Source organism: Scardinius erythrophthalmus (assembly GCF_964197995.2).
Source record: "Scardinius erythrophthalmus genome assembly, chromosome: 3".
NCBI classification, from domain to species: Eukaryota; Metazoa; Chordata; class Actinopteri; order Cypriniformes; family Leuciscidae; genus Scardinius; species Scardinius erythrophthalmus.
Window position 1 is genome coordinate 42,589,267 of NC_138223.1, and position 72,089 is coordinate 42,661,355.

Consider the following 72,089-nt stretch of genomic DNA (forward strand, 5'->3'; position numbering starts at 1 on the left):
GGGGATAAATAGAGAAAATATGCAGTGGAAGAGGAAAGGGGGCATCATCTCAGTTAAATGTAGGCCAAGTAAGGAAGAGAAGAGAAGAGGGGATGATATGGATGGTTGAATGGATGAGAGAGGGTTGGGTAGGGAGGGTTCGAGAGAACAAGCCAAACAGCACTGTAAGGGGCGGCCCGATATAAGAAGGTTTTGAGTAGTCAGGTGACTAGGCGTGGCCCTACTCTTGAACCTCCATGGTCGTGTTGTGAAAAAAAACAAAAAACAAAAAAAAAACCAGCTAAGTTCAAGGATATGGTTACTTGAAGTAGTTGTTGTTTCAGTTACATAGTACCTTCTGTGTTGTATTTGAAGAAAGAAGAAAAAAAGGAAGAAAAAGTATTTTTTTTTTCTTAATTTAGTAAATAGGTTGTTTTAAGTTATAAACATAAAAATTAACAAGGTAAGGGATATAGTATGTGTGAGTTATCACGTGAAGGCACCGGAGTGGGAGGAGTTGCGGGAAGTTAGAAAAGGAGAACGAGATGAGAGTGATTTGACATGCAGAGCTTAGTTCAATAAAGCTACATTAAAACAAAACCAAAGGTGTTGTTCTTGGATGACATCACAACATTCGTGTTCTGTTTCATTTTATGATAACAAATGTTAAGTTGTTTGTTGGTTGTGCTTCTTTTCTATTATATATGTGGTTCCTGGTTTAAAATAAAATTGCATTGCACATTGAACTGTTGTTTCCTATTGTTTGTGTAAATTAATGTTTTCTTTCAGTATATAATAGGCAAAAAGTTTTTTTTTTTTTTTACTGTAAAAATGCAGAAAGTTTTCTGTGATGGGTAGGTTTAGGGGTAGGGTTAGTGTAAACGGAGAGAATATACAGTTTGTACAGTATAAAAATCATTACGTCTATGGAGAGTCCCCACAAAGATAGTGAACCAGACGTGTGTGTGTGTGTGTGTGTGTGTGAGAGAGAGAGAGAGAGAGAGAGAGAGAGGGAGAGAGAGAGAGAGAGAGAGAGAGAGAGAGAGAGAGAGAGAGATTGTTTATATGATTTTTGAGGATACAAATGTGTTTAATGACATGAGTATTACACTGCATTACAACGTAAATGTGGTTTATAAGGAATTCCTGGTAGCCTCATAATTAAAATGTGTTAAAAAACATAAACAACGTTTATTAAAAATGTAGAAGGTTTTCTGTGATGGGTACAACACCATGTCTGTTACAACTGAAGGCTATACAAATCTTGTTCGAGTTATATGCAAAATACCATCATTACCATGCAAATATCTGGCATGAAGCAACTTCAGTTTCTGTTTGCAGATCTTTGCTCCACCCTCAAAAGGTATTACTTCTGCAGGGTGGATTCATTTAAAGCGTTCATATAGCTGATTATTATTACTTAGTTACAAAACAGGTTAGGAGCGTCTTTGACCTCACACAAGACACTGTGGAAGCTGATAAATGCAAGAAACTGCTGTATAAAACGATCTTTTTCAAATTACCAGAGAGACACGGTAAGAGCACCGAATTGTCACAGGTAGAAATAATTTATTTATTCAAATAATTCATGAATTAGAATCAAATTAACTGGAATGGCACAGCCAATCTGGATTTCCTCTGGAAACCTCATTCAACTCACTGTAAGAGTCTTGAGGATCAGTCTTTCTATCGCTACAGAGATCTTTCTGCTTGTATTTCTGTGTAAGTGACCAATATTTATTCTGCTGATTTTGAAAGAAAATCTGCTGAATTATTTTAAACGTGTACATGAATGTAATCATGCATGTGTACTGCACTCTGATTGACAGCTGAAAACTATCAAATTATCCCAAATATTGAGTAAATAAACTTGCAAAGGGTATCAGATCTGTATAATTTTATGAATAACAGTGATGTTTAATGAGGAAATAAGATGATTCAACTGAAGTTTGGCTGTTTTTATGGCTTGTTATGGTCCTTCTTGTTTGTTTGTTTGTTTATTTTTTTGTTTTTTGATAATGTATTGTTACGGCCCTTAACTAACTTTAGCTCATTTAAAATAGACAAAAGGACCGAACATATAAAAAGTCACAGACGATTGATTGCTTTTCTGACGTCCAATCACGCCATACAGTTTTAATAGGAAAGTCAAACGAACAGCAATTACACATAAGATAATCAACGACATCAAAGATTATCGAAAATAATCAAAGTACACAGGGTAGGGCAGCTAAAGAAACCGAAAGCCCTGACTACACCTAATCACCTGGAGAGATCTTACCTAGCTCACGGAAAGAATAAAACAGGTGAGTCTTGCGTGCAGCTGCTTACCTCGCTGATCTAATTAAATAACAAAACATGAACTGAGAAAAGTAAATCCACAACCTGTTACTGAAACAGAAAAAAAAAAAAAACCTGAAGTCTTAATATAATCAAATGGATTGCTCCAGTACATAGAGGAGAGGCGGTGAGCGATCTCACCACACTCTCAGAAAATAAAGTAGGCCTACATTGTAGCCTACCTTTCGGGGTACAATGGCTTGTCACTGGGGCTGTACCCTGTACCTTAACCTTTAAAAGAAACGGTACATATATGTACCTTTTGATACTTTTTGACCCTCAAAAAGGTCCACATATGTACCTTGAGATCCAATAAGAAGCACTATGGGGTACGTTAGTGTAGATTGTACCTTGGGGGACAGAAATGGACTCCTTTACCCCTATTTCTGACAGTGCATGAGGTGAGAGACTATGAAGGTAAAAGAGTAGCAAAACTCGAGAGCACGTAGATGTGAATTTGAGAACTTGTACAATAAATATTCGTATTTGTACGTGAACATTTACACTCACAGCTCCAATGTGAAGGTTCAAACGAGCCGTTTTATTGGTTGGCGCTTAGCCAATGAAATGGGACTTCTGTTGTACGTGATGTTGTCAAGAAACCCGCCTCCTCGTGGACGATCTGAAACGCTAACATGGCTTAATTAATGCATTAGACCAGTTATCTCAAACTGAATTCCTGGAGGGCCACAGCTCTGCACAGTTTAGCTCCAACCAGCTCCAACTCACACCTGCAAGGAAGTTTCTAGTAATCCTGAAAATCTTGATTAGCTGGATCAGGTGAGTTTGGAGCAAAACTGTGCAGAGCTGTGGCCCTCCAGGAATTGAGTTTGAGATCACTGCATTAGACTGATATTAAAAGAAATAAATTACATTATCAAACACAGTAAATACCATACTAACACACTAATAATGCATACTACAGAAAAGAGGATCATCATGAAAAGAATCATGAAAACCCCCGCTCCCGGTAGTGGGGTAGGCTGTAACAAAGGAACACCATGTATTTGACATCAACTCACATGGTCTGTGATATTCTTGTAGAGGGCTGAATTGGTTCCATCTGTAGTAAACAAATGTGGGTACTTTGTACAAAAGTTTGAGAACTCAAGCTAAAAAATTAAGCGAGTTTAAAGGTGCTGAAGCAAAAAGTGTTACAACCATCCCCAGTCTCCCCTAGTCCAGATGGGCTGTATTGTGGGTGTGTGTTTAAAGAGAAATGAAACTTAATGTGTCCACTTGTTACTCCACAAAAACCGAATGGCTGTTAAATAAACAAATAAGTGCACTAATGTTGAAGTTAAACCAGTCCTGTTCTTTACTCTTTTTTCCAGCAGGACTGTCAGGAACACGATGAGGACTCTGAATAATTTGTCTGATCTGAGAGAGTCCATGTTCGGTCGGCCTCCTCCCAGACACGGTCTGAACTTGCTGTGGTGGTTTGCTCATGAATGTGTTCAGATTGACTCCAATGGTCATATAATTGCTCTCTGCAAACCCCAAAATGGAGCTTTTGGTTTCCACCGATTCTATAATGCGGATGAACTTCTTCCTTACTCTAATCTCCCATACTATGAGGTGGGCAATCTGCACACCACTGGCTCTGACTCGCTGCCTAAATATGTCACTGAGGATGACACAGGATTTTTAAATGATGACAGCAACACAGATCGCATCATTGTTTTATTTAAATATCAATTATTCACTCAACGATTTGACAGGATTTACGTGACAAAGCATTCAGATCAGACAAACTTTGACCAGAATCACACCTGCTGCATTAGTTCTGATCTCATGAAGAAGATTAAAGAGTTAAGCCGGGAAGAATTCCTCAAGAAAACTTTGAACGAGTCTTATCAGATACATTATAAAATGCAATGCAGACGCTCACAGTTTTCATCTGCTGCTAAACTCAATCCGAGTCAAAGCTCACATTCATCCACTACAGCTGTCTGTGCAAAACTCTGCAAAATACTGATCTGTATATTATTCACTTTTGCTGTTTTCATCTTGCTTTTAAAATTGAAAATATAGTTTTTATCCACAGCTGCATGTTTGTTTTTTTGCTTTTAATTTTGAAACAGTGTATTGCATCTAGTCTTTTTTAGACAAATGTCTTATTTGGATAAAAGTGATCTGCTAAATGAATAAATGGACATATAATCTATATGATAAATATATTTAAATATAAATGTATGTTTACCAATCTGTAAATTTAAGATATGGGGCCCTATCTTGCACCCAGCGCAATTGACTTTGTACACCGACGCATGTTTCATTCCTATTTTGCACCCGCGCAAAGCGCGTTTTTCCCTCCACAGAAGCTCGTCGCTAAACTAGGGAATGAACTTGCGCTCCCGGGGGGTTCAGCGAAAAAGAGGAGGCGTGTTCCGGCGCAAACAATCCCCGGTGCTATTTTACTGTTCCATAAAACAATTGCGCCACTGGCCAGAAAAACCTAGGGCCCTATCTTGCACCCAGCGCAATTGACTTTGTACACCGACGCATGTATCATTCCTATTTTGCACCCACGCAAAGCGCGCTTTTCCCTCCACAGAAGCACGTCGCTAAACTAGGGAACGAACTTGCGCTCCCTGGGCGGTTCAGCGCAAAAAAGGAGGCGTGTTCCAGCGCAAACGTTCCTTCATGCGATTTTGCAGGTTTAGAAAACAATTGCGCTACTAACCAGGAAAAAATTGTTTAAAGTCAGTGGCGCGTTGCGCATGTTATTCATATGCTATTTTAAGGGCGCTTGCTTGGCCATAATCAATGTAGCGTGTGCACAACAAGCATACACTTTGATTCTCTCATCTACACAGAAGCATCTACACTGTTGCCTTTGGCTTGCTCAGTTGGGGATATTTGGGGATATTTAATTTAATTAATCAATCAACGATACTATTGATCAGCATTACCAAACGTAGACGTTCCACTAGAAACAAACATTGATGTATTGTTCTAATTTATTACTGTGAAGCTGCTTTGATACAACCTGTGTTGTGAAAAGCGCTATATAAATAAACTTGACTTGACTTGACTTGACTAGAAGCAGCAGTTTTCATTTTTGCAAATCATACATTATTACGACAGATAGATAGATAGATAGATAGATAGATAGATAGATAGATAGATAGATAGATAGATAGATAGATAGATAGATAGATAGATAGATAGATAGATAGATAGATAGATAGATAGATAGATAGATAGATAGATAGATAGATAGATAGATTTCTCCATCCCCAACGTCCCTGACGAGAGCGTTGCTCTCCTTGGCTGTGAACCGCTCCTGGCGCGCACCTGGCAAATCCACTGTTATAATAGGAATCCGCTTTAGAACAAACGCGCCTGCTCTTAAAGGGAATGTGAGATGATGCTCTGATTGGTTTATTTCACGTTACGCCCAAACCTCACCTATGAGTAATGAAGCTACTTCAGACCAACCCATTTTAGATTTGCGCTTGGCGCAAGAGTCATTTATCCCGCCGGGAAAATAGCAACAGCGCCAAGACCCGCCCACAAAGTTACTTGCGCTTTGCGCTTTGACACTTGCGTTTCAGATCGTTAAAATAGGGCCCCTAGTCTAAAGTCAGTGGCGCGTTGCCCATGTTATACACATGCTATTTTAAGGGCGCATGCTTGACCATAATGTATAGCGTGCACAACGCGCATACACTTTGATTCTCTCATCTACACAGAAGCAGCAGTTTTAATTTTTGCAAATCATATTATTACAAACGATAGATAGATAGATGGATGGATGGATGGATGGATGGATGGATGGATGGATGGATGGATGGATGGATGGATGGATGGATGGATGGATGGATGGATGGATGGATGGATGGATGGATAGATAGATAGATAGATAGATAGATAGATAGATAGATAGATAGATAGATAGATAGATAGACAATTTATTATAAAAGCATACATCTAGCTTACACATTTACCCACATTATTATATACCTGTTTAACCGAAGCAAATTTGGGTGTGTTTCTCCATCCCCAATGTCACTTATCTCTCTTTTACGGCCGTGACGAGAGCGTTGCTCTCCTCGGCTGTGAACCGCTCCTGGCGCGCCTGGCAAATCCGCCGGCGCGCCTGCTCTTAAAGGGAATGTGAGATGATGCTCTGATTGGTTTATTTGACGTTACGCCCAAACCACACCTATGAATAATGAAGCTACATCAGACCAACCCATTTTAGATTTGCGCCGGGCGCAAGAGTCATTTATCCCGCCGGGAAAATAGCAACAACGCCGAGACCCGCCCACAAAGTTACTTGCGCTTTGCGCTTTGACACTTGCGTTTCAGATCATTAAAATAGGGCCCATGATGTTAAGCACTTCATGTTTATCACTGTATTCTTTTAATGATTTATTGCAATGATGAAGACAAATATTTAAGATCATGAGGCATGAGGTAAACTCCTATCCAGTGGTGATAAACTTTATAAATAATATATAACAAAAGTAATATCATCCTTTCATTAGTTCAGTTACATCAGCAAATTTGTTGTCAAGTAACAAAAATGAGGCAGTCTTTGCCAAAGATCTACACAAAACACAAAATTATAAACGCAACACTTTTGTTTTTGCCCCCATTTTTCATGAGCTGAATTCAAAGATCTAAGACTTTTTCTATTTACACAAAAGGCCTATTTCCCCAAATATTGCTCACAAATCTGTCTAAAGCTGTGTTAGTGAGCACTTCTCCTTTGCCGAGATAATCCATCCACCTCATAGGTGTGGCATATCAAGATGCTGATTAGACAGCATGATTATTGCACAGGTGTGCCTTAGGCTGGCCACAATAAAAGGCCACTCTAAAATGTGCAGTTTTATCACACGGCACAATGCCACAGATGTTGCAAGTTTTGAGGGGGCGTGCAATTGGCATGCTGACTGCAGGAATGTCAACCAGAGCTGTTAACCGTGAATTGAATGTTCATTTCTCTACCATAAGCCGTTTCCAAAGGCGTTTCAGAGAATTTGGCAGTACATCCAACCGGCCTTACAACCGCAGACCACGTGTAACCACACCAGCCCAGGACCTCCGCATCCAGCATCTTCACCTCCAAGAACGTCTGAGACCAGCCACCTAGATAGTTGCTGCAACAATCGGTTTGCATAACCAACGAATTTCCAACGAAGCTCATCTGCATGCTCGTCGTCCTCATCGGGGTTTCGACCTGACTGCAGTTCGTCGTCGTAACCGACTTGAGTGGGCAAATGCTCACATTCAATGGCGTCTGGCACTTTGGAGAGGTGTTCCCTTCACCGATGAATCCCAGTTTTCACTGTACAAGGCAGATGGCAGACAGTGTGTATGGCGTCGTTTGGGTGAGCGGTTTGCTGATGTCAATGTTGTGGATCGAGTGCATGGTGGCAGTGGGGTTATGGTATGGGCAGGCATATGTTATGGACAACGAAAACAGGAGCATTTTATTGATGGCATTTTGAATGCACAGAGATACCGTGACGAGATCCTGAGGCCCATTGTTGTGCCATTCATCCACAACCATCACCTCATGTTGCAGCATGATAATGCACGACCCCATGTTGCAAGGATCTGTACACAATTCCTGGAAGCTGAAAACATCCCAGTTCTTGCATGGCCAGCATACTCACCGGACATGTCACCCATTGAGCATGTTTAGGATGCTCTGGATCGGCATATATGACAGCGTGTTCTAGGTCCTGCCAATATCCAGCAACTTTGCGCAGCCATTGAAGAGGAGTGGACCAACATTCCACAGGCCACAATCAACAACCTGATCAACTCTATGCGAAGGAGATGTGTTGCACTGCGTGAGGCAAATGGTGGTCACACCAGGTACTGACTGATTTTCTGAATACCACCGGATCCCCCTGAACCCAATCCGTTCAAGACCCAAAATAATGATATTGTTTTATGTTTTTAATTGTTAGATACGTTTGTGAAACTCAAGACCTCTGATGTTGAGCTAAAATTACCATTGCTGAACTTTTACAGAGAATGCCCAACAAGCCTGGACAAAAACAAATAAACATAAAATAAAAGTAATGACAAAGTAAAGAGTAATGAAATCTAATATGATTCAAACTATGTCATGTGTGTGTCTAGTGCAGAGTGTGTTTGCTCATATGATCTTCTTAGACACGCCCACTGCTGTCTCTCTGCTTCAGTTTCTGTTTCCTACATAGTCAGCTGACCTCTCACTCCCTCCCTGGAAGAACTGATGTTGAGTTTGTTATTTATTCACCTCAGACTGATTTATGCACAAATACATTCAGGTAGTGTTTAACCTCTACTCACTGTCAACTGTTATACAAAAACTCCTCTTTATTAAAGCCAATATGTGTTCAGTTAATTAATTGAGTGAGTGAAACCTGTCTGAGTAAGAAATGCAAGTGTGTGCTGATTTGCGTCTTTATTTTACTGTTGTTCATTATTTTATTGCTGTTTTTTTTATGGTTGAAATTTATTTAAATTTTCATCCACTTCTGTTTGTTATTCTAGCTCATTTTGAAGCTGGATATTGCAGTTTGTTTCCTTTGGGCCAATTGCTTATTGGAATGAAAGAAATGAGAAACAATTATGTGTTTATTATTTTATAGAATAAAATACAATGTTGAGCGTTGCATTTTTATCACTGCATTCTTTTTAAAGGGGTCATATAATGGTACATGCACTTTTACAAGTTGATTGTACTGAAATGTGTGTTGGCAGTGCCTGTACACAACCATCATAAAATGATAAAAATCCATCCAGTGGTTTTTTTTTTATCTCCTTATATGTTTGAACCTCTCTGAAATCAAGCCGTTCGACCGTGTGACGTCACACGGTCGGACGCCCCTCCCACGATTGTGATTGACAGCTGCAGCGTTTCAACACACACCCGCCCTCGCTCATGAGCGAGCTGTCAATCATAGTCCGCGCGTCATTGTTGATACCCTCACTGGAGCGCTGTCTATGAGCATAATGGCGTCTGCGATTGTTCTTCGGTGTAATAAGGAACACAGCAGTCATTTGAATGTTCCTAAATCTGAGCCATTGAAGATGCAGTGGCTGAGTTTTGTTTTTGAAGCGATATGCCCAAAGGATTGACGCGGGGATTCCCTCACGGGGATTCCCCACGATCGTCCATGCTTTCATGTTTGCGCGAATCATTTCACACCAGACAGCTTTACAAACGAGAAAAAGCGGATCGGTACCAACGTGTTCCTGCTGAACCTCCAGAAGATGTGAGTGTAATGTTTTATTAACCTTTATATTAGTATTTATATTAATCTTTGCAAATTTGCAAACCTTGCTGCACGCTTTATGATGAATGCATCTAAGGTTTACACTCCGGGTACATTACGGCATGTTTTCTATGTACGACGTTCTCAATATAATTCATAATCCCACGTTTATAATGAACAACGCGTGGTTATTGTGTTAGAATTGGTGTACGCACAGAACAGAGGGGCGGGGTGAGCAAAGCTCATTATCATTTAAAGCTGTATGCACTGAAACGGCGTGCTGAAAACAGAGCTGTTTTTGAGCAGGTAAAATTAGTGTTTTCTTACAATACTAATGAGAATTTTTAATTAAAGTATATTACAAACTTTTAATTTAGACCCTAAAGAATCATATTAGCTTGTACAAAAATGGCATTATATGACCCCTTTAATAGTACTTTACAATAATGTAAATAAATATCCCAAAATTTTGAAGGACCAAGAATCAACATTAATATTAATCTGAATATTGGGCGATACACTCCAATCAATGTCTTCTGTGTTTACACCCTGATTTATAGTAATTTCGTTTCATAATTGTTGTGCTTATTCTTTGACATATACAAATAGAGAATGTATTAAAACTCAAAAAAACATTGACTTATCTTTGTGTGATTTAGTTTTTTTTTATTAAAAAACAACAACTTCTGTTCAAACACACATACAACATGTGGGACAATAGTGAGAGTAGTTTTTTCATTACTGGCTCCTCGTATGTTTACTATTATTTTAAGAAGACACAGAAGAACATGCCAGATTACAGAGACGAGATGCTGTCTAACAACGACTCTTGGTGTGCCATTGATTAAAGAGCTGCTTGCCGTTAATCTACTAATTTTATTCGTGATTAATATATACATATATTTTTTAGCTGTTTTCTTTTACCTTGATCTGAGTAAAACATTCTTTAGTGATGAACATGGACGTTAATTGACGTGAGTCTAAGTCACGTGGTTTTAGCTAACGAGGCTTTGTTACATCCTTTTACTGTCTATGGTTACATCCTACTGATTTGAAATGTCAGTGCAGGTGTAAGGAATAAGGATGGTATGTATTAAATGTATTAAACGTGTGATTGTAACTTATACCGAGTCATTTTAATAATTTAAGTCAGTAAAAGTTGATTTGAATGTATTTATAGCCTAAATGACTTTAACCAGCAGATGTCAGTGTCAATATCCTTCGGAGTTTCGAGCGCTTCGAGTGATTCATTTTGGATTGGTTAAATGGAATCGACGTTTCAAAAAGCTGCGCTTCTCCCGTTACTATTATTCATGCTCTGTTTGATTTTATGATAGCAAATTTTGAGTTGTTTGTTGGTTGTCTTTCTTATCTATTATAAATCTGGTTCATTTGGCTTAAAATTAAATTGCTTTGGACATTAATTTCTAATTGTTTGTGTAAATTAATTCTCCTTCAGTATATAATAGGCTAATCTTTTTTTTTTTTAAGATGTAAAACTGCAGGAAGTTTTCTGTGATGGGTACAATACCATATCTGTTATAACCGAAGTCTGTAAAACTCTTGTTGCTGGGTGCTCACTGTGCGATTTATAAAAGCCTTGTCCTTTACAATTGTTGCTTGTCAGACTGTACAAACATGATCATCGCTCGTCACACTGTAGATCTCAGTTGTCTTTAAAGTAGTAGCTCATTTTAAAATGAAAATTACCCCATGATTTAGGCTACTCACCCTCAAGCCATCCTAGGTGTATATGACTATCTTCTTTCAGACGAATACAATCAGAGTTATATCAATAAATGTCCTGGCTCTTCCAAGCTAATGGCAGTGGATTGCAACCAACAGAAAAAAAAAGAAAACTCAAAAAAGTGCATCCATCCATCATAAAAGAACTCCAAACAGCTCCAGAGGGTTAATAAAGGCCTTCTGAAGCAAAACGATGAGTTTGTGTAAGAAAAATATTAATAATTAAAACTTTATAAAGTAACTATTTATTGGACTATTACTTAAAACCAGATTAGGAGCGTCCAGAGCCGTTGAAAACATATTTAAGGCTCTGGGAGCGTCTATATACCTCACACGAGACACTGGAAGCTGATATGTGCAAGAAACTGCTGGATCCAACCATCTTCTTTTTTGATTGTAGATTGTAACTGTCTTAGTAACTATAGTATCTACTAGTTAACTTAGTAACTATAATAATTATAATTTAGCAAAACTTTTGCGTTCCCTGTGAATTGCTACCTTTCCCCCCAAAATTTGCTACTTTTTACAAAATGAATTTATAATTTTTCAAAATAGATTCAATATGTTAGGTTAAAATGAATCGCTACTTTTCCCAAAATGAATCGCTACTTTTCCCAAAATGAATCGCTACTTTTTCAAAAGTTAATCGATACCTTCCTAAAAAGAATCGCAACTTTTAAAAAAAAATATCGATACGTTTTCCCAAAATGAATCGATATGTTTTCCCAAATGAATCGATACTTTTTCCAAAATGAATTGATACTTTTTCCAAAGTGAATCGCTACTTTTCAAAGTCAATCGATACTTTTTCCAAAGTGAATCACTACTTTTCCCAAAACGAATCGCTACTTTTCCAAAAATGAATCGCTACTTTTATCAAAATACTTTAAAAAAATTAATCTCTACTTTTTCCAAAAAGAATTTACACTTTTTGAAAATGAATCGCTACTTGTAAAAAAGAATAGGTACTTTTCCCAAAAGAATCGCTACTTTTTCCAAAAAGAATCGCTACTTTTTCCAAAGTGAATCGCTACTTTTCAAAGTCAATCGATACTTTTTCCAAAGTGAATCACTACTTTTCCAAAAATGAATCTCTACTTTTCCCAAAATGAATCGCTACTTTTCCCAAAATGAATCGCTACTTTCCTAAAAAGAATCGCTACTTTTTCAAAAATGAATCACTACTTTTACCAAAATACTTTTTAAAAAAGAATCGCTACTTTTTCCAAAAAGAATGGATACTTTTTCAAAATGAATCGATGCTTTTAAAAAAAGAATAGCTACTTTTTCAAAGTCAACCGATACTTTTTCCAAAGTGAATCACTACTTTTCCCAAAATGAATCACTGCTTTTCTAAAAAGAATCGCTACTTTTCCCAAAATGAATCGCTACCCTCCTAAAAAGAATCGCTACTTTTTCAAAGATGAATCGATACTTTTTCAAAAAATGAATCAATACTTTTACCAAAATACTTTTAAAAATGAATCGATACTTTCCTAAAAAGAATCGCTACTTTTTCAAAGATGAATAGCTACTTTTTCAAAAATGAATCACTACTTTTACCAAAATACTTTTTAAAAAAGAATCGCTACTTTTTCCAAAAAGAATGGATACTTTTTCAAAATGAATCGATACTTTTAAAAAAAGAATAGCTACTTTTTCAAAGTCAAACGATACTTTTTCCAAAGTGAATCACTACTTTTCCCAAAACGAATCGCTACTTTCCTAAAAGGAATCGCTACTTTTCCCAAAATGAATCGCTACTTTCCTAAAAAGAATCGCTACTTTTTCAAAGATGAATCGCTACTTTTTAAAAAAAATTAATCGATACTTTTACCAAAATACTTTTAAAAATGAATCGCTACGTTCCTAAAAAGAATCGCTACTTTTTCAAAGATGAGTCGCTACTTTTTCAAAAAATTAATCGCTACTTTTCCAAAAATAAATTGCTACTTTTCCCAAAATGAATCACTACTTCCCTAAAAAGAATCGTTACTTTCCTAAAAAGAATCGCTACTTTTACCAAAGATGAAAAAGTTGATTGGTCCAATCGCTACTTTTACCAAAATACTTTTAAAAAATAATTCGCTACTTTTACCAAAATACTTAAAAAAAGAATAGCTACTTTTTCCAAAAATAATTGATACTTTAAAAAAAAAGCTACTTTTCCCAAAGTGAATCAATATTTTTTCCAAAAATAATCGCTACTTTTTTCTAAAATTAATCAAAACTTTTACCAAAGTGAATCGATACTTTTACCAAAGTGAATCGATACTTTTCAAAAATGAATTGATACTTTCCTAAAACGAAACAGTGATTTTTTTCTAAAATTAATCGCTACTTTTCCCAAAATGAATCAATACTTTTTCAAAAAGAATCGATGCGTTCCTTAAAACAAATTGAATTTTTTCACAAAATGAATCGCTACTTTCCTAAAAAAGAATTGCCACTTTTCCCAAAATAAATCAATACTTTCCTTAAATTTAATCACTACTTTTTACAAAAAGAATCGGTACTTTTTCAAAATGAAATGCTACATTTTCAAAAAGAATAGCTACTTTTCCCAAAATTAATCTCTATTTTTTCAGCTAATTTTTTAAAATGAAAGTGGAAATAAATAAATGCATCAGTAGCGAACAACCAATCACTGTCAAGGTTGATGAATTCATTGACTCTTCCTTGCGTGTTGTGTGTGTGTGTATGAGCGTGTGGGCGTGGTCGCTTATTATTCTCCGGGATAATCAGCGGCAGGTGATCCTCATTCCCAGTGGCTATTTATACTCACCGTGTGTGCTTTGTGTTTGTCAGATCGTTGTTTTGTGGATGTTCCCCGTTCAGTTCCAGTTCCTCGTCTCCTTGTGTTTCCAGCCTGAGTTCCGTTTGGATGTTCGTCATTGCAGATTGTCTTTACTCTTCACGTCTTGTCTTCACCGGGAATTCACCTCACTCATCTGACCTTGCTACCCTGAGTTACCCACGCAAGCCTGCGTTACCGACGCACCCTGAGCTCTCTCTGAGGATCGTGAGAATCTTCTGCATCGCACCCTGAGTTTCCCGGAGGACCGTGAGAATTCTGCATTGACTGTGTCTGTTCCCGGTTTCTTCCTACACGCTCTGAGTCTGGATATATTGTCTAATAAACTCCAGTTTTACTTGCTATTGTCTCTTCGATTACTTGCCGTCACAGAACGATCTGACCAAGATGGAGGCAGCAAGCAACCCCGAGCTCGCTCGCTCACAGCTCTGCTCGCATGGAACGGCAGGAGGAGCATCTCGCCGCGACCGGTCGAGCGGTGCAAGCGTTGGTAACGCAGGTGTCAGGGCTCACCCAGCAAATACAACAACTTGCGACGCCCGCTGCGCCAACCCCACCGCCTGTTCCCCCCACTCCTCCCACACCTAATCGTCCGTCAGAGCCCCGTTTACCGACGCCAGAGAGATATTCGGGTGAGCCAAACTATTGTAGAGCTTTCTTGACCAAATGCTCTATGTTTTTTGCCCTTCAGCCTCAGACTTTCTGCACAGAGGATTCGAGAGTGGCCTTCGTGCTCACCCTGCTGTCTGGACGTGCAGCTCTGTGGGGGACGGCGGTGTGGGAGAACCAACGACCATGCTGTTCCTCGTTCGCGGCACTCTCAGAAGAAATGAAGAGGGTGTTTGACCGTGCAGTCGCCGGGAGAGAAGCGGCTCGTCAGCTCACGGACATCGTCCAGGGTGAAAGACCAGTAGCTGACTATTCCATCGAGTTCCGCACCCTCGCTGCAGAGTGCCGCTGGAACGAGGAGGCGCAGTGGGACGTTTTCCTGCATGGGCTGGCTGACCGCATACAATGCGAGATCTACGCCCTGGAGCTACCCACGAGTCTCAACGAACTGATTGATCTGGCATTACGAGTGGATGCTCGTCTGAGTCGCTTGGAGCAACGTAACCGTACTACTTCGGTTCATGGAGTTTTGAGACCCCCTCAGCCCAGTGGTCGGGATGCGGTCAGCCCTGTCGAGGATCACGAGCCCATGCAGGTGGGTCGAGCCCGGATCACTCGGGAGGAGAGGGAGAGAAGGAGATCCCGAGGATTATGTTTGTACTGTGGGGGTTCTGGGCACTTCCTCAATAACTGCCCGGTAAAAGAGCGAGCCCAACAGTAGAGAAGAGGATTCTGTCGGGCGGGGTCTCCACTTCAAAAACCTCTTCCACTCTCCTTCCGGTTAGATTGCTGTGGGTAACTCAAACTCATCAATGCCAAGCACTCATCGAATCCGGAGCTGAAGGTAATTTCATGGACTGGTCACTTGCACATAGACTTCAGTTACCCACCATACCACTCACTAACAGGATTACCGCCAACGCACTCAATGGTCAACAGTTACCCACAGTATCGCACTCCACCTGTCAGTTAACTTTCATTACATCCGGCAATCACTCTGAAGAACTGTCATTTCTCCTCATGGACTCACCCCAGTTTTCCATTGTCCTCGGTCACCCCTGGTTGGTGCAGCATAACCCCAGGGTGGACTGAGGACTTAACACTGTTTCTGCCTGGAGCACTTAGTGTTATGCGTCTTGTTTAGTGTCTGCTGGTTCGTCTCTGTCTTGTTCTGTCTTGCAGGAGGAGCCGGTGAATTTGTCAAACGTGCCCGAGGAGTACCTCGACCTGAAGGAAGTGTTCAGTAAGTCCAGAGCTGCTTCTCTTCCTCCGCATCGTCCCTATGACTGTGCTATAGATTAACTGCCAGGTACGTCTCCGTCCAAGGGCAAGCTTTACTCTCTGTCTGTTCCCGAGAGGGAGGCCATGGAGAAATATATTTCTGATTCTCTGGCATCCAAATTCATCCGACCTTCCTCTTCTCCAGTGGGGGCGGGGTTCTTTTTTGTGGGAAAGAAGGACGGTTCTCTGCGACCTTGCATTGACTACCGAGGGCTGAATAACATCACGGTAAAGAATACTTACCCTTTGCTGTTGATGTCTTCAGCCTTCGAGAGGTTGCAGGGAGCGTCTGTCTTTACAAAACTGGACTTACGTAATGCTTATCATTTGGTCCGCATCAGGAAGGGGGATGAATGGAAGACCGCTTTTAACACCCCCAGGGGGCACTTTGAATATTTGGTTATGCCTTTCGGGCTCTCCAATAGCTCAGCGGTCTTCCAGGCACTCGTCAATGACGTGCTGAGAGACATGGTCGATCAGTTCATTTATGTCTACCTGGATGACATATTGATTTTTTCTTCGTCTCTCCAGGAACACGTTCAGCACGTCAGACGAGTGCTTCAGAGGTTGCTAGAGAATGGGCTTTTTGTCAAGGCGGAGAAATGCGCTTTTCATGCACAGTCTGTCCCTTTCCTAGGTTACGTCATTTCGTCTGAGGGAGTGCGTATGGATCCTGACAAAGTTAAGGCTGTGGTGGATTGGCCAAGTCCAGATTCCCGTAAGGCCCTACAGAGGTTTCTGGGGTTCGCCAAATTTTACCGACGTTTCATTCGTAATTACAGCCAACTAGCCGCACCTCTGACTGCCTTGACCTCCCCCAGAACGACGTTCAGGTGGTCCGAAACAGCCGAAGCTGTATTCACCAACCTTAAGAGCCGCTTCGTTTCGGCTCCCATTCTCACGACCCCTGATCTCTCACGTCACTTCGTGGTGGAGGTCGACGCGTCAGAGGTGGTGGTAGGCGCAGTGCTTTCTCAGCGCTCTTCTTCAGACGACAAGATGCATCCTTGCGCGTTCTTTTCTCATCGTTTATCGCCTACCGAACGTAACTATGACATTGGTAACAGGGAGTTGTTGGCAGTCAAGTTAGCATTGGAAGAATGGCGACATTGGTTAGAAGGGTCGGGGGTACCTTTTATCGTCTGGACTGATCACAAGAACTTAGAATACATTCGATCTGCTAAAAGACTCAACTCCAGGCAGGCTCGGTGGGCTCTTTTTTTCGGGCGTTTTGATTTTACTCTTTCGTACCGCCCGGGTTCTAAAAACATCAAACCCGATTCTTTATCTCGTATTTTTGATCCATCCGAACGCCCGTCCACTCCCGAGTGCATTTTACCGGAGACTCTATTCATCTCCACACTCAGATGGGAGGTCGAATCGAAGGTCAAGACGGCCTTAGAAGGGGTAACGCCTCCGTCCCGGTGCCCACCGAACCGTTTGTTTGTGCCGGAGGGATTACGGTCCGACGTTATTCAGTGGGGTCATTGTTCCAATGTAGCCTGTCACAAAGGAGTAAATAGTACTAGATTTTTAGTTAAGCAACGATTCTGGTGGCCGTCTATGGCTTGCGACATTTGGGATTTTGTTTTGGCTTGCTCGGTCTGTGCGGTTGGTAAGACTTCCAATCGACCCCCAGATGGGTTTCTTCAACCGCTGTCTGTCCCTTCGAGACCTTGGTCCCACATCGCGCTAGATTTTGTTACCGCCCTCCCGCCCTCCCAAGGCAATACGGTTGTTTTAACCGTAGTGGACCGGTTCTCGAAGGAGACTCATTTTATTCCCTTGCCCAAATTGCCTTCAGCCAAGGAAACAGCGGTGACTGTCATCGATCACGTCTTTCGGTTACATAGCCTCCCGACGGACATGGTCTCTGACAGGGGATCCCAATTCGTCTCCAAATTTTGGCAGGAGTTTTGTAAATTACTGGGGGCCACTGTCAGTCTGTCCTCGGGTTACCACCCCCAGAGCAATGGTCAGACCGAGAGAGCCAACCAAGATTTAGAGAGAATGTTGCGATGTGTGGTGTCAAAGAATCCTTCCTCCTGGTGCCAACAACTTTCTATGGTGGAGTACGCACACAACTCGTTACCAGTGTCATCTACGGGCCTATCTCCGTTTGAGTGTAGCTTAGGGTACCAGCCACCAATTTTTCCTAGTCTGGAATCCGAAGTCGCGGTCCCCTCTGCTCACGCCTTCGTCCAGAGGTGTCACCGTACATGGACCAGAGCCCGTGAGACTCTGCTCCAAGTAAGGGCGCGCACCAAGGTCAAGGCCGATCGCCACCGGTCAAGACCTCCCGTATACGTCGTCGGATCCAAAGTGTGGCTTTCTACTAAGAATATTCCTCTCCGTTCCGTTTCGAATAAGTTGGCTCCTAAATTCATTGGCCCGTTTCCTGTCACCAAAGTCATTAGTCCGGTGACAGTCCGACTCAAACTTCATCCTGCGTACAGGAGATTTCATCCCGTGTTCCATGTTTCCAAATTGAAGCCCGTATTTTATTCTCCCATTAATCCGCCGGTCCCGGTTCCTCCACCGCCGCGTCTCGTAGACGGGGAACCATCTTATTCGGTAAATCGTATTCTGGACTCGAGATGGAGGGGACGCGGATTTCAGTATCTGGTGGATAGGGAGGGTTACGGTCCGGAGGAGAGAAGTTGGGTGCCTGCTAGGGACATATTGGATCAATCCCTTATTGATGATTACAATCAACAGGTAGGTGCTTCTGCGAACGCCGGGAGGCGTTCCTAGGGGGAGGGGTACTGTCACGGTTGATGAATTCATTGACTCTTCCTTGCGTGTTGTGTGTGTGTGTATGAGCGTGTGGGCGTGGTCGCTGATTATTCTCCGGGATAATCAGCGGCAGGTGATCCTCATTCCCAGTGGCTATTTATACTCACCGTGTGCGCTTTGTGTTTGTCAGATCGTTGTTTTGTGGATGTTCCCCGTTCAGTTCCAGTTCCTCGTCTCCTTGTGTTTCCAGCCTGAGTTCCGTTTGGATGTTCGTCATTGCAGATTGTCTTCACTCTTCACGTCTTGTCTTCACCGGGAATTCACCTCACTCATCTGATCTTGCTACCCTGAGTTACCCACGCAAGCCTGTGTTACCGACGCACCCTGAGCTCTCTCTGAGGATCGTGAGAATCTTCTGCATCGCACCCTGAGTTTCCCAGAGGACCGTGAGAATTCTGCATTGACTGTGTCTGTTCCCGGTTTCTTCCTACACGCTCTGAATCTGGATATATTGTCTAATAAACTCCAGTTTTACTTGCTATTGTCTCCTTGATTACTTGCCGTCACAATCACATGCTGAGAAAGAGTGAAACTGAGATTCATTTCTCCCGAGAGAAGCAGCGCGATTCACTACAGCATATTACGAGATTAAAAAATATGAAGATTTTAAACAAATTTACACAGCAAGAAGAAAATAGCTCTGAAAGAGGACAACTAAAATAAAAAGTCTTGCTATGTCAATGCAAGTAAAAGTTGTGAAATTAGTTAATACAGTTGATAAAGGTAGAGAAAATGTAACATTTAAGCTCACATAGTCATTTTATAGCTTTATCTATTGATTCTAAAGCACATTTATATTACCTTTGCATATTTATTCATTTAAACTGTGCATAATAATAATTGATGAACTAAAATTGTACATGTCTGATCAGTTAAGGGTATAATAATTACATAAATAATATCTAAATCATACAAAATCATTATTCTAAATAATCATAAAAAGCTGGACAATTTTGTATTTAAAAATCATTTGCTGTGTAGTGATCTTTAATTTGGAGTGGAGTGACTTTATCGCATCAGACATGTGTCACTTTGCTCATAACTGATTGGTCCAAATTCGGTTTGTAACCTTTTTCCTGGAACATAACCTGTCCGAGACCAGGTTTGCCGTGGAGCGTAAGTTACTATGGCGATGAACACTGCTAAAAGCCAAACCACTTTCATGGAGCCTAAAACCCGCAAAGTAAACTGAAACATATCGGGCTAGCCACCTAAATTGTGTGTGGCCACAATGGCAAATCGCGCGTCAGGGACGCACGTTTGGCTGTCGAAGCGCACGCTTTTGACGTGCCAGTGTGCAATTAGACGCCTGACTAGGCGTTTATGAATACTTTGGCTTTCGTCATTGGCGGAGCAGTCGGTCAACATACGACTTGTGATTGGACTGTACGTCAGCAGACAGCAAAGCATTGGCCAAGAGCAGACGGCCCTCCCTCCAGGCTTTTTTTTAAGTTGCGAAGTTGCGAAGCTTCATTTTCGCTCAGTCTGAGTTTCAGAGTTTCAGAGCAGAGCTGCGTGACAACGCTGCCACAAATCACGTGAGTCGCAAGCTCGCAACTGTGTGGGCGTATCAAAGTGGGTGTTGTAAACTCAGCTCTGAAAAAATAGTCTGCAATAGGAGTGCAAATGTAATGTAAAGTAATAAGTTTCGCCCTTTCGAACCTCAGTTTTCAGAGTTTCAAAACTTTTTTTCACCTATTCGGACACCAGTTTTCAGATCACCATTTACAAGGTTTCAAATCTGGAAAACAAACTATACACTGGGAGAACAGTGACAAATTCGAAACTCTGAAAGAAAGATTGCACAACACCGTAAAAAAGAGTGTTGCACTTCTGAAGAAGGAAACCTCAAAAACAAAATTATGTTTGCAGAGATTTTATTTTTTTACCACTTTGCAAGCATCTGCAAAACTCTGTTTTCAGAGTTTCAAAACTTTTTTTCACACATTCGCACAGCAGTTTTCAGATCACCATTTACAAGGTTTCAAACCTGGAAAACAAACTAATACAGTGGGAGAACACTGACAAATTTGAAACTCTGAAAAATTGTTTGCGCAACATCGTAAAAAAATGTTGCAGTTCTGAAGAAGGAAATCTCAAAAACAACATAATGTTTGCAGAGATATTTTTATTTTTTTTACATTTTGCAAGCTTGCAAATCTTATTTTTCGATCTTGCAAAACTGTTTTTTGTAAGATTTTGAGTTTTCGAACACTTAGTTTCAACCTTTCAGAACTTTATTTTCAGTTTTGAATCATGGCAGGATATTTATTCCATAGACTTGGGTCTCTCTGTTTATGCTCTATATACATACTGAGATAATACAAAATAATAAAGATATTTTAGTTTGAAGTGTTAGGTGTCTTACAACAATCATGTTGAAACAACATCCATAATTTAAGAAAACTAATAAAATGAACTTATGTCAGCCTCTCTGATTTTATGTCAAAGAAAATATCAGCAAGTATGTGAAATGTCTACAATTTACTGTGAATTCCTAAAAAAACTAAAATGTTTGTTTTAAAATGTATATTTAATTTATTATAATTATATGTTGGCTATTAAAAAAGGGTATAAATATATAAATACATTATACACTAAAAAAGATAAGCGGTTTGGATTATGGATGCTTGTTGTTTACAGAAATGAGTGTGTGTGAAATGTGTGATTGATTTGAGGATCAAAATAAACTTTATTAAAGAAATATTTCTACACAATTAAGGCAATGCTTTCCAGAAAACGAAGTTTAACAGATCTTGAGAAGTATGTGTGCTTAATGAAGCACGACTGGTAGCTATATGAAAATAATACGTGTTTTTACAGCAACTTCAATATTTAATATATATTAATGTCTTTAAATCTTTAACTCAGTTTCCTCATCAGTTGTTAAATAAGTGCGATTTAAACACAACGAACAGCGGTTTTGCTCTGTTGTACTTACACTTGAAACAGCCGCGTCTCCGTCCTCCTCCATGTTCGAAAACGACGATTCCTCCCCGTGGCCTCCTGGGATAGAGAAGTATTCATCGGATGCACACTTCAGAATCTCAACACATATACCGGTTTTGCCTATAAAGTAGGGAAGTAGGCATATTCGGATGCATTTTTCACATCAGTATCACACTGGATAATTTGGGTACTTTTTGCATATTTGAATACTGCGAATTCGGACACACTACTTGTTTCACACACTGTTTTGCCTACTATAGTAGAGAAGTATTTGATTTTGGATGCAGACATACTTTGCACATGAGAAACGGCCCAGACAGCAACATAGTGTCAGCCCACATCCGGCCCACACATGGATTCCACACGGCCCAGATGTGGGCCGGATCTGGGCCGACACTGTGTTGCTGTCTGGGAGGTGGTTTTGGAGCAGTTCACATGTGATCACATGTGGAAAACATGGGAAGTTCATGTGGTTTATCTGTAAGGGCATTATCCTGCTGAAAGGGGCCACTGCCATCAGGGAACACCTTTGCCATGAAAGGGTGTACATGGTCTGCAACAATATTTAGGTAGGAGTCAAATTAACATCCACATGAATGCCCGGTCCCAACACATAACATTGCCCAAAGCATCACACTCCCTCCTGCCTTCTTCCCACAATGCATCCTGCTGCCATCTCTTCCCCAGGTAAACGGCACATTGACCAGCCCTATCAGCTTTTTTCCATTGCTGGATTGGCCAGTTCAGAGGTTTGCATGCCCATTTGTTGGCACTTTCGGCGATGGATGGGGTCATCACTGGAAAACGCAGCAGACTATAATGTACTGACACCTTTCATGGGCAGCATTCAGTATCTCTTCTGTGTGATTGGACTAGATGTGCTAGTCTTCGCTCCCCACCCTCATGACCCTGATGCTGATTCACCTGTTGTCCTTTCTCGCACCACTTTTGGTGGGTACTACTAACATTCCGGGAACACCCCACAAGACTTGCCATATTGGAGATTGGATTTGCCTCTTTGGCCCTTGTCAATGTAACTCAGATCTTTTTGCTTGGCCATTTTTCCTGCGTCAAATGCATGAAATTTAAAGGTGCTGTCTGTAAGAAAAATGGGTTCTGCAGTCCAAATTAAAAATATCGGAGATCGTTGTTTTCCCCTCAGACTCATAGCACTTTTGGAAGTACTTCGACTCGGCACAGTAAAAAATCACGCCTGATCCTCTTCCTACTATTGACAGAAGTGAGAGGAAGAGGATCAGGCGTGACTTTTTACTGCGCCAGTCGAAGTACTCCCAAAAGTGCTTATAGTTATCCTTTTTAACCCGCTTAGAAAAGCACCACGTTTTATTTTGTGTCACCATACTTGATCGTGTAACTACTCGTGTAACTGTTTTTAAATAGGGAAAACGTTGATGTGTTTGGTCACTTCTAAATTCATTGCTGTCAGATACCATTGAATATACTGGACTAAGCTAAGTGCTTTTAAAGTGTCACCGCACGCTAGAGCGATTAAGTGCACGCACTGAGATGAGAGACGTATGTATCAACTCGTCTTAGTTAAGGGAATAACATAGTTTTATATGAATAAACGGTGGAGTATCCCTTTAATGACTGTGGGCGGGGTGCTGAACCAGGGAATGCAGAGATTATGCATTATGATGTGTGATAATTCCATGTAGCCTGGGTGTCTCTGTGTAGTCTTGCTAATTATTCAATATCATATGCCATGTATTTGCCAGGAGATGAAAAATAATTCAAGTGGAATAAAAATATTTGGTGTTTAACGAGACGGAGCTGAGCTCCGGCAGGGTGTGTTGTGGACCTGTGGACCTGGCCTAATTTAGGCTGCGTCTCATTTCTCTGTCTTACCCCTTACTCTTACCCCTTCCCCTCGGTTTTGCGCGTTCATGTGAGGGGAAGTGGTGTCCCAATTCTCATTTTGACTAAGGGCTAGGGCCAAGGAGTAGGGCTACATAGCCCTTGAAACGAAGTCTGCGGAGGACCACACTTGAAACAGAGGGGTAGGAATTTCTCAGAAGTGAGTCGCACAAATGTATGTATTTTCAGCAGTTTAATGACACTCGTGTTTTATGATACCTTTAATAAAACGTTCAAGCGGTTTTAATTGTAATGTTTTTGTTTTGAATCACTAGTTAACCGCTAGCTAGCAGCTATGCGCTATTTGCCGTTTGCTAATGTTTTGCTTATGGTGTCACCGGCGCCGCCGTTAAATACAATGAAACAATGTATTTGACTGATGGCACACAAGCGTGCAAAGATAAAGGGAGACCAGGCAATCGATATCACAACCCGAGACGACGGCATCTTCGTTTGTTAACGCGTATCGCCTCTGTTGACGTAGCAGCCAGCTAGCGGAAAGGGAAGATGACGCAAACGGTAATCGAGTGGTGTCTCATTTCTTAGAGAAACGTTCTTCCCCCTACCCTCCTTCACTCGGTATCGAAGGGCAAGGGGAAGACGCAGACAAAGGGGTAGGGGAAGGGGAAGGGGTAAGACAGAGAAATGAGATTGGCCCCAAACCTCTGATTAGAGTGTAATTACCTTTATTACAGTATAATAATACATTATGTTATTATATATTTATTACGGTGTAATAATACATTGTGTTATTATACCTTTATTAGTGTAATAATACATTGTGTTATTATACATTTATTACAGTGTAATAATACATTGTGTTATTCCTTTATTACAGTGTAATAATACATTGTGTTGTTATACCGTTATTACAGTGTAATAATACATTGTGTTATTATACCTTTATTATAGTGTAATAATACATTGTGTTATTATACCTTTATTACAGTGTAATAATACACTGTGTTATTATACCTTTATTACAGTGTAATAATACATTGTGTTATTATACATTTATTACAGTGTAATAATACATTGTGTTATTATACATTTATTACAGTGTAATAATACATTGCGTTATTATACATTTATTACAGTGTAATAACACATTGTGTTATTATACATTTATTACAATGTAATAATACATTGTGTTATACTTTTATTACAGTGTTATGTGGTGGTGCTTTAAATTGTTGAATGTTAATTGTTCTATCTGAGATCGCAGGTGCAGTCATGAATGACGTCATGGGAAACCCCGTATTTAAGCCGGTCCGGAATTGAGGCTGGTCTCTCTCGGCTCGCTCTCGGCTCTCCCTCGGTTCTCTCATGCTCTCGCGACGCTCGCTGCTCTAGCTGCCCCCACCCTTCTGATCAGTGACAGCTGGGGTTTCTTGCCTCATGGCGAGCAGTCCACGATCTTCGCCTCGGCTGTTCCAGATCATGGACTGAGTTTTATTTGTTATTTTCAAGCCAGGTAGTGGGTATTTTCTTTGATCACTTTTATTATTTAGTTAACACAGCGTAGGAAAGCAGTGGCCCGGAAGACTCACTCTGTTTGTTGTTTTCTTCGGGAGCAGATAAGATCTTGCTTACAGAGTTAGATAGTCAGGCTTTCTGTTTTCCTTTTGCTGCCCTACCTGTGCTATTAGTTTGATTTATTGTTTATTGTTGGTGCGCTCTCTCATGTGTTTCATTAAAAGAAACAATACACTTTGAAACCTCACCCAATCGTCTGTGATTCTTAATATGTACGGTCCTTGTCTTACATGTGTTTTAACGAGCCAAATTAGATAAATGGCCGTAACATATTTGGGCGCTCGTCCGAGATCGAATTTTGTGTGGCTTTGTTTGATCTTTTGATCTGCTCACACTTTGTATTTGTTACTTGAGTAACTTCAGTAACTTTGTTGAATCACAGTCGATTGGTGTGTGTGTATATGTTCTCGTGTAGTGCTCGTTAAATTTTTTCCTTATAATAACCAGACTTTATTTTTGATCATGTTTGAATTAGCGAACTTCATTGCGAAACCGACGCAAGCTGAGCTGTTTCAAATTAATAGAGTGGATCTTACGAAGATTGCTGCTCATTTTAAGGTCAATTTTCGTAAGACTTCAACTAAACATGAGCTTCAGATTCTGCTTGTTGATTCATTGCATGAACAAGGCGTTTTTGGTGATGAGGAAAAGATGACGGATTATCCTGATGTTGAATTTGAAGGTAGTTCCGAAGATCTTGCGATGCAGATTAAAAAATTGCAGTTGCAAGCTAAAGAGCACGATATAGTTTTGTTGAGAGAGAGAGAAGGGTGGGAGCGTGAGAGAGAGAGAACTAGAGATCGTGAGAGACATGAACTTGAACTGAAAAAGCTCGAAATGGAGCAAGCGTGCCGTCTAAAAGAGATTGAGTTAAGCGCTCGTGAAAGGGGTTTATCTGACACTTCTGATTTCGACGTGAGTCGTAATATTCGTATTGTTCCTCCTTTTCGAGAACAAGAAGTTGATAAATTTTTTGCTCTTTTTGAACGCGTCGCTGTCAATATGAAATGGCCGAAGACTTTTTGGCCCATGTTGTTACAGTGTGTTTTTGTGGGTAAAGCCCAGGAAGTTTTTTCCTCTTTATCAGTCGAAGACTCTCTTAATTATGAGCAAGTGAAGACATCCGTTCTCAGAGTGTATGAGCTAGTCCCCGAGGCTTATCGTCAGAAATTTCGTAATTTACGGAAAACTGATGAGGCTTATGTTGAGTTCGTTCGGGAGAAAGAATCACTGTTTGATCGTTGGTGTGCTTCCATGAAAGTGACTACTTTTGAAGAGCTTCGTGAACTGATTATTTTAGAGGAATTTAAAAACTGCTTACCAGAACGCGTTGTAATCTATCTTAATGAGCAAAAAGCTTCTAAATGTTCTGTTGCTGCGACATTGGCTGACGAATATGTGCTCACACATAAGAACGTGTTTAGTGTTGCGCCGAAGTTTCCTTCAGCTAACAGCACTCGGTCTTCTCAGCGTAATTTTGAACGCCCCCTGCCTGTTGATAAAGCGGCGCTAAGTTCTGATAAGTCTGTGTTCTCACCCGTTTGTTTCTATTGTAAGAAACGCGGACACATTATTTCTGAGTGCAGTGTGCTCAAAAAGAAAAACCGTGTTTCTAAACCGGTAGGTTTATTGATGACGTCCATGCCACAAGTGGAAGGACTTGAGTTGTTGGCTTCGGAAGCTGACATGTGTGAAAATGAGGGATATGTGCCGTTTTTGATGGACGGATTAGTATCTTTGTCAGGTAGTGCTTCGCGCAAACCAGTCAAGATACTTCGTGATACAGGCGCTGCTCAGAGTTTTATTCTGGAAGGAATATTGCCGTTGTCTGATGAGAGCTCTGTTGGTTCAAGTGTCTTAGTACAAGGATTTGAGATGGGCTTCGTTAAGGTACCTTTGCATGAGATCGAAATTGAATCTTCCCTTGTGTCTGGCCGCGTTGTTGTTGGAGTGCGACCATGTCTTCCCGTTCGAGATGTCACGTTTATCTTAGGGAATGACTTAGCGGGAGGAAAAGTTTTTGCTAGCCCTGAGGTAACTGATGATCCTTTTCTGTGTCTTACTGTTGCTGATGCCTTAGCTCAGGAATATCCTGAGGTTTTTCCCTCATGTGCTGTTACTCGCGCTATGACTCAGAGACTAAAAGATAAAAGCCTTAGTGAATCAGAAAGTGAGTGTAATTTTGATTTGAGTGATACGTTCTTTTCTAATTCTGATTTTTGTGAAGTGAAATGTTCAAATTTTGTTGACGGTTCAGATAGTGCCGTTAAAAAATTAGGTGAACATATTATGGGGCCTACTAAATTGTCTCTGTCTCGCGAGCAACTTATTGTTGAACAGAGGAAAGATGAGAAATTGTCACCCCTCTTTGACGCTGTTGTTCCTGCTGAGCAACTCGAACACGTATCGCAAGGATACTTGGTAGAAGATGGAGTGTTGATGAGGAAGTGGAGACCATCTACTGCATCTGCTGATGATGAGTGGCAAATCGTCAAACAGATAATAGTTCCCTCCTCGTACCGCTCTGAAATTTTGAGTCTTGCGCATGATAGCCCGTTTGCCGGTCACTTGGGAGTAAATAAAACGTACGATCGAATACTCCGAAATTTTTTCTGGCCTGGCCTGAAAACTGATGTAGCAAGTTATTGCAGAAGCTGTCATGTGTGCCAAATGACGGGAAAACCGAACCAGAATGTTTCACCTGCTCCGTTGCATCCTATTCCAGCTATCGGTGAACCATTTGAGCGTGTGATGATCGATTGTGTCGGTCCTTTGCCTCGCACGAAGTCGGGAAATCAATATCTGCTCACTATAATGTGCACGTCAACGCGTTTTCCAGAGGCCATTCCTCTGCGTAAAATCACTGCACCAGTGATTGTAAAATCACTTATAAAGTTCTTTTCACTGTTTGGACTTCCACGTACTATTCAGTCGGACCAAGGTACGAATTTTATGTCCCGTGTGTTCAAGCAAGCTTTAGATCAGCTGCATATCCAACACTGCACCTCAAGTTGTTACCATCCGGAAAGTCAGGGAGTACTTGAGAGGTTCCACCAGACTTTAAAATCAATGCTGCGTGCGTTTTGTCTTGAGTTTCAAAAAGATTGGGACGAAGGAGTGCCTATGGTCATGTTCGCAGTGAGAGAAGTAGTGCAGGAGTCGTTAGGTTTTAGCCCGGCCGAGTTAGTGTTCGGGCATACTGTTCGTGGCCCACTGAAGCTGATTCGAGATCATTGGACTAGTGATATAACTCAAAATAACCTACTTGACTATGTCTCAGGCTTTCGGTTTAAGTTGCATCGTGCATGCGAATTGGCCAAAGAGAATTTGGAGATTGCACAGCAACGAATGAAGCAGCGTTTTGATCGTCGTGCTAAACTTCGTAGCTTTACTCCTGGTGACAAGGTGCTTGTGCTGATGCCAGTGCCTGGGTCTGCCTTGCAGGCTCGTTATTATGGTCCCTATCGAGTGAAAGAAAAGGTGAGTGAGCTTGATTATGTTATCTCGACGACAGACAGAAGAAAGAAAACTCGTCTCTGTCACATTAACATGCTCAAGCCGTACTTTGAGAGATCGCCAGATTTGTCTGGAGGAAAGTCGGCTGTGTTAACCGTTTCACCCACAGACTTTCCGGTGGCCGGAGGACAGAGGCTGTCCAGTGCTGATATACCTGACACAGAGGCGCTGTCCAGTCCTGAATCTTCGATCCACCCATTGTGTTCTGCTGTATCGGTCAGCGGTGATGATTCTCCTTTCGATGAGGATGTAGAGTTTCCTTCTACCGAACTGGTTGCGGGAAGATTGAAAAATTCTGAGATCATTCGAACCTTAGACTCGCACCTTTCTCATTTGACCGTTGCCGAACGAGCTGATGTGACTAATATTATTCGGACGTACAGTAATTTGTTCTCTGATATTCCATCTCGTACTTCGTTAATAGAGCATGACATCGATATTGGTGACTCGTTGCCTATTAAACAGCACGCATATCGGGTAAGTCCTGAAAAGAGAATGTTGTTGCAAAATGAGGTGACCTTCATGCTTGAGAATGACATCGCAGAGCAAAGTTTTAGTCCTTGGAGCTCACCCTGTTTGCTCGTAAAAAAACCGGACAGTACATTTCGTTTTTGTACTGATTTTAGACGCGTTAATGCTGTGACCAAACCAGATAGTTATCCATTGCCTCGCATGGAAGATTGCGTGGATCACGTAGGAAATGCTGTGTTCGTTACGAAGATCGATCTGCTTAAAGGATACTGGCAGGTGCCGTTGTCAGATCGTGCGAAGGAAATCAGTGCGTTCGTAACACCAGATAATTTTCTCCATTATACCGTAATGGCTTTCGGTTTACGAAACGCCCCGGCAACCTTTCAGAGACTGGTCAATCGCGTCATCGAAGGCATGCATAACGTTGAAGCATATTTGGATGACTTGGTCCTTTACAGCGCGTCTTGGTCAGAACATGTGGAGCAACTCGATGCGCTTTTCAGTCGTTTGTCTCAAGCTAACCTTACGGTTAATTTAGCGAAGTGCGAATTCGGCCGAGCTACGGTCACTTATCTGAGAAAGATTGTTGGTAGCGGTCAGGTTCGACCCGTTGAGTCTAAGGTAGAGTCCATCACTCATTTTCCCGTGCCCAATACACGTCGTGAGCTTCGTCGATTTTTGGGGATGGTTGGGTACTACAGAAATTTTTGTAAGAATTTTTCTGTAGTTGCTTCGCCCTTAACCGACCTTCTTAGTCCTAAGGTTCCATTTAAATGGTCTGAGATTTGTCAATCGAGTTTCGAGAGAGTTAAAGCCCTTTTAGTTAATTCTCCTGTTTTGTCTGCTCCTGATTTTACCACTCCGTTTTCTCTTGCTGTTGATGCAAGTAACACCGGTGCTGGAGCTGTTCTCCTTCAATCAGATCACACTGGCGTCGAGCATCCTGTTTGCTATTTTTCACGTAAGTTTAATAAACATCAACGACGTTACTCGACTATTGAGAAGGAGGCGCTCGCCCTTGTTCTTGCTATTCAACATTTTGACGTTTACGTTGGTTCTGTTTCGTACCCACTGACTGTTTACACGGATCACAATCCCTTGATTTTTATTGATCGGATGAAAAATAACAATCAACGTTTGATGCGTTGGAGTTTATTCCTACAGCCTTTTGAGCTTGACATTCGTCACATTCGGGGTAAGGATAACGTGGTTGCGGATGCTTTATCTCGCATCTAAATTAATTGCAGTCTCTGAGGTAAGATATATATTTTCACCCTACAATTAATTATTTAAGGGTGAGGGTGTTATGTGGTGGTGCTTTAAATTGTTGAATGTTAATTGTTCTATCTGAGATCGCAGGTGCAGTCATGAATGACGTCATGGGAAACCCCGTATTTAAGCCGGTCCGGAATTGAGGCTGGTCTCTCTCGGCTCGCTCTCGGCTCTCCCTCGGTTCTCTCATGCTCTCGCGACGCTCGCTGCTCTAGCTGCCCCCACCCTTCTGATCAGTGACAGCTGGGGTTTCTTGCCTCATGGCGAGCAGTCCACGATCTTTGCCTCGGCTGTTCCAGATCATGGACTGAGTTTTATTTGTTATTTTCAAGCCAGGTAGTGGGTATTTTCTTTGATCACTTTTATTATTTAGTTAACACAGCGTAGGAAAGCAGTGGCCCGGAAGACTCACTCTGTTTGTTGTTTTCTTCGGGAGCAGATAAGATCTTGCTTACAGAGTTAGATAGTCAGGCTTTCTGTTTTCCTTTTGCTGCCCTACCTGTGCTATTAGTTTGATTTATTGTTTATTGTTGGTGCGCTCTCTCATGTGTTTCATTAAAAGAAACAATACACTTTGAAACCTCACCCAATCGTCTGTGATTCTTAATATGTACGGTCCTTGTCTTACATGTGTTTTAACGAGCCAAATTAGATAAATGGCCGTAACATATTGTGTAATAATTCATTGTGTTGTTATACCTTTATTACATTGTAATAATTAATGTGTAATTATACCTCTATTACAGTGTAATAATACATTGTGTTATTATACCTTTATTACAGTGTAATAATACATTGTGTTATTATACCTTTATTACAGTGTAATAATACATTGTGTTATTATACCTTTATTACAGTGTAATGATACATTGTGTTATTATACCTTTATTACAGTGTAATAATACATTGTGTTATTATATCTTTATTACAGTGTAATAATACATTGTGTTATTATATCTTTATTACAGTGTAATAATACATTGTGTTATTATACCTTTATTACAATGTAATAATACAATGTGTTATTATATCTTTATTACAGTGTAATAATACATTGTGTTATTATACCTTTATTACAGTGTAATAATACATTGTGTTATTATACATTTATTACAGTGTAATAATACATTGTGTTATTATACATTTATTACAGTGTAATAATACATTGTGTTAATATACCTTTATTACAGTGTAATAATACATTGTGTTATTATACATTTATTACAATGTAATAATACATTGTGTTATTATACATTTATTACAATGTAATAATACATTGTGTTATTATACCTTTATTACAGTGTAATAATACATTGTGTTATTATACCTTTATTACAATGTAATAATACAATGTGTTATTATATCTTTATTACAGTGTAATAATACATTGTGTTATTATACCTTTATTACAGTGTAATAATACATTGTGTTATTATACATTTATTACAGTGTAATAATACATTGTGTTATTATACATTTATTACAGTGTAATAATACATTGTGTTAATATACCTTTATTACAGTGTAATAATACATTGTGTTATTATACATTTATTACAGTGTAATAATACATTGTGTTATTATACATTTATTACAATGTAATAATACATTGTGTTATTATACCTTTATTACAGTGTAATAATACATTGTGTTATTAAACATTTATTACAGTGTAATAATACATTGTGTTATTATACATTTATTACAGTGTAATAATACATCGTGTTATTATACATTTATTACAGTGTAATAATACATTGTGTTATTATACATTTATTACAGTGTAATAATACATTGTGTTATTATACCTTTATTACAGTGTAATAATAGTGTTATTATACCTTTATTACAGTGTAATAATACATTGTGTTATTATACATTTATTACAATGTAATAATACATTGTGTTATTATACCTTTATCACAGTGTAATAATACATTGTGTTATTATTCCTTTATTACAGTGTAATAATACATCGTGTTATTATACATTTATTACAGTGTAATAATACATTGTGTTATTATACATTTATTACAGTGTAATAATACATTGTGTTATTATACCTTTATTACAGTGTAATAATAGTGTTATTATACCTTTATTACAGTGTAATAATACATTGTGTTATTATACATTTATTACAATGTAATAATACATTGTGTTATTATAAATTTATTACAGTGTAATAATACATTGTGTTTTTATACCTTTATTACAATGTAATAATGCATTGTGTTATTATACCTTTATTACAGTATAATAACACATTGTGTTATTATACATTTATTACAGTAAAATAATACATTGTGTAATTATACCTTTATTACAGTGTAATAATTAATGTGTAATTATACCTCTATTACAGTGTAATAATACATTGTGTTATTATACCTTTATTACGTAAGGGATAATGTATAGTGAGCCGGTTGTTATAGTGAATAACAACCCCGACAGGCTGAACGGGATCCCGACGCGAAGCGGAGGGATCTTGAATCAGCCTGAAGGGGTTGTTATTCACTATAACAACCGGCTCACTATACATTATCCCGCTTATTACATGGCTACCTACAAAATAAATAAATAATTTGCCACGAATTATTTATTTAAAAAGGGGTTATTGATTTAAAAACGATTGTATTGCTTCCGCTAAAGAAAATAGTCCGTTCCGCGTCCATAGCAACGCGCTGTTTTTCATGGCAACGGTCTGTTATACTTCGCAGCGGTCTGTTGTAAAGAAATAACAGACCGCATTCTATATTGGAATTCAGCCAAGCCATGTAATAAAGTGTAATAATACATTGTGTTATTATACATTTATTACAGTGTAATAATACATTGTGTTATTATATCTTTATTACAGTGTAATAATACATTGTGTTATTATACCTTTATTAGAGTGTAATAATACATTGTGTTATTATACCTTTATTACAGTGTAATAATACATTGTGTTATTATACCTTTATTACAGTGTAATAATACATTGTGTTATTATACCTTCATTACAGTGTAATAATACATTGTGTTATTATACATTTATTACAATGTAATAATACATTGTGTTATTATTCCTTTATTACAGTGTAATAATACATCGTGTTATTATACATTTATTACAGTGTAATAATACATTGTGTTATTATACATTTATTACAGTGTAATAATACATTGTGTTATTATACCTTTATTACAGTGTAATAATTAATGTGTAATTATAACCTCTATTACAGTGTAATAATACATTGTGTTATTATACCTTTATTACAGTGTAATAATACATTGTGTTATTATACATTTATTACAATGTAATAATACATTGTGTTATTATAAATTTATTACAGTGTAATAATACATTGTGTTATTATACCTTTATTACAATGTAATAATGCATTGTGTTATTATACCTTTATTACAGTATAATAACACATTGTGTTATTATACATTTATTACAGTAAAATAATACATTGTGTTATTATACCTTTATTACAGTATAATAACACATTGTGTTATTATACATTTGTTACAGTAAAATAATAAATTGTGTTGTTATACCTTCATTACAGTGTAATAATACATTGTGTTATTATACATTTATTACAATGTAATAATACATTGTGTTATTATACATTTATTACAGTGTAATAATACATTGTGTTATTATACCTTTATTAGAGTGTAATAATACATTGTGTTATTATACCTTTATTACAGTGTAATAATACATTGTGTTATTATACCTTTATTACAGTGTAATAATTAATGTGTTATTATACATTTATTACAGTGTAATAATACATTGTGTTATTATTCCTTTATTACAGTGTAATAATACATTGTGTTATTATACCTTTATTACAGTGTAATAATACATTGTGTTATTATATATTTATTACAGTGTAATAATACATTGTGTTATTATACCTTTATTACAGTGTAATGATACATTGTGTTATTATACCTTTATTACAGTGTAATAATTAATGTGTAATTATACCTCTATTACAGTGTAATAATACATTGTGTTATTATACCTTTATTACAGTGTAATAATACATTGTGTTATTATACATTTATTACAGTATAATACATTGTGTTATTATACCTTTATTACAGTGTAATAATACATTGTGATATTACACCTTTATTACAGTATAATACATTGTGTTATTATACCTTTATTACAATGTAATAATACATTGTGTTATACATTTATTACAGTTTAATAATACATTGTGTTATTATACATTTATTACAGTTTAATAATACATTGTGTTATTATACCTTTATTACAGTGTAATAATACATTGTGTTATTATACCTTTATTACAGTGTAATAATACATTGTGTTATTATACCTTTATTACAGTGTAATAATACATTGTGTTATTATACATTTATTACAGTGTAATAATACATTGTGTTATTATACATTTATTACAGTGTAATAATAAATTGTGTTATTATACATTTATTACAATGTAATAATACATTGTGTTATTATACATTTATTACAGTGTAATAATACAATGTGTTAATATACCTTTATTACAATGTAATAATACATTGTGTTATTATACATTTATTACAGTGTAATAATACATTGTGTTATTATACCTTTATTACAATGTAATAATACATTGTGTTATTATACACTTATTACAGTGTAATAATACATTGTGTTATTATACATTTATAACAGTGTAATAATACATTGTGTTATTATACATGTATTACAGTGTAATACATTGTCTTATTATACCTTTATTACAGTATAATAATACAATGTGTTATTATACCTTTATTACAGTGTAATAATTAATGTGTAATTATACCTCTATTACAGTGTAATAATATATTGTGTTATTATACCTTTATTACAGTGTAATAATTAAAGTGTAATTATACCTCTATTACAGTGTAATAATACATTGTGTTATTATACATTTATTACAATGTAATAATAATACATTGTGTTATTATACCTTTATTACAGTGTAATAATACATTGTGTTATTATACATTTATTAGTGTAATAATACATTGTGTTATTATACCTTTATTACAGTGTAATGATACATTGTGTTATTATACATTTATTACAGTGTAATAATACATTGTGTTATTATACATTTATTACAGTGTAATAATACATTGCGTTATTATACATTTATTACAGTGTAATAACACATTGTGTTATTATACATTTATTACAATGTAATAATACATTGTGTTATACTTTTATTACAGTGTAATAATTCATTGTGTTGTTATACCTTTATTACATTGTAATAATTAATGTGTAATTAAACCTTTATTACAGTGTAATAATACATTGTGTTATTATACCTTTATTATAGTGTAATAATACATTGTGTTATTATACCTTTATTACAGTGTAATCATTAATGTGTAATTAAACCTCTATTACAGTGTAATAATACATTGTGTTATTATACATTTATTATAGTGTAATAATACATTGTGTTATTATACCTTTATTACAATGTAATAATTAATGTGTAATTATACCTCTATTACAGTGTAATAATACATTGTGTTATACTTTTATTACAGTGTAATAATTCATTGTGTTGTTATACCTTTATTACATTGTAATAATTAATGTGTAATTATACCTCTATTACAGTGTAATAATACATTGTGTTATTATACATTTATTACAATGTAATAATACATTGTGTTATTATAACTTTATTATAGTGTAATAATACATTGTGTTATTATACCTTTATTACAGTGTAATAATTAATGTGTAATTATACCTCTATTACAGTGTAATAATACATTGTGTTATTATTCCTTTATTATAGTGTAATAATACATTGTGTTATTATACCTTTATTACAATGTAATAATTAATGTGTAGTTATACCTCTATTACAGTGTAATAATACATTGTGTTATTATACATTTATTACAGTGTAATAATACATTGTGTTATTATACATTTATTACAGTGTAATAATACATTGTGTTATTATTCCTTTATTATAGTGTAATAATACATTGTGTTATTATACCTTTATTACTGTGTAATAATACATTGTGTTATTATACCTTTATTACTGTGTAAGAATTAATGTGTTATTATACATTTATTACAGTGTAATAATACATTGTGTTATTATACATTTATTACAGTGTAATAATACATTGTGTTATTATACATTTATTACAGTGTAATAATACATTGCGTTATTATACATTTATTACAGTGTAATAACACATTGTGTTATTATACATTTATTACAATGTAATAATACATTGTGTTATACTTTTATTACAGTGTAATAATTCATTGTGTTGTTATACCTTTATTACATTGTAATAATTAATGTGTAATTATACCTCTATTACAGTGTAATAATACATTGTGTTATTATACATTTATTACAATGTAATAATACATTGTGCTATTAAACCTTTATTACAGTGTAATAATACATTGTGTTATTATACCTTTATTATAGTGTAATAATACATTGTGTTATTATACCTTTATTACAGTGTAATAATTAATGTGTAATTATACCTCTATTACAGTGTAATAATACATTGTGTTATTATACATTTATTATAGTGTAATAATACATTGTGTTATTATACCTTTATTACAATGTAATAATTAATGTGTAATTATACCTCTATTACAGTGTAATAATACATTGTGTTATTATACATTTATTACAATGTAATAATACATTGTGTTATTAAACCTTTATTACAGTGTAATAATACATTGTGTTATTATACCTTTATTATAGTGTAATAATACATTGTGTTATTATACCTTTATTACAGTGTAATAATTAATGTGTAATTATACCTCTATTACAGTGTAATAATACATTGTGTTATTAAACCTTTATTACAGTGTAATAATACATTGTGTTATTATACCTTTATTACAGTGTAATAATACATTGTGTTATTATACCTTTATTACAGTGTAATAATTAATGTGTAATTATACCTCTATTACAGTGTAATAATACATTGTGTTATTAAACCTTTATTACAGTGTTATAATACATTGTGTTATTATACCTTTATTATAGTGTAATAATACATTGTGTTATTATACCTTTATTACAGTGTAATAATTAATGTGTAATTATACCTCTATTACAGTGTAATAATACATTGTGTTATTATTCCTTTATTATAGTGTAATAATACATTGTGTTATTATACCTTTATTACAATGTAATAATTAATGTGTAGTTATACCTCTATTACAGTGTAATAATACATTGTGTTATTATACATTTATTACAGTTTAATAATACATTGTGTTATTATACCTTTATTACAGTGTAATAATACATTGTGTTATTATTCCTTTATTATAGTGTAATAATACATTGTGTTATTATACCTTTATTACTGTGTAATAATACATTGTGTTATTATACCTTTATTACAGTGTAATAATACATTGTGTTATTATACATTTATTACAGTGTAATAATACATTGTGTTATTATACCTTTATTACAGTGTAATAATACATTGTGTTATTATAACTTTATTACAGTGTAATAATACATTGTGTTATTATACATTTATTACAGTTTAATAATACATTGTGTTATTATACCTTTATTACAGTGTAATAATACATTGTGTTATTATACCTTTATTACAGTGTAATAATACATTGTGTTATTATACCTTTATTACAGTGTAATAATACATTGTGTTATTATACTTTTATTACAGTGTAATAATACATTGTGTTATTATACATTTATTACAGTGTAATAATAAATTGTGTTATTATACATTTATTACAATGTAATAATACATTGTGTTATTATACCTTTATTACAGTATAATAATACATTGTTTTATTATACATTTATTACAGTGTAATAATACAATGTATTAATATACCTTTATTACAGTGTAATAATACATTGTGTTATTATACCTTTATTACAATGTAATAATACATTGTGTTATTATACATTTATTACAGTGTAATAATACATTGTGATATTACACCTTTATTACAGTATAATACATTGTGTTATTATACCTTTATTACAATGTAATAATACATTGTGTTATTATACATTTATTACAGTGTAATAATACATTGTGATATTACACCTTTATTACAGTATAATACATTGTGTTATTATACCTTTATTACAGTGTAATAATACATTGTGTTATTATACATTTATTACAGTGTAATAATACATTGTGTTATTATACCTTTATTACAGTATAATACATTGTGTTATTATACCTTTATTACAATGTAATAATACATTGTGTTATACATTTATTACAGTGTAATAATACATTGTGTTATTAAACCTTTATTACAGTGTAATAATACATTGTGTTATTATACGTTTATTACAGTGTAATAATACATTGTGTTATTATACATTTATTACAATGTAATAATACATTGTGTTATTATACCTTTATTACAATGTAATAATACATTGTGTTATTATACCTTTATTACAATGTAATAATACATTGTGTTATACATTTATTACAGTTTAATAATACATTGTGTTATTATACATTTATTACAGTTTAATAATACATTGTGTTATTATACCTTTATTACAGTGTAATAATACATTGTGTTATTATACCTTTATTACAGTGTAATAATACATTGTGTTATTATACCTTTATTACAGTGTAATAATACATTGTGTTATTATACCTTTATTACAGTGTAATAATACATTGTGTTATTATACCTTTATTACAGTGTAATAATAAATTGTGTTATTATACAATTATTACAATGTAATAATACATTGTGTTATTATACCTTTATTACAGTGTAATAATACATTGTGTTATTATACCTTTATTACAGTGTAATAATACATTGTGTTATTATACCTTTATTACAATGTAATAATACATTGTGTTATTATATCTTTATTACAGTGTAATAATACATTGTGTTATTATACATTTATTACAGTGTAATGATACATTGTGTAAATATACCTTTATTACAGTGTAATAATGTGTAATTATACCTCTATTACAGTGTAATAATACATTGTGTTATTATACCTTTATTACAGTGTAATAATACATTGTGTTATTATACCTTTATTACAGTGTAATGATACATTGTGTAAATATACCTTTATTACAGTGTAATAATGTGTAATTATACCTCTATTACAGTGTAATAATACATTGTGTTATTATACCTTTATTACAGTGTAATAATACATTGTGTTATTATACCTTTATTACTGTGTAATAATACATTGTGTTATTATATCTTTATTACAGTGTAATAATACATTGTGTTATTATACATTTATTACAGTGTAATAATACATTGTGTTATTATACCTTTATTACAATGTAATAATACATTGTGTTATTATATCTTTATTACAGTGTAATAATACATTGTGTTATTATACATTTATTACAGTGTAATAATACATTGTGTTATTATACCTTTATTACAGTGTAATAATACATTGTGTTATTATATCTTTATTACAGTGTAATAATACATTGTGTTATTATATCTTTATTACAGTGTAATAATACATTGTGTTATTATACATTTATTACAATGTAATAAAACATTGTGTTATTATATCTTTATTACAGTGTAATAATACATTGTGTTATTATACCTTTATTACAGTGTAATAATACATTGTGTTATTATACATTTATTACAATGTAATAATACATTGTGTTATTATACATTTATTACAGTGTAATAATACATTGTGTTATTATACATTTATTACAATGTAATAATACATTGTGTTATTATACCTTTATTACAGTGTAATAATACATTGTGTTATTAAACATTTATTACAGTGTAATAATACATTGTGTTATTATACATTTATTACAGTGTAATAATACATTGTGTTATTATACCTTTATTACAGTGTAATAATACATTGTGTTATTATTCCTTTATTACAGTGTAATAATACATCGTGTTATTATACATTTATTACAGTGTAATAATACATTGTGTTATTATACCTTTATTACAGTGTAATAATACATTGTGTTATTATACCTTTATTACAGTGTAATAATAGTGTTATTATACCTTTATTACAGTGTAATAATACATTGTGTTATTATACATTTATTACAATGTAATAATACATTATGTTATTATACCTTTATTACAGTGTAATAATACATTGTGTTATTATACCTTTATTACAGTGTAATAATAGTGTTATTATACCTTTATTACAGTGTAATAATACATTGTGTTATTATACATTTATTACAATGTAATAATACATTGTGTTATTATAAATTTATTACAGTGTAATAATACATTGTGTTATTATACCTTTATTACAATGTAATAATGCATTGTGTTATTATACATTTATTACAGTGTAATAATACATTGTGTTATTATACCTTTTTTACAATGTAATAATACATTGTGTTATTATAAATTTATTACAGTGTAATAATACATTGTGTTATTATACCTTTATTACAGTGTAATAATAGTGTTATTATACCTTCATTACAGTGTAATAATACATTGTGTTATTATACATTTATTACAATGTAATAATACATTGTGTTATTATACATTTATTACAGTGTAATAATACATTGTGTTATTATACCTTTATTAGAGTGTAATAATACATTGTGTTATTATACCTTTATTACAGTGTAATAATTAATGTGTTATTATACATTTATTACAGTGTAATAATACATTGTGTTATTATTCCTTTATTACAGTGTAATAATACATTGTGTTATTATACCTTTATTACAGTGTAATAATACATTGTGTTATTATACCTTTATTACAGTGTAATAATTAATGTGTTATTATACCTTTATTACACTGTAATAATACATTGTGTTATTATATATTTATTACAGTGTAATAATACATTGTGTTATTATACCTTTATTACAGTGTAATGATACATTGTGTTATTATACCTTTATTACAGTGTAATAATTAATGTGTAATTGTTACGTCTTATACTGTCATCTGTTTGGAGCTGTTGTTGTTGTTGTTTTTTTCCTCCCGTACGCTCTTTCTTCTGTTTCACTTTCACTGTCAGCAGGACGATGCGGCTACCTGATTGGCTTATCCATCTGTCAATCATCCGGGCGACGTCATTATCATCATTGCTGTTGGATGATGATTCAACGCGGCTACACCAATGAGGGCGCGCCATGTGCCTTTAAAGAGCGCACCTGTGTTGGAGGCGGGAGATGACTTTGCGCACGCTAGAGCTCTCGCTTGTTAGTTTGCCTGACCTGTACCATTACTTGGATTGTGTTCTTTGAGAACTCAGTAATGAGACCTCTGTAAGTGAGGCTCATTTGCGCTGTTTTTTTTTTTTGTCCTTGTGAGTATCACCATTTATTCTGTCTGGTGGTTTGATCTACTGTTAAATTGGGGAAGAGAAAAGAATAGCTTAGATATCACGTGATATACATATGCCACACTCAGAGCCGGATTAACGCAAAGGCAAACTAGGCACGTGCCTAGGGCCCGATTGGCGGGATGGGGCCCAGACAGAGGGACAAAAAAAAAAAAAAGGTCCTATCTACAATTTATTTCAATATTTATTAGTTAACTAAAAATAGTGACGATGTTTATCTTAACCATAGACTGTTACATTACTGCAGTTAAACCAATGAATGTGTCCGTTACAAAGCGGGTGCCGGCTTCTGAAAGTACAGGTATGTGTAACGAACGCATCCATCAGGTGCTGCGAGGCAAAAGCCTAATAAGCACACAAAGAAGCACTGCTCAAAATGCAGGTGTGTGAGTTGTCGTCATCTATTTTGGAGTGATTGCAATGTATTCTAAATATAAACTTGTACTGTAGATCAGCGTCATTTCTGGAAAAATCATTCACCGCTTTATTACGAGTTTAAAAGAGCGCGAGCGTCATTAACGTGCCCAGACGCGACGCTTTGAATTTGCGCGTACAATGAATAACATAGCTGACTAGTAAAAAAGCTACAAAATTAAAAGACAAGACGTCTGTATTCTAAGTTAAAAAGCCAACACACTACAATATTTTTAAATGTTTCAAATAAAGGATCTCATATCTATGGGTCTATCTTCTAAATTCTGCTGCTGATTAGATTCCTGACATTACGCCAATAATATCAGTTTATATATTTTTTTTTCTGCTCAGTAGCGATCGTGTTTTTCTCTTCCACTTGATTTGTGTATAACATATTTAAGGTAGCAATGCAATATAAAGCACATATGCTCATCTACTGAAGTGTGATTCTGGAACTGTGAATAAATTGAATAAAACAGCAAAATAACAACAACAACAACAATAACATCTTCATTAAACAAAAAAGAGATTACCTTAGATAAAGTTTGATTAATATGTACATACAGTACCGGTAAAAGTCTGGACCCATTACTATTTTTAATGTTTTTGATTATTATGCTCTACAAGCCTGCATTTATTTGATCAAAAATACAGAAAAAAAAAGAAACAGGAATATTCAGCAAGGATGTGTTAAATATATAAAAAGTGATAGTGAAGACTTTTTTAAAACAACTTTTTAATAATCAAAAATCCTGAAAAAAAGTATCACAGGTTATAAAATAAATATTAAGCACCATTTCTAACATTTGATAATAAATCAGAATATTATAAAGTTTTCTGAAGGATCACGTGACACTAAATTCAGCTTTGCATCACAGAAATATAACGTATAGTAAAATAGAAAACCATTATTTTAAATTTTAATAATATTTCACTATATTATTTTTTCTGTATTTTTGATGAAATAAATCCAGGCGTGATGAGCATAAGAGACTTCTTTCAAAAACATTAAAAATAGTAATGTGTCCAAACTTATGTAGTACTGTGTAAGTAAAAATATACTGCTTTTAAAATTAAATGTTGTATAAAAAGGTTAGGAATCATATTTGTTTCAAGTGTTTTTTTATTGGGGGTGGGGGGCCTCCAACATGAATTTTGCCTAGGGCCTCCTAATGTCTAGAACCGGCCCTGGCCACACTGAGAGATCAATTTGTGTTTAGAACACCAGTTTAGTGACTTGTGCCACTCCTTGTAAGTTTTGTTTTGTTAGTAAGAATAGTTTATTTAGGGCGTCTTGTTGAAGCTGAAGATGTTTTGTTTGGTTCTTGCTGGACGCTGATCTAGTCAGATTACATTGTTTTGTTTTGTTTTTTAGTAAGACTGGTTTTTGGTTTTATTTAGTTCTTTGATTTGGCACAAATCTAGTTCTTTTCTCTTTACCTTTCTTTATTATAATCTAACTAATTACTTTGAGGTGTCCTTCTCATGTTGAAACTCATTGTAATAAATCACTTCCCTAAAAAGACTCAATCGGGTGATGTGTTTGATGTTTTCCAGTACACGCTCATTATTTTAATGTTACATTCCTTAATCCCTCTAGATATTAAATAGGGTTGTAACAGTAATTATACCTTTATTACAGTGTAATAATACATTGTGTTATTATACATTTATTACAATGTAATAATACATTGTGTTATTATACCTTTCTTACAGTGTAATAATACATTGTGTTAATATCCCTTTATTACAGTGTAATAATACATTGTGTTATTATACATTTATTACAATGTAATAATACATTGTGTTATTATACCTTTATTACAGTGTAATAATACAATGTGTTAATATCCCTTTATTACAGTGTAATAATACATTGTGTTATTATACCTTTATTACAATGTAATAATACATTGTGTTATTATACCTTTATTACAGTGTAATAATACATTGTGTTATTATACATTTATTACAATGTAATAATACATTGTGTTATTATACCTTTATTACAGTGTAATAATACATTGTGTTATTATACCTTTATTACAGTGTAATAATACAATGTGTTAATATACCTTTATTACAGTGTAATAATATATTGTGTTATTATACCTTTATTACAATGTAATAATACATTGTGTTATTATACATTTATTACAGTGTAATAATACATTGTGTTATTATACCTTTATTACAGTGTAATAATACATTGTGATATTACACCTTTATTACAGTATAATACATTGTGTTATTATACCTTTATTACAATGTAATAAAACATTGTGTTATACATTTATTACAGTTTAATAATACATTGTGTTATTATACATTTATTACAGTGTAATAATACATTGTGTTATTATACCTTTATTACAGTGTAATAATACATTGTGTTATTATACCTTTATTACAGTGTAATAATACATTGTGATATTACACCTTTATTACAGTATAATACATTGTGTTATTATACCTTTATTACAATGTAATAAAACATTGTGTTATACATTTATTACAGTTTAATAATACATTGTGTTATTATACATTTATTACAGTGTAATAATACATTGTGTTATTATACCTTTATTACAGTGTAATAATACATTGTGTTATTATACCTTTATTACAATGTAATAAAACATTGTGTTATACATTCATTACAGTTTAATAATACATTGTGTTATTATACATTTATTACAGTTTAATAATACATTGTGTTATACCTTTATTACAGTGTAATAATACATTGTGTTATTATACCTTTATTACAGTGTAATAATACATTGTGTTATTATACCTTTATTACAGTGTAATAATACATTGTGTTATTATACATTTATTACAGTGTAATAATACATTGTGTTATTATACATTTATTACAGTGTAATAATAAATTGTGTTATTATACATTTATTACAATGTAATAATACATTGTGTTATTATACCTTTATTACAGTATAATAATACATTGTTTTATTATACATTTATTACAGTGTAATAATACATTGTGTTAATATACCTTTATTACAGTGTAATAATACATTGTGTTATTATACCTTTATTACAATGTAATAATACATTGTGTTATTATACATTTATTACAGTGTAATAATACATTGTGTTATTATACCTTTATTACAGTGTAATAATTAATGTGTTATTATACCTTTATTACAGTGTAATAATACATTGTGTTATTATACCTTTATTACAGTGTAATGATACATTGTGTAATTATACCTTTATTACAGTGTAATAATACATTGTGTTATTATACCTTTATTACAATGTAATAATACATTGTGTTATTATATCTTTATTACAGTGTAATAATTAATGTGTAATTATACCTCTATTACAGTGTAATAATACATTTTGTTATTATACCTTTATTACAGTGTAATAATACATTGTGTTATTATACCTTTATTACAGTGTAATAATACATTGTGTTATTATATCTTTATTACAGTGTAATAATACATTGTGTTATTATACCTTTATTACAGTGTAATAATACATTGTGTTATTATATCTTTATTACAGTGTAATAATACATTGTGTTATTATACATTTATTACAGTGTAATAATACATTGTGTTATTATACCTTTATTACAGTGTAATAATACATTGTGTTATTATATCTTTATTACAGTGTAATAATACATTGTGTTATTATACATTTATTACAGTGTAATAATACATTGTGTTATTATACATTTATTACAGTGTAATAATACATTGTGTTATTATACCTTTATTACAGTGTAATAATACATTGTGTTATTATACATTTATTAGTGTAATAATACATTGTGTTATTATACATTTATTACAATGTAATAATACATTGTGTTATTATACATTTATTACAGTGTAATAATACATTGTGTCATTATACATTTATTACAATGTAATAATACATTGTGTTATTATACCTTTATTACAGTGTAATAATACATTGTGTTATTATACATTTATTACAGTGTAATAATACATTGTGTTATTATACCTTTATTACAGTGTAATAATACATTGTGTTATTATTCCTTTATTACAGTGTAATAATACATCGTGTTATTATACATTTATTACAGTGTAATAATATATTGTTTTATTATACATTTATTACAGTGTAATAATAGTGTTATTATACCTTTATTACAGTGTAATAATACATTGTGTTATTATACCTTTATTACAGTGTAATAATAGTGTTATTATACCTTTATTACAGTGTAATAATACATTGTGTTATTATACATTTATTACAATGTAATAATACATTGTGTTATTATACATTTATTACAGTGTAATAATACATTGTGTTATTATACATTTATTACAGTGTAATAATACATTGTGTTATTATACCTTTATTACAGTGTAATAATACATTGTGTTATTATACCTTTATTACAGTGTAATAATAGTGTTATTATACCTTTATTACAGTGTAATAATACATTGTGTTATTATACATTTATTACAATGTAATAATACATTGTGTTATTATACATTTACTACAATGTAATAATACATTATGTTATTATACCTTTATTACAGTGTAATAATACATTGTGTTATTATACCTTTATTACAGTGTAATAATAGTATTATTATACCTTTATCACAGTGTAATAATACATTGTGTTATTATACATTTATTACAATGTAATAATACATTGTGTTATTATAAATTTATTACAGTGTAATAATACATTGTGTTATTATACCTTTATTACAATGTAATAATGCATTGTGTTATTATACATTTATTACAATGTAATAATACATTGTGTTATTATACATTTATTACAATGTAATAATACATTGTGTTATTATACATTTATTACAATGTAATAATACATTGTGTTATTATACATTTATTACAGTGTAATAATACATTGTGTTATTATACCTTTATTACAGTGTAATAATACATTGTGTTATTATACCTTTATTACAGTGTAATAATACATTGTGTTATTATACCTTTATTACAATGTAATAATACATTGTGTTATTATACCTTTATTACAGTGTAATAATACATTGTGTTATTATACATTTATTACAGTGTAATAATACATTGTGATATTACACCTTTATTACAGTATAATACATTGTGTTATTATACCTTTATTACAATGTAATAATACATTGTGTTATACATTTATTACAGTTTAATAATACATTGTGTTATCATACATTTATTACAGTTTAATAATACATTGTGTTATTATACCTTTATTACAGTGTAATAATACATTGTGTTATTATACCTTTATTACAGTGTAATAATACATTGTGTTATTATACCTTTATTACAGTGTAATAATACATTGTGTTATTATACATTTATTACAGTGAAATAATACATTGTGTTATTATACATTTATTACAGTGTAATAATAAATTGTGTTATTATACATTTATTACAATGTAATAATACATTGTGTTATTATACCTTTATTACAGTGTAATAATACATTGTGTTAATATACCTTTATTACAGTGTAATAATACATTGTGTTATTATACCTTTATTACAATGTAATAATACATTGTGTTATTATACATTTATTACAGTGTAATAATACATTGTGTTATTATACCTTTATTACAGTGTAATAATTAATGTGTTATTATACCTTTATTACAGTGTAATAATACATTGTGTTATTATACCTTTATTACAGTGTAATAATACATTGTGTTATTATACCTTTATTACAGTGTAATAATTAATGTGTTATTATACCTTTATTACAGTGTAATAATACATTGTGTTATTATACATTTATTACAGTGTAATAATACATTGTGTTATTATACCTTTATTACAGTGTAATAATTAATGTGTTATTATACATTTATTACAGTGTAATAATACATTGTGTTATTATACCTTTATTACAGTGTAATAATTAATGTGTTATTATACCTTTATTACAGTGTAATAATACATTGTGATATTACACCTTTATTACAGTATAATAATACATTGTGTTATTATACCTTTATTACAGTGTAATAATACATTGTGATATTACACCTTTATTACAGTATAATAATACATTGTGTTATTATACCTTTATTACAATGTAATAATACATTGTGTTATACATTTATTACAGTGTAATAATACATTGTGTTATTATACCTTTATTACAGTGTAATAATACATTGTGTTATTATACCTTTATTACAGTGTAATAATACATTGTGTTATTATACATTTATTACAATGTAATAATACATTGTGTTATTATACCTTTATTACAGTGTAATAATACATTGTGTTATTATACATTTATTACAATGTAATAATACATTGTGTTATTATACCTTTATTACAGTGTAATAATACATTGTGTTATTATACCTTTATTACAGTGTAATAATACAATGTGTTAATATACCTTTATTACAGTATAATACATTGTGTTATTATACCTTTATTACAGTGTAATAATACATTGTGTTATACATTTATTACAGTTTAATAATACATTGTGTTATTATACATTTATTACAGTTTAATAATACATTGTGTTATTATACCTTTATTACAGTGTAATGATACATTGTGTTATTATACATTTATTACAGTGTAATAATACATTGTGTTATTATACAGTACCTTTATTACAGTGTAATAATACAATGTGTTAATATCCCTTTATTACAGTGTAATAATACATTGTGTTATTATACCTTTATTACAATGTAATAATACATTGTGTTATTATACCTTTATTACAGTGTAATAATACATTGTGTTATTATACATTTATTACAATGTAATAATACATTGTGTTATTATACCTTTATTACAATGTAATAATACAATGTGTTAATATACCTTTATTACAGTGTAATAATACATTGTGTTATTATACCTTTATTACAATGTAATAATACATTGTGTTATTATACATTTATTACAGTGTAATAATACATTGTGTTATTATACCTTTATTACAGTGTAATAATACATTGTGATATTACACCTTTATTACAGTATAATACATTGTGTTATTATATCTTTATTACAGTGTAATAATACATTGTGTTATACATTTATTACAGTTTAATAATACATTGTGTTATTATACCTTTATTACAGTGTAATAATACATTGTGTTATTATACCTTTATTACAGTGTAATAATACATTGTGTTATTATACATTTATTACAGTGTAATAATACATTGTGTTATTATACATTTATTACAGTGTAATAATAAATTGTGTTATTATACATTTATTACAATGTAATAATACATTGTGTTATTATACCTTTATTACAGTATAATAATACATTGTTTTATTATACATTTATTACAGTGTAATAATACAATTTGTTAATATACCTTTATTACAGTGTAATAATACATTGTGTTATTATACATTTATTACAGTGTAATAATACATTGTGTTATTATACCTTTATTACAGTGTAATAATTAATGTGTTATTATACCTTTATTACAGTGTAATAATTAATGTGTAATTATACCTCTATTACAGTGTAATAATACATTGTGTTATTATACCTTTATTACACTGTAATAATACATTGTGTTATTATACATTTATTACAATGTAATAATACATTGTGTTATTATACCTTTCTTACAGTGTAATAATACATTGTGTTATTATACCTTTATTACAGTGTAATAATACATTGTGTTATTATACCTTAATTACAATGTAATAATACATTGTGTTATTATACCTTTATTACAGTGTAATAATACAATGTGTTAATATCCCTTTATTACAGTGTAATAATACATTGTGTTATTATACCTTAATTACAATGTAATAATACATTGTGTTATTATACCTTTATTACAGTGTAATAATACAATGTGTTAATATCCCTTTATTACAGTGTAATAATACATTGTGTTATTATACCTTAATTACAATGTAATAATACATTGTGTTATTATACCTTTATTACAGTGTAATAATACATTGTGTTATTATACATTTATTACAATGTAATAATACATTGTGTTATTATACCTTTATTACAGTGTAATAATACATTGTGTTATTATACCTTTATTACAGTGTAATAATACAATGTGTTAATATACCTTTATTACAGTGTAATAATATATTGTGTTATTATACCTTTATTACAATGTAATAATACATTGTGTTATTATACATTTATTACAGTGTAATAATACATTGTGTTATTATACCTTTATTACAGTGTAATAATACATTGTGTTATTATACCTTTATTACAGTGTAATAATACATTGTGATATTACACCTTTATTACAGTATAATACATTGTGTTATTATACCTTTATTACAATGTAATAAAACATTGTGTTATACATTTATTACAGTTTAATAATACATTGTGTTATTATACATTTATTACAGTTTAATAATACATTGTGTTATACCTTTATTACAGTGTAATAATACATTGTGTTATTATACCTTTATTACAGTGTAATAATACATTGTGTTATTATACCTTTATTACAGTGTAATAATACATTGTGTTATTATACATTTATTACAGTGTAATAATACATTGTGTTATTATACATTTATTACAGTGTAATAATAAATTGTGTTATTATACATTTATTACAATGTAATAATACATTGTGTTATTATACCTTTATTACAGTATAATAATACATTGTTTTATTATACATTTATTACAGTGTAATAATACATTTTGTTAATATACCTTTATTACAGTGTAATAATACATTGTGTTATTATACCTTTATTACAATGTAATAATACATTGTGTTATTATACATTTATTACAGTGTAATAATACATTGTGTTATTATACCTTTATTACAGTGTAATAATTAATTTGTTATTATACCTTTATTACAGTGTAATAATACATTGTGTTATTATACCTTTATTACAGTGTAATGATACATTGTGTAATTATACCTTTATTACAGTGTAATAATTAATGTGTAATTATACCTCTATTACAGTGTAATAATACATTTTGTTATTATACCTTTATTACAGTGTAATAATACATTGTGTTATTATACCTTTATTACAGTGTAATAATACATTGTGTTATTATATCTTTATTACAGTGTAATAATACATTGTGTTATTATACCTTTATTACAGTGTAATAATACATTGTGTTATTATATCTTTATTACAGTGTAATAATACATTGTGTTATTATACCTTTATTACAGTGTAATAATACATTGTGTTATTATATCTTTATTACAGTGTAATAATACATTGTGTTATTATACATTTATTACAGTGTAATAATACATTGTGTTATTATACCTTTATTACAGTGTAATAATACATTGTGTTATTATACATTTATTAGTGTAATAATACATTGTGTTATTATACATTTATTACAATGTAATAATACATTGTGTTATTATACATTTATTACAGTGTAATAATACATTGTGTTATTATACATTTATTACAATGTAATAATACATTGTGTTATTATACCTTTATTACAGTGTAATAATACATTGTGTTATTAAACATTTATTACAGTGTAATAATACATTGTGTTATTATACATTTATTACAGTGTAATAATACATTGTGTTATTATACCTTTATTACAGTGTAATAATACATTGTGTTATTATTCCTTTATTACAGTGTAATAATACATCGTGTTATTATACATTTATTACAGTGTAATAATACATTGTGTTATTATACATTTATTACAGTGTAATAATACATTGTGTTATTATACCTTTATTACAGTGTAATAATACATTGTGTTATTATACCTTTATTACAGTGTAATAATAGTGTTATTATACCTTTATTACAGTGTAATAATACATTGTGTTATTATACATTTATTACAATGTAATAATACATTGTGTTATTATACATTTATTACAATGTAATAATACATTATGTTATTATACCTTTATTACAGTGTAATAATACATTGTGTTATTATACCTTTATTACAGTGTAATAATAGTATTATTATACCTTTATCACAGTGTAATAATACATTGTGTTATTATACATTTATTACAATGTAATAATACATTGTGTTATTATAAATTTATTACAGTGTAATAATACATTGTGTTATTATACCTTTATTACAATGTAATAATGCATTGTGTTATTATACATTTATTACAATGTAATAATACATTGTGTTATTATACCTTTATTACAGTGTAATAATACATTGTGTTATTATACCTTTATTACAGTGTAATAATACAATGTGTTAATATACCTTTATTACAGTGTAATAATACATTGTGTTATTATACCTTTATTACAATGTAATAATACATTGTGTTATTATACATTTATTACAGTGTAATAATACATTGTGATATTACACCTTTATTACAGTATAATACATTGTGTTATTATACCTTTATTACAATGTAATAATACATTGTGTTATACATTTATTACAGTTTAATAATACATTGTGTTATCATACATTTATTACAGTTTAATAATACATTGTGTTATTATACCTTTATTACAGTGTAATAATACATTGTGTTATTATACCTTTATTACAGTGTAATAATACATTGTGTTAATATACCTTTATTACAGTGTAATAATACATTGTGTTATTATACATTTATTACAGTGTAATAATACATTGTGTTATTATACATTTATTACAGTGTAATAATACATTGTGTAATTATACCTTTATTACAGTGTAATAATTAATGTGTAATTATACCTCTATTACAGTGTAATAATACATTGTGTTATTATACCTTTATTACAGTGTAATGATACATTGTGTAATTATACCTTTATTACAGTGTAATAATTAATGTGTAATTATACCTCTATTACAGTGTAATAATACATTGTGTTATTATACCTTTATTACAGTGTAATAATACATTGTGTTATTATACCTTTATTACAGTGTAATAATACATTGTGTTATTATACATTTATTACAGTGTAATAATACATTGTGTTATTATACCTTTATTACAGTGTAATAATACATTGTGATATTACACCTTTATTACAGTATAATACATTGTGTTATTATACCTTTATTACAATGTAATAATACATTGTGTTAATATACCTTTATTACAGTGTAATAATACATTGTGTTATTATACATTTATTACAGTGTAATAATACATTGTGTTATTATACATTTATTACAGTGTAATAATACATTGTGTAATTATACCTTTATTACAGTGTAATAATTAATGTGTAATTATACCTCTATTACAGTGTAATAATACATTGTGTTATTATACCTTTATTACAGTGTAATGATACATTGTGTAATTATACCTCTATTACAGTGTAATAATACATTGTGTTATTATACCTTTATTACAGTGTAATGATACATTGTGTAATTATACATTTATTACAGTGTAATAATACATTGTGTTATTATACCTTTATTACAGTGTAATAATTAATTTGTTATTATACCTTTATTACAGTGTAATAATACATTGTGTTATTATACCTTTATTACAGTGTAATGATACATTGTGTAATTATACCTTTATTACAGTGTAATAATTAATGTGTAATTATACCTCTATTACAGTGTAATAATACATTTTGTTATTATACCTTTATTACAGTGTAATAATACATTGTGTTATTATACCTTTATTACAGTGTAATAATACATTGTGTTATTATATCTTTATTACAGTGTAATAATACATTGTGTTATTATACCTTTATTACAGTGTAATAATACATTGTGTTATTATATCTTTATTACAGTGTAATAATACATTGTGTTATTATACCTTTATTACAGTGTAATAATACATTGTGTTATTATATCTTTATTACAGTGTAATAATACATTGTGTTATTATACATTTATTACAGTGTAATAATACATTGTGTTATTATACCTTTATTACAGTGTAATGATACATTGTGTTATTATACATTTATTAGTGTAATAATACATTGTGTTATTATACATTTATTACAATGTAATAATACATTGTGTTATTATACATTTATTACAGTGTAATAATACATTGTGTTATTATACATTTATTACAATGTAATAATACATTGTGTTATTATACCTTTATTACAGTGTAATAATACATTGTGTTATTAAACATTTATTACAGTGTAATAATACATTGTGTTATTATACATTTATTACAGTGTAATAATACATTGTGTTATTATACCTTTATTACAGTGTAATAATACATTGTGTTATTATTCCTTTATTACAGTGTAATAATACATCGTGTTATTATACATTTATTACAGTGTAATAATACATTGTGTTATTATACATTTATTACAATGTAATAATACATTATGTTATTATACCTTTATTACAGTGTAATAATACATTGTGTTATTATACCTTTATTACAGTGTAATAATAGTATTATTATACCTTAATCACAGTGTAATAATACATTGTGTTATTATACATTTATTACAATGTAATAATACATTGTGTTATTATAAATTTATTACAGTGTAATAATACATTGTGTTATTATACCTTTATTACAATGTAATAATGCATTGTGTTATTATACATTTATTACAATGTAATAATACATTGTGTTATTATACCTTTATTACAGTGTAATAATACATTGTGTTATTATACCTTTATTACAGTGTAATAATACAATGTGTTAATATACCTTTATTACAGTGTAATAATACATTGTGTTATTATACCTTTATTACAATGTAATAATACATTGTGTTATTATACATTTATTACAGTGTAATAATACATTGTGATATTACACCTTTATTACAGTATAATACATTGTGTTATTATACCTTTATTACAATGTAATAATACATTGTGTTATACATTTATTACAGTTTAATAATACATTGTGTTATCATACATTTATTACAGTTTAATAATACATTGTGTTATTATACCTTTATTACAGTGTAATAATACATTGTGTTATTATACCTTTATTACAGTGTAATAATACATTGTGTTATTATACCTTTATTACAGTGTAATAATACATTGTGTTATTATACATTTATTACAGTGAAATAATACATTGTGTTATTATACATTTATTACAGTGTAATAATAAATTGTGTTATTATAAATTTATTACAATGTAATAATACATTGTGTTATTATACCTTTATTACAGTGTAATAATACATTGTGTTAATATACCTTTATTACAGTGTAATAATACATTGTGTTATTATACATTTATTACAGTGTAATAACACATTGTGTTATTATACATTTATTACAGTGTAATAATACATTGTGTAATTATACCTTTATTACAGTGTAATAATTAATGTGTAATTATACCTCTATTACAGTGTAATAATACATTGTGTTATTATACCTTTATTACAGTGTAATGATACATTGTGTAATTATACCTTTATTACAGTGTAATAATTAATGTGTAATTATACCTCTATTACAGTGTAATAATACATTGTGTTATTATACCTTTATTACAGTGTAATAATACATTGTGTTATTATACCTTTATTACAGTGTAATAATACATTGTGTTATTATACATTTATTACAGTGTAATAATACATTGTGTTATTATACCTTTATTACAGTGTAATAATACATTGTGATATTACACCTTTATTACAGTATAATACATTGTGTTATTATACCTTTATTACAATGTAATAATACATTGTGTTAATATACCTTTATTACAGTGTAATAATACATTGTGTTATTATACATTTATTACAGTGTAATAATACATTGTGTTATTATACATTTATTACAGTGTAATAATACATTGTGTAATTATACCTTTATTACAGTGTAATAATTAATGTGTAATTATACCTCTATTACAGTGTAATAATACATTGTGTTATTATACCTTTATTACAGTGTAATGATACATTGTGTAATTATACCTTTATTACAGTGTAATAATTAATGTGTAATTATACCTCTATTACAGTGTAATAATACATTGTGTTATTATACCTTTATTACAGTGTAATAATACATTGTGTTATTATACCTTTATTACAGTGTAATAATACATTGTGTTATTATACATTTATTACAGTGTAATAATACATTGTGTTATTATACCTTTATTACAGTGTAATAATACATTGTGATATTACACCTTTATTACAGTATAATACATTGTGTTATTATACCTTTATTACAATGTAATAATACATTGTGTTATACATTTATTACAGTGTAATAATACATTGTGTTATTATACCTTTATTACAGTGTAATAATACATTGTGTTATTATACCTTTATTACAGTGTAATAATACATTGTGTTATTATACATTTATTACAATGTAATAATACATTGTGTTATTATACCTTTATTACAGTGTAATAATACATTGTGTTATTATACCTTTATTACAGTGTAATAATACAATGTGTTAATATCCCTTTATTACAGTGTAATAATACATTGTGTTATTATACCTTTATTACAATGTAATAATACATTGTGTTATTATACCTTTATTACAGTGTAATAATACATTGTGTTATTATACATTTATTACAATGTAATAATACATTGTGTTATTATACCTTTATTACAGTGTAATAATACATTGTGTTATTATACCTTTATTACAGTGTAATAATACATTGTGATATTACACCTTTATTACAGTATAATACATTGTGTTATTATACCTTTATTACAGTGTAATAATACATTGTGTTATACATTTATTACAGTTTAATAATACATTGTGTTATTATACATTTATTACAGTTTAATAATACATTGTGTTATTATACCTTTATTACAGTGTAATGATACATTGTGTTATTATACATTTATTACAGTGTAATAATACATTGTGTTATTATACAGTACCTTTATTACAGTGTAATAATACAATGTGTTAATATCCCTTTATTACAGTGTAATAATACATTGTGTTATTATACCTTTATTACAATGTAATAATACATTGTGTTATTATACCTTTATTACAATGTAATAATACATTGTGTTATTATACCTTTATTACAGTGTAATAATACATTGTGATATTACACCTTTATTACAGTATAATACATTGTGTTATTATACCTTTATTACAGTGTAATAATACATTGTGTTATTATATAGAAAAATGGCGGCGCCCTGTACGGCAGCGGCTACTCCAGCTCCCAGTAACGATGTGCGTTTTATGTTAAATGTGTCGTCTGAATCGTCTCAGTCTTGTATGAGAAAAGTCTACAATAGGAGCCTACTACTTGGACTACGAAACTCAAATTTTTTAAACGATCTTTCTGGAGTTATGTTTGCTCTGGAACACAGAGCACTCGACGAGCTGGGCATCCTACACCAGCAAGACCCAGAGGCCTGCAAAGCAGCAGACTCCCCCCCCGACACCGGCCGATGCTGGAGGCGACGCAAGCGGCGGGAGAGACCTAGCATGAGTCGTAAGCGGTGTGCTAGATCTAGCAAGCGAGGCAGTCGAGCGGGCATCAGCGCAAGGCTAAAAGCCAAACCAAACAGACCTGCACTTCCTTCGATTTTACTTTCCAACGTTCGTTCGCTGGAAAAAAAAATGGACTACCTCAGATTGGATCTAATTACACAAAGGATGGTGAAAGATTGCAGTGCTATCGTCCTCACCGAGACATGGCTTAATCACACTGTTCCAGACAACGCCATTCAGGTGGATGGGCTAACAACATTCAGGGCAGACAGAAGCCACGCACTCACTGGTAAGCTACGAGGTGGTGGAGTAGCAATTTTTATTAATAACAATTGGTGCACTAATGTTAAAGTCATCTCAAGACACTGTTCCGAAGACATAGAATTTCTAACAGTCAAATGCCGTCCAGTATACTTGCCAAGAGAATTTTCAGCCGTGACTATTACAGCCGTGTATATACCACCCAGTGCGAACACAAAAGACGCGCTTTCTACATTGTATCAATCTGTGAGCTCAATGCAGGACTCAAACCCGGACTCTGCCTGTATAATCGCGGGCGATTTCAATCAGGGCAAATTGAAGACAGTACTCCCACACTTTCATAAATATGTGGACTTTGCAACCAGGGGAGAAAATATTCTGGACCAGGTCTATTCCAATATTAAACAGGCATACAGAGCTGTTCCACACCCCCACCTGGGAAACTCGGACCATCTTTCTGTTATGCTAATGCCATCTTACAGGCCACTGTTGGTGAGGAACAAACCATCTGTGAAGCGGATTAGAACCTGGCCAGAGGGGGCTACCTCAGCGCTCCAAGACTGTTTTGACTGCACAGATTGGACTGTTTTTAGGGAGGCTGCCACTTCCAACCAGCATGTCAATATAACTGAATACACTGAGTCTGTGACGGGATATATATCCAAATGCATGGAAGATGTGACCGTCATAAAACACATCACCACAAGGGCAAACAACAAACCATGGTTCACCAGGGAGGTATGTGAGCTCCTAAAAGCACGGAATGCGGCTTTCAGGTCTGGAGACAAAGAGGCCCTCAGAACTGCCAGGGCCAACTTGAACCGAGGCCTGAGAGCAGCAAAGTATGCCTATGGACAAAAAATCCAGTCACACTTCACTGATACAAAAGATCCTAGACGCCTATGGCAAGGCATCCAGTCAGTAACGGACTACAGGCCCACACTCTTACCGTGCGAGGACAGCACAGACTTCCTAAACTCACTCAATTTATTCTTCAGTCGTTTTGAGGAAAACAACAACACCACTCCGACAAAAGCTCAACACTGCTTGGACAATGCAACTCTTCAATTTGACCCTGCTGACGTGCGGAGGACTCTTCAAAAGGTGAACCCCAGGAAGGCTGCTGGTCCTGATAATATACCTGGGCGTGTGCTTAGAGACTGTGCTAACTCACTCACAGATGTTCTCACAGATATTTTTAACATCTCTCTGAACAAAGCCATCATACCAGAATGCTTCAAAGCCACTACTATCATACCGCTACCAAAGAAATCACCAGCCACAACACTGAACGACTACCGGCCTATAGCACTCACGCCTATTATGATGAAGTGCTTTGAAAGGCTGGTCAAGGCTCACATAACATCCAGCCTACCTGCCACATTTGACCCTTTCCAGTTTGCATACCGTCCCAAGCGCTCCACAGATGATGCCATAGCAACAGCACTTCACCTCAGTCTGGCTCATCTGGAAAATAAAAACAGCTGTGTGCGGATGCTGTTCATCGACTTCAGCTCTGCCTTCAATACAGTTATCCCTCAACATCTGGTGAATAAACTCAGTGCTGTTGGCATCAGCACCCCACTTTGCAACTGGCTACTAGACTTTCTCACCAACAGACCACAGACAGTAAGAGTTGGCAAAAACTCTTCACAGACCACCATCATGAACACTGGGGTTCCTCAAGGATGTGTGTTGAGCCCTCTGCTGTTTACACTGATGACTCATGACTGTTGTGCCAGATACAACTCAAACCACATCATCAAGTTTGCAGACGACACGACAGTGGTGGGCCTCATCAGCAACGACGACGACTCCGCATACAGAGATGAGGTACACCAACTCATTAATTGGTGTGACACTAACAATTTACATCTTAATGTTAATAAAACAAAGGAAATAACTGTGGACTTCAGGAAAAATCACAGGCCACACACACCCCTCACCATCAATGGCAGCGCTGTGGAATCAGTGAAAAGCACCAAGTTCCTGGGGGTGCACATCACTGATGACCTATCATGGTCTACCAACACCACCTCCCTTGTCAAGAAAGCTCAGCAACGCCTCCACTTCTTACGCAGGATGAGAAGAGCCAACCTCCCCCCACTGGCACTCACTATCTTCTATAGGGGTGCCATTGAGAGCATCCTCACCAGCAGTCTCTCAGTCTGGTATGGTAGCTGCTCTGTTGCTGACCGGAAAGCTCTACAGAGGGTGGTGAGGTCAGCTGAGAAGATCACCGAATCAGCCCAACCATCTATCCAGGACATATACCCATCCCGCTGCCACAAAAGAGCCACAAACATCATCAAAGACTCCACTCACCCCACACACAAACTGTTCACCCTCTTACCATCTGGCAAACGCTACAGCAGTATGCGTTGCAGGACTACCAGACTTAGCAATAGCTTTTTTCCACAAGCCATCAGATTGCTCAACTCACTCATGAAAACTGGATTATAACATCCCCCCCCCCCCTACAACCCACACACACAAAGACCTGTGAGACTGTGGAAAAGGCATACTTAATGTTTGTAAAATAATCATATGCACATATGCCAATATCCCCTTGCACTAGAAATGTACCATGTTTACAAAACTTATTTATCTCCATGCTGCTACTTGCACTTTGCCATTTAGCACTTTATATTGCACTACAGTGAAATACCTTAATCTGACTATATTCTGAAACTCTGTGATAGTCTGGAAACTGTAAGCTCACTGTAGGTCATATGCTGATCTGTCTATCTTTTTGAATATCTATTTGCACTTGTTTAGTGGTGTCCTATGTTTAGCCGTATATGTTTAGTCTATGCTTAGTATGTGTCAAATCTTGTTTTAATATTGCACATTGGAGTATGGGAGAAACGCAATTTCAGTCTGCTGCGTAATGTACTGTTGCATGGTTTGATTGACAATAAAGTTGACTTGAACTTGAACTTGAACTTGAACTTATACATTTATTACAGTGTAATAATACATTGTGTTATTATACATTTATTACAGTGTAATAATAAATTGTGTTATTATACATTTATTACAATGTAATAATACATTGTGTTATTATACCTTTATTACAGTATAATAATACATTGTTTTATTATACATTTATTACAGTGTAATAATACATTTTGTTATTATACCTTTATTACAGTGTAATAATACATTGTGTTATTATACCTTTATTACAGTGTAATAATACATTGTGTTATTATATCTTTATTACAGTGTAATAATACATTGTGTTATTATACCTTTATTACAATGTAATAATACATTGTGTTATTATATCTTTATTACAGTGTAATAATACATTGTGTTATTATACATTTATTACAGTGTAATAATACATTGTGTTATTATACCTTTATTACAGTGTAATAATACATTGTGTTATTATACATTTATTACAGTGTAATAATACATTGTGTTATTATACATTTATTACAGTGTAATAATACATTGTGTTATTATACCTTTATTACAGTGTAATAATACATTGTGTTATTATATCTTTATTACAGTGTAATAATACATTGTGTTATTATACATTTATTACAGTGTAATAATACATTGTGTTATTATACCTTTATTACAGTGTAATAATACATTGTGTTATTATACATTTATTAGTGTAATAATACATTGTGTTATTATACATTTATTACAATGTAATAATACATTGTGTTATTATACATTTATTACAGTGTAATAATACATTGTGTTATTATACATTTATTACAATGTAATAATACATTGTGTTATTATACCTTTATTACAGTGTAATAATACATTGTGTTATTATACATTTATTACAGTGTAATAATACATTGTGTTATTATACCTTTATTACAGTGTAATAATACATTGTGTTATTATATCTTTATTACAGTGTAATAATACATTGTGTTATTATACATTTATTACAGTGTAATAATACATTGTGTTATTATACCTTTATTACAGTGTAATAATACATTGTGTTATTATACATTTATTAGTGTAATAATACATTGTGTTATTATACATTTATTACAATGTAATAATACATTGTGTTATTATACATTTATTACAGTGTAATAATACATTGTGTTATTATACATTTATTACAATGTAATAATACATTGTGTTATTAAACATTTATTACAGTGTAATAATACATTGTGTTATTATACATTTATTACAGTGTAATAATACATTGTGTTATTATACCTTTATTACAGTGTAATAATACATTGTGTTATTATTCCTTTATTACAGTGTAATAATACATCGTGTTATTATACATTTATTACAGTGTAATAATACATTGTGTTATTATACATTTATTACAGTGTAATAATACATTGTGTTATTATACCTTTATTACAGTGTAATAATACATTGTGTTATTATACCTTTATTACAGTGTAATAATAGTGTTATTATACCTTTATTACAGTGTAATAATACATTGTGTTATTATACATTTATTACAATGTAATAATACATTGTGTTATTATACATTTATTACAATGTAATAATACATTATGTTATTATACCTTTATTACAGTGTAATAATACATTGTGTTATTATACCTTTATTACAGTGTAATAATAGTATTATTATACCTTTATCACAGTGTAATAATACATTGTGTTATTATACATTTATTACAATGTAATAATACATTGTGTTATTATAAATGTATTACAGTGTAATAATACATTGTGTTATTATACCTTTATTACAGTGTAATAATACATTGTGTTATTATACATTTATTACAGTGTAATAATACATTGTGTTATTATACATTTATTACAGTGTAATAATAAATTGTGTTATTATACATTTATTACAATGTAATAATACATTGTGTTATTATACCTTTATTACAGTATAATAATACATTGTTTTATTATACATTTATTACAGTGTAATAATTCAATTTGTTAATATACCTTTATTACAGTGTAATAATACATTGTGTTATTATACCTTTATTACAATGTAATAATACATTGTGTTATTATACATTTATTACAGTGTAATAATACATTGTGTTATTATACTTTTATTACAGTGTAATAATTAATGTGTTATTATACCTTTATTACAGTGTAATAATACATTGTGTTATTATATATTTATTACAGTGTAATAATGCATTGTGTTATTATACCTTTATTACAGTGTAATAATACATTGTGTTATTATACCTTTATTACAGTATAATAATACATTGTGTTATTATACCTTTATTACAGTGTAATAATACATTGTGTTATTATATCTTTATTACAGTGTAATAATACATTGTGTTATTATACCTTTATTACAGTATAATAATACATTGTGTTATTATACCTTTATTACAGTGTAATAATACATTGTGTTATTATATCTTTATTACAGTGTAATAATACATTGTGTTATTATACATTACAGTGTAATAATACATTGTGTTATTATACCTTTATTACAGTGTAATAATACATTGTGTTATTAAACATTTATTACAGTGTAATAATACATTGTGTTATTATACATTTATTACAGTGTAATAATACATTGTGTTATTATACCTTTATTACAGTGTAATAATTAATGTGTTATTATACCTTTATTACAGTGTAATAATACATTGTGTTATTATATATTTATTACAGTGTAATAATACATTGTGTTATTATACCTTTATTACAGTGTAATGATACATTGTGTAATTATACCTTTATTACAGTGTAATAATTAATGTGTAATTATACCTCTATTACAGTGTAATAATACATTGTGTTATTATACCTTTATTACAGTGTAATAATACATTGTGTTATTATACCTTTATTACAGTATAATAATACATTGTGTTATTATACCTTTATTACAGTATAATAATACATTGTGTTATTATACCTTTATTACAGTGTAATAATACATTGTGTTATTATATCTTTATTACAGTGTAATAATACATTGTGTTATTATACCTTTATTACAATGTAATAATACATTGTGTTATTATATCTTTATTACAGTGTAATAATACATTGTGTTATTATACATTTATTACAGTGTAATAATACATTTTGTTATTATACCTTTATTACAGTGTAATAATACATTGTGTTATTATACATTTATTACAGTGTAATAATACATTGTGTTATTATACCTTTATTACAGTGGAATAATAGTGTTATTATACCTTTATTACAGTGTAATAATACATTGTGTTATTATAAATTTATTACAATGTAATAATGCATTGTGTTATTATACCTTTATTACAGTATAATAACACATTGTGTTATTATACATTTATTACAGTAAAATAATACATTGTGTTATTATACCTTTATTACAGTATAATAAAACATTGTGTTATTATACATTTGTTACAGTAAAATAATACATTGTGTTGTTATACCTTTATTACAGTGTAATAATAGTGTTATTATACCTTCATTACAGTGTAATAATACATTGTGTTATTATACATTTATTACAATGTAATAATACATTGTGTTATTATACATTTATTACAGTGTAATAATACATTGTGTTATTATACCTTTATTAGAGTGTAATAATACATTGTGTTATTATACCTTTATTACAGTGTAATAATACATTGTGTTATTATACCTTTATTACAGTGTAATAATTAATGTGTTATTATACATTTATTACAGTGTAATAATACATTGTGTTATTATACATTTATTACAGTGTAATAATACATTGTGTTATTATACCTTTATTACAGTGTAATAATACATTGTGTTATTAAACATTTATTACAGTGTAATAATACATTGTGTTATTATACATTTATTACAGTGTAATAATACATTGTGTTATTATACCTTTATTACAGTGGAATAATAGTGTTATTATACCTTTATTACAGTGTAATAATACATTGTGTTATTATAAATTTATTACAATGTAATAATGCATTGTGTTATTATACCTTTATTACAGTATAATAACACATTGTGTTATTATACATTTATTACAGTAAAATAATACATTGTGTTATTATACCTTTATTACAGTATAATAAAACATTGTGTTATTATACATTTGTTACAGTAAAATAATACATTGTGTTGTTATACCTTTATTACAGTGTAATAATAGTGTTATTATACCTTCATTACAGTGTAATAATACATTGTGTTATTATACATTTATTACAATGTAATAATACATTGTGTTATTATACATTTATTACAGTGTAATAATACATTGTGTTATTATACCTTTATTAGAGTGTAATAATACATTGTGTTATTATACCTTTATTACAGTGTAATAATACATTGTGTTATTATACCTTTATTACAGTGTAATAATTAATGTGTTATTATACATTTATTACAGTGTAATAATACATTGTGTTATTATACATTTATTACAGTGTAATAATACATTGTGTTATTATACCTTTATTACAGTGTAATAATACATTGTGTTATTAAACATTTATTACAGTGTAATAATACATTGTGTTATTATACATTTATTACAGTGTAATAATACATTGTGTTATTATACCTTTATTACAGTGTAATAATACATTGTGTTATTATACCTTTATTACAGTGTAATAATACATTGTGTTATTATACCTTTATTACAGTGTAATAATAGTGTTATTATACCTTTATTACAGTGTAATAATACATTGTGTTATTATACATTTATTACAGTGTAATAATACATCGTGTTATTATACATTTATTACAGTGTAATAATACATTGTGTTATTATACATTTATTACAGTGTAATAATACATTTTGTTATTATACCTTTATTACAGTGTAATAATACATTGTGTTATTATACCTTTATTACAGTGTAATAATACATTGTGTTATTATATCTTTATTACAGTGTAATAATACATTGTGTTATTATACCTTTATTACAATGTAATAATACATTGTGTTATTATATCTTTATTACAGTGTAATAATACATTGTGTTATTATACATTTATTACAGTGTAATAATACATTGTGTTATTATACCTTTATTACAGTGTAATAATACATTGTGTTATTATACATTTATTACAGTGTAATAATACATTGTGTTATTATACATTTATTACAGTGTAATAATACATTGTGTTATTATACCTTTATTACAGTGTAATAATACATTGTGTTATTATATCTTTATTACAGTGTAATAATACATTGTGTTATTATACATTTATTACAGTGTAATAATACATTGTGTTATTATACCTTTATTACAGTGTAATAATACATTGTGTTATTATACATTTATTAGTGTAATAATACATTGTGTTATTATACATTTATTACAATGTAATAATACATTGTGTTATTATACATTTATTACAGTGTAATAATACATTGTGTTATTATACATTTATTACAATGTAATAATACATTGTGTTATTATACCTTTATTACAGTGTAATAATACATTGTGTTATTATACATTTATTACAGTGTAATAATACATTGTGTTATTATACCTTTATTACAGTGTAATAATACATTGTGTTATTATATCTTTATTACAGTGTAATAATACATTGTGTTATTATACATTTATTACAGTGTAATAATACATTGTGTTATTATACCTTTATTACAGTGTAATAATACATTGTGTTATTATACATTTATTAGTGTAATAATACATTGTGTTATTATACATTTATTACAATGTAATAATACATTGTGTTATTATACATTTATTACAGTGTAATAATACATTGTGTTATTATACATTTATTACAATGTAATAATACATTGTGTTATTAAACATTTATTACAGTGTAATAATACATTGTGTTATTATACATTTATTACAGTGTAATAATACATTGTGTTATTATACCTTTATTACAGTGTAATAATACATTGTGTTATTATTCCTTTATTACAGTGTAATAATACATCGTGTTATTATACATTTATTACAGTGTAATAATACATTGTGTTATTATACATTTATTACAGTGTAATAATACATTGTGTTATTATACCTTTATTACAGTGTAATAATACATTGTGTTATTATACCTTTATTACAGTGTAATAATAGTGTTATTATACCTTTATTACAGTGTAATAATACATTGTGTTATTATACATTTATTACAATGTAATAATACATTGTGTTATTATACATTTATTACAATGTAATAATACATTATGTTATTATACCTTTATTACAGTGTAATAATACATTGTGTTATTATACCTTTATTACAGTGTAATAATAGTATTATTATACCTTTATCACAGTGTAATAATACATTGTGTTATTATACATTTATTACAATGTAATAATACATTGTGTTATTATAAATGTATTACAGTGTAATAATACATTGTGTTATTATACCTTTATTACAGTGTAATAATACATTGTGTTATTATACATTTATTACAGTGTAATAATACATTGTGTTATTATACATTTATTACAGTGTAATAATAAATTGTGTTATTATACATTTATTACAATGTAATAATACATTGTGTTATTATACCTTTATTACAGTATAATAATACATTGTTTTATTATACATTTATTACAGTGTAATAATTCAATTTGTTAATATACCTTTATTACAGTGTAATAATACATTGTGTTATTATACCTTTATTACAATGTAATAATACATTGTGTTATTATACATTTATTACAGTGTAATAATACATTGTGTTATTATACTTTTATTACAGTGTAATAATTAATGTGTTATTATACCTTTATTACAGTGTAATAATACATTGTGTTATTATATATTTATTACAGTGTAATAATGCATTGTGTTATTATACCTTTATTACAGTGTAATAATACATTGTGTTATTATACCTTTATTACAGTATAATAATACATTGTGTTATTATACCTTTATTACAGTGTAATAATACATTGTGTTATTATATCTTTATTACAGTGTAATAATACATTGTGTTATTATACCTTTATTACAGTATAATAATACATTGTGTTATTATACCTTTATTACAGTGTAATAATACATTGTGTTATTATATCTTTATTACAGTGTAATAATACATTGTGTTATTATACATTACAGTGTAATAATACATTGTGTTATTATACCTTTATTACAGTGTAATAATACATTGTGTTATTAAACATTTATTACAGTGTAATAATACATTGTGTTATTATACATTTATTACAGTGTAATAATACATTGTGTTATTATACCTTTATTACAGTGTAATAATTAATGTGTTATTATACCTTTATTACAGTGTAATAATACATTGTGTTATTATATATTTATTACAGTGTAATAATACATTGTGTTATTATACCTTTATTACAGTGTAATGATACATTGTGTAATTATACCTTTATTACAGTGTAATAATTAATGTGTAATTATACCTCTATTACAGTGTAATAATACATTGTGTTATTATACCTTTATTACAGTGTAATAATACATTGTGTTATTATACCTTTATTACAGTATAATAATACATTGTGTTATTATACCTTTATTACAGTATAATAATACATTGTGTTATTATACCTTTATTACAGTGTAATAATACATTGTGTTATTATATCTTTATTACAGTGTAATAATACATTGTGTTATTATACCTTTATTACAATGTAATAATACATTGTGTTATTATATCTTTATTACAGTGTAATAATACATTGTGTTATTATACATTTATTACAGTGTAATAATACATTTTGTTATTATACCTTTATTACAGTGTAATAATACATTGTGTTATTATACATTTATTACAGTGTAATAATACATTGTGTTATTATACCTTTATTACAGTGGAATAATAGTGTTATTATACCTTTATTACAGTGTAATAATACATTGTGTTATTATAAATTTATTACAATGTAATAATGCATTGTGTTATTATACCTTTATTACAGTATAATAACACATTGTGTTATTATACATTTATTACAGTAAAATAATACATTGTGTTATTATACCTTTATTACAGTATAATAAAACATTGTGTTATTATACATTTGTTACAGTAAAATAATACATTGTGTTGTTATACCTTTATTACAGTGTAATAATAGTGTTATTATACCTTCATTACAGTGTAATAATACATTGTGTTATTATACATTTATTACAATGTAATAATACATTGTGTTATTATACATTTATTACAGTGTAATAATACATTGTGTTATTATACCTTTATTAGAGTGTAATAATACATTGTGTTATTATACCTTTATTACAGTGTAATAATACATTGTGTTATTATACCTTTATTACAGTGTAATAATTAATGTGTTATTATACATTTATTACAGTGTAATAATACATTGTGTTATTATACATTTATTACAGTGTAATAATACATTGTGTTATTATACCTTTATTACAGTGTAATAATACATTGTGTTATTAAACATTTATTACAGTGTAATAATACATTGTGTTATTATACATTTATTACAGTGTAATAATACATTGTGTTATTATACCTTTATTACAGTGGAATAATAGTGTTATTATACCTTTATTACAGTGTAATAATACATTGTGTTATTATAAATTTATTACAATGTAATAATGCATTGTGTTATTATACCTTTATTACAGTATAATAACACATTGTGTTATTATACATTTATTACAGTAAAATAATACATTGTGTTATTATACCTTTATTACAGTATAATAAAACATTGTGTTATTATACATTTGTTACAGTAAAATAATACATTGTGTTGTTATACCTTTATTACAGTGTAATAATAGTGTTATTATACCTTCATTACAGTGTAATAATACATTGTGTTATTATACATTTATTACAATGTAATAATACATTGTGTTATTATACATTTATTACAGTGTAATAATACATTGTGTTATTATACCTTTATTAGAGTGTAATAATACATTGTGTTATTATACCTTTATTACAGTGTAATAATACATTGTGTTATTATACCTTTATTACAGTGTAATAATTAATGTGTTATTATACATTTATTACAGTGTAATAATACATTGTGTTATTATACATTTATTACAGTGTAATAATACATTGTGTTATTATACCTTTATTACAGTGTAATAATACATTGTGTTATTAAACATTTATTACAGTGTAATAATACATTGTGTTATTATACATTTATTACAGTGTAATAATACATTGTGTTATTATACCTTTATTACAGTGTAATAATACATTGTGTTATTATACCTTTATTACAGTGTAATAATACATTGTGTTATTATACCTTTATTACAGTGTAATAATAGTGTTATTATACCTTTATTACAGTGTAATAATACATTGTGTTATTATACATTTATTACAGTGTAATAATACATCGTGTTATTATACATTTATTACAGTGTAATAATACATTGTGTTATTATACATTTATTACAGTGTAATAATACATTGTGTTATTATACCTTTATTACAGTGTAATAATACATTGTGTTATTATACCTTTATTACAGTGTAATAATAGTGTTATTATACATTTATTACAGTGTAATAATACATTGTGTTATTATACATTTATTACAGTGTAATAATACATTGTGTTATTATACCTTTATTACAGTGTAATAATACATTGTGTTATTATACCTTTATTACAGTGTAATAATAGTGTTATTATACCTTTATTACAGTGTAATAATACATTGTGTTATTATACATTTATTACAATGTAATAATACATTGTGTTATTATACATTTATTACAATGTAATAATACATTATGTTATTATACCTTTATTACAGTGTAATAATACATTGTGTTATTATACCTTTATTACAGTGTAATAATAGTGTTATTATACCTTTATCACAGTGTAATAATACATTGTGTTATTATACCTTTATTACAGTGTAATAATAGTGTTATTATACCTTTATCACAGTGTAATAATACATTGTGTTATTATACCTTTATTACAGTGTAATAATACATTGTGTTATTATACCTTTATTACAGTGTAATAATAGTGTTATTATACCTTTATCACAGTGTAATAATACATTGTGTTATTATACATTTATTACAGTGTAATAATACATTGTGTTATTATACCTTTATTACAGTGTAATAATACATTGTGTTATTATACATTTATCACAGTGTAATAATACATTGTGTTATTATACATTTATTACAGTGTAATAATACATTGTGTTATTATACATTTATTACAGTAAAATAATACATTGTGTTATTATACCTTTATTACAGTATAATAACACATTGTGTTATTATACATTTGTTACAGTAAAATAATACATTGTGTTGTTATACCTTTATTACAGTGTAATAATAGTGTTATTATACCTTCATTACAGTGTAATAATACATTGTGTTATTATACATTGATTACAATGTAATAATACATTGTGTTATTATACATTTATTACAGTGTAATAATACATTGTGTTATTATACCTTTATTAGAGTGTAATAATACATTGTGTTATTATACCTTTATTACAGTGTAATAATACATTGTGTTATTATACCTTTATTACAGTGTAATAATTAATGTGTTATTATACATTTATTACAGTGTAATAATACATTGTGTTATTATTCCTTTATTACAGTGTAATAATACATTGTGTTATTATACCTTTATTACAGTGTAATAATACATTGTGTTATTATATATTTATTACAGTGTAATAATACATTGTGTTATTATACCTTTATTACAGTGTAATGATACATTGTGTTATTATACCTTTATTACAATGTAATAATTAATGTGTAATTATACCTCTATTACAGTGTAATAATACATTGTGTTATTATACCTTTATTACAGTGTAATAATGCATTGTGTTATTATACCTTTATTACAGTGTAATAATACATTGTGTTATTATACCTTTATTACAGTGTAATAATAGTGTTATTATACCTTTATTACAGTGTAATAATACATTGTGTTATTATACATTTATTACAATGTAATAATACATTGTGTTATTATACATTTATTACAATGTAATAATACATTATGTTATTATACCTTTATTACAGTGTAATAATACAT